We start from the raw sequence: 72,089 nt of genomic DNA, 5'->3' as shown, positions 1-72,089 counted from the left end.
CTAGTCCTGTGCACATGTTCACTCTTATTTCTCTCTGTGCTTTCAATCCATTTTTTGAATGCTCGTGGAGGGAACAAGGAGCATCTGTAGTTTAATTTGTGGCACTTCCTCACAAGTGGACAGCCTTATCCCTGAGCCTTATTACTGTCCATTACTTCTGTTTTTATGGGTTTTTAGGAGTTGTCTTCTCCAGTTAACTGTGTCCTCCTTCTTCTCGTCCTCACTTCTGCAGTCATGGCCTTCATCGGTTCTTCTCCTGCCGTGGTATAGCACTAGCAGTGGAGACATTTTGGAAGAGAGGACACAGGGAAATCACAGTCTTTGTCCCCCAGTGGCGTCAAAAGAGGGATCGACTAACAACAGGTACGACAGGTCTATACAGGCCAGTCTTCATATGTGTATTAAAATATTTTAACGGAGTGTCTGTTTGTCTTTCCTTTGGTCCTTTGTTGTCTTGGAGACACAGCCACAAAAAAGCATCAGCAGGCTTGTGATTGTTCCCGTGGGTATTTGATTTATTTACAGTTCATTCACTTGTGATAAATCAATTATTCAAACGGGTTGCTTTAGTATCAATCGCCTCCGCCCTTTGCTCACTCCTCATGCCACTGCCATTCTCGTCCATACTCTTGTTATCTCTCGAATTGATTACTGTAACTCACTATTATTTGGCCTTACACAAAAATCCATTAACAAGCTGCAACGTGTCCTGAATTCTGGTGCCCGTATTATTACTAGGACTTCCTCTACCCACCACATCTCCCCAATCCTGAAGCAGCTTCACTGGCTCCCGGTTAAATTTCGCATCCATTTTAAAATAATCCTCTATACATTTAAGGCTATTCATTCTCTCTCTCCACCATACCTCTCCGATTTAGTACAGATGAACTTCCCATCCCGGTGCCTCAGATCTTCATCTTCTCTTTCTCTCTCTGTTACTTCCTGTCTGATTACAATGGGGGGGCGGGGCTTTTAGTTGCTCTGCCCCTCGACTCTGAAATTCCTTACCCCCTGACCTCAGAAATATTAGTTCATTCCCTCTTTTTAAGTCCACCCTCAAAACTCATCTGTTTAAAATTGCTTATGTTTAAACCTCTGTATGCTCTTAACTTTCATCTGTTGTGTATATTTCCAGTTTTTGTGTTTTTATCTGTTGTACAGTGTCCTTGGGTGCTTTGAAAGGCGCTATTTTTAAATAAAATGTATTATTATTAGTAGTAGTAGAAACACAAACATTTTTTTCTGCTGAAACTCTGTACTTAACACAGCTGAAGGTCATATCAGCAGCAGTACTTCTGGAGCAGCTGTTTGGGTTTTTGTCTTGCGGGTCATTGTGTACGGGAACCAAACAAACCTGTTTAGTACACATGTGTGTGTGTTCACTTTGTCGTCATTGTTTTTACTGACACAGCCGGCGGTGTTTTCTTACAGAGCAACATTTTCTAAACCAGCTAGAAGACCTGAGGCTGCTCTCTTTCACCCCCTCCAGGGAAGTCTGTGGCCAGAGGATATCTTCACACGATGACAGGTACACCCTGAAAACACTTCATATCTAAGGGCACAGAGACTGATGGACAAAGACCGAATAACTGAATCGCTCAGTTGTTGAAGGTTCCCTTGTGTGTGTTCGCTCCCAGACTCACCCTGCTGACCTTCATCTGTACTGTATCTTTCTAATAGATGACTAGAAGATACATATGCAGATATATGATGATTCTATGATGATGTTTTGAAGCCCAGATCATTCATCATAAAACTGACCAGCACCTTCTCCACATACAATATTTTTGAACACGAGGAAAATCCTGAGTGTCCTTTTTTTTTTCTCCCCGTCAGATTCATGCTCCACCTAGCAGAAAAAACAGACGGGATCATTGTAACCAATGACAACCTGAGGGATTTCGTCGACACCTCGGACACCTGGCGTAGGATCATTAGAGAGAGGTGATTGTTGTGTATACAGCTCAGTGAGTCATTCACTTACGTGCTGCATTACCTAACATGGCACTGGAAAGTCCACACAGGAGCAATGTTAAGATTGAAGTTCTATTTAAAACCATTTTATTTACATTTACTATCAATCAGCGAGTCCTTTATAGGAAAAGGAACCTGAGAATTCATGTGTGTGCAGGAAACTAAACAGGTACAGCATTTTTAAGTGTGTCACCAATCAAAAGATCCAGTTTTGGTGACTAATAGTGAATAATGCATTTTATTACTCCTTAATGAGAATTTCATATTGCTACATCAGTTAAAGCAACATATTTAATTTGGCTAAGAGATGTCTTTAAATGATTTTTGAACACCCACATCGTGTCCTTCACATGTTTTTTGACACGCAGGAGAACCGTTGAAAAAGTATTGAGGAAAATAAATCCGTTGATATCAACCATTCATACTCTGCTGTATCTGCAGGGAGTGTTGTAAACCACTCAGACTTACTTATATGGTGATGAATACAGAAATTACTCTCAGCGCATCTAGTATGCCGATATATTTACAGTTAAGGCTACAATAAAATAAATGCAAACTGAATAAATATATTGAAACTTTATATACATCGCTGATGACAAAGAGTGTTTGTATTGAAAGTAGCTGTGTAACATTTTCCATGACTTCTATCATACGGTGCTCCACCAGAGCCCATATGAAGGGCTAAATGTATGAGACTGTGGGATTGTGTCGCCCCCTGTTGGTCAGTGTCTCGGATAAAGACCCCCTTTGCACAGGAAACCACTGTGCAAGTTGGTCTGACGCCATCCGGTGCTGCTGTCATGGGTTAATTCCTGGTTGTGACTGCTTTACACAGAGAGCGGCGTTCCCCCGTACACAAACTGTTTATTTAAGGCTGCTTTGTTCAGGCTGACTAGTTCAGCCTTCACCAGGGGTAAAATTAGCTTAGCTTATAATTCCATGACAACAATCTCGCATACTGTAAAGTTTTTATTTTTTTTTTTTTATCTCAAACTGGTTTAATAAACATGGTACTGGAGGGAGAGACTCATCACTGACTCTAACCAAATTTCTCATTTCCACATACCTGTAAACATACTGTGACTCAGTGTGGCATATTTCTTCATCAACAAACAACAAAGCTCTTAACATTTTTAAATAATTTTCACAGACTAATTCTTTTTAAAACTTTTTTTTTATTGGGGGAAAAACAGACATTTGTACCCAAATCAGTAGACTTTCATGGAAAATGCTGTTAATTTGTCAGCAACAATATTAAGTCATTTCTAGGAAGGTTTGAGCAAAGAACCTGAAAGCGTGTCTTCTTTTGTATTGTTCTGCATCGCCTGGATCTCCTGGTGCGTTGATGATCTTAACTCCAGAGTACTTTCCAGCTTTTGTAGTGATGTTAAAATTTCAAGAATAAAATGTAGTTATTCGAAATCAGCAATTGAACATGTAATATGTCAACAGTAAGAATGTAAAAGCCGCAGAAAAAACACAGTGTGGGTTCAGAAAGTGCCCACTAGAGTTTAAGAACAGTTGCTTGGACGTTACAGTTTGTGAATTTGTCCACTTTGACCAGCAGATTGCTTCAGTTTACTTTTGTGGAGGACCACTTCATGATCCCCGATGACCCTCTGGGAAAGAACGGACCTCACCTTGACATCTTCCTCCGTAAAGAAAGCTGGTGTGTGATGAAATACTGAGGCCTTGTCGGGTCAGTGTTGGTTATTGTGCTGTGCACTGCTCCTTCTTACACCCTCTCTTTCTCTTCCTGTCAGGAGAGCTCCGGGCACGCCTCCGCCTCTCAGACCCCCGGACCTCCGGCCTCCTTCACAGCAGCAGCCAGTTTACGTGCAAGCTGTTCACTCTGCCCCGCGGACCCCCACCTCCCTGACGGCCCACACCACTGCGCACTGGCCCCACTCTGGGCCCCCAGAATGGCACCCACCTCGCCGTTCTCCCTCACCCTCTCCCTCACCTCCGCCCCAGCGGTCGCCGGGGGAGACGTCAGAGCTGAAGAGAAAACTGTACGACATCTTCCCCGACCAGAAGCAGCGGATCGACCGCATCCTCAGCGACAACCCGTACATGAGAGACCTGAACGCCCTTTCTGGGTTGCTGCTCGGATAAAGAACTATCTCAGTTAAGACGATCAGCAGATATACACGCAGTGCATACACACGCAAGGATATATATAAAAATAATTTATTTTACCATCTCTTCCAGCTTGGAGGACTTTTTCTTTAATTGTTTTTATTTTTCATCGAGACTGATCGTCAAACTAGCTGCTACTGTTGAAACCCATCGTTTGGGACGATCTACTTTTTCTCTCCTTCACTTTCAGGTCGATAAAGATCGACAGCACCGGTGTCTGCGTCACCAAAATATTAAAAGTTACCACATTCGTCAAACAAGAAAAGTCTCTAGGTAATCATTTCTTTGTTTCTCGACAACAGTCCAGAGATTCCATGAATGTGGGACCAGCACTGGGCGCGCTCTTTTTGGACCATGGCACCAGCTCAGCGCATGACCGGTTTCCTCTCCTGAACTTTGCTGACTTCTTAATACAGACTCTCAGCTTGTTCTCCAGCTTTATGTTGAGACACGTGTGACGCTGGCAGGTTTTTGCATGTTTTGAAACTTTCAGCAAAGCATTTTTGTTCTTTTTCCACTGTCAAGCAGTACCAGGCTACAAAACCCAACATCGGTTTGTGCAGTTCGGAGTCGTTCAATATTAACATGGGAAGTTTAAAAGAACACTTTGTTTTCGTTTGCAGTGCATCTGTTGGAATTGCGTTTTAATTGAGACAGCAAGAATTTCAGGAAGCATGATGAGATCAGTCGGATGAAAGTATAAACAGTGAATAGAAATCCCCAAAAGCAGTAGCTGGTCAAAAGTTAAGCAGGAAATTACATCAAAGCTTCTGTTTTGGCAGCTGAGCACATCAAAGAAACACCCTTAGGCGTGCTCGTGGCCAACATTTAGAGGCTGTTGTTCACAAGCCGTTTCTCCGAGTTACGATACGTGTGCATATTCAAGCTGAATTTAAACAACTACCAAAAAACGTTTCTAGTTAATTTAACCAGCCCCTCCCAACTCTACCTTCCCAAACCCAGTTTTAGATGCTTTCCCCCTTCAAAGGTAGACCATTATAAACTGTTTTATGTAATCTCATTGGTGATTTTTCTTTTTCATATGATATTTGCAGAAAGTCCCTTCTCTCATAGTTCTGTGTTCTTTCTCAAAGCTGCACTTTATAAATGATCTCTGAAGAAAACCTGAATTTGCTGCTCTGATGATCTCTTCAAAGTGACGTTACTTCCCAAACTGACCCGCTCTGGGTTAAAAGTTTCTGTCTGCAGCCGACACGTGTCAGTTGTCTGACCTTGAATGGAAACAAACACTAAAACAGTTTAAACTTACCCTTTGAAAATTAATTTGCATTTAAAATGACGGATCATAAGTTTGCTCACAAACAGTGTTAAGAAGTTTAAGTTACAGATGTACCGCAATGAAGGCTGCAGCGGTTTCACCCTTACACACCCGGAACATACAAACACTTCATCTTGTGAGAAAAGAATCTCTGCACAAAAACTTCACAAGGTGTCAAAAATAACTTTTGTTTGTACTTGCCATGTTGTTATCGTAAGGATTACTGAAGGATTTCTTTTCTCTTGTATTATAATTCTTTTGTGTATATTGATTTCATTTTTGTAAATATGCACATTTTTGGCTACAGTGCACATATGGTTCTATGTATGTGGAAGAAGAATAAAATGCAGCATTCTCCATAGAAAAATGGGCAAACTCTGTTTTTTATCACGGGTTAAATTAAAGATGAACTCTTATGTCTGCTTACTTTAAATGTCTTAAATATTGTACAAGAAGGCTCATCGCCTCAAACACACTAGGAATGTGAGAAGTTTTTGAGAGATCTCTTTCAGGGTGATAACAGAGCGAAACCTAAACCCAGGTTGAAAATATTGTTTCAGTTGCTTTTAATGTATTTCAATTATGATATTTGTGTACTAAGAAAATTAAAAACGATTCTTTTTCTATAGCAACCACCCTGAGGAGGCACTGATTCTATTGCTTTTAAGACTGGGACAAATACCATATTTTTGTTACCTATCTATTCAGCCAATCATATGGCAACAATTCAATGCATTTAGGTATAGTCAGGATGGCCTGCTGAAGTTCCAACTGAGCATCAGAATGGGGAAGAACTGTGATTTTAAGCTGCTTTGTGGCATGGTTGTTGGTGCTAGACCGCCTGACCTTAATATTTTTCCTGTCTCACTGAGAATCGTCCGTAAGAAGAGAAAATATCCAGTCAGCGGGACAACGTCACACAGGGGGCCACTCTTGTCAGCTAAGAACAGGAAACTGATGAGAGAGAACAGGCCAATTCTGACTTGTATCAGCGGTTCAGGCTGGTGGTGTAATTATTCTTCTTTTGGCTGCTCACTCTAGGAGTCGTCACGTCACAACCCTATTCCTTGTATCATTTTCTGGCTCAGATGTAGTGGGTCGTCTGCCAATTGGAAAATCAGTGATGCGCTCCCCAGCTTCTCCAGTCTGTCAAGATACTGAGTTGCCCTTAAGTGTGAGCTTGTGCTTCTGGGCATGCTCCTGATGAGATGCAGGCTGGTGTTCCCTCCCAGACCTGCATCAGACCATCCTACTCCTACAGTCTTCTGTGCTACTTGACAGCATCCATTGTACCAACAGCTTGTACTCCTGCAGCTGCACAGAACTATTCCTGTTTCTTACTGACCTACCTGTCTGACCTCAAAGGCTGCCCTACATCCACAAACCCACTTAACAATGAGAAACTGAGGAGGCCACCAGATGCATTAAGGGCAGTATCACAGGGCTGTACTAGACCCTTTTTTTTTTTTTTTTTTTTTTTTTTTAATAAATTCCACCACTCAGATGTTTAAATATCTGAGTGGCAACAGATTTTTTTCTCCATTAAATGGCATTGTGTTTGAAGATCTTGCATTGAATTATAAATCACATCAGTGCATATGTTAAACATGTTACCCTAAGCCCACTGTCATGATCTTCCATTGCCTCCACTGTCTGGCACAAAGCTCCGTGTTTGCTGTAAGCTTTGCATTTCCCTACTTTTCTGGCTAACATCTGTCACAGCTGTTTTACTCCCAGGGAACAGTGATGCCTGCCTGGGGTGCAGACGTGGCTTGGAGGGCTTTCACGCCAATTGGCCGTCTCTCTCTCTCCAGTAGGTCTTTCTGTTTCACGATTCAGCATCGTGGGGGCGATAGCTAAACAATGTGCTGCCAAGGCTCTTACCTGTATTTCTTCCTGCTTTATGACCACTCCTAACAGTTATGAGACACCTGTAATGACAACATAGACCTGTTACATGTTACAAGATGGCGCGGCCACGTCCAGACGCCTTCCTGACCGCTCCGCTCCGACTATCCACTTTTTTTGTTTTTTACCTATTTTTTGCTCTGGTTTACATCCCAAAATCCTCTAGTCTTATAGTATATGACAGCGGATCACTTGTAAACATCGGTGCCAAGGTTGCACATCTAATCTTGGACACTTTTAAACCTGACCCTTCCTGGCCGCCAGAGATTCTACGCGGCGCGGAGAACAACAAAGGACGGGCCGCTCATCCGAGGCACAGAACAAAGAAGCGCCGGGGAAAACGCGCTGGTATTAGGAACAGACTGAGACAGCAGGCGCATCGCGCACCACTGCCCAGTATCCTACTGGCCAATGTACAATCCATGGAGAACAAGCTCGATGACCTAAGAGCAAGGGTCACCTTCCAACGTGACATGAGGGACTGCAACATTCTGTGCTTCACGGAGACATGGCTGACCCCCACCGTGCCGGACCAGGCCGTAACTCCGTCGGATTCATTCTTTGTGCTCCGCGCGGACAGAACGGCAGAGTTGAACAAAACCAAAGGTGGGGGAGTGTGTTTCATGATAAACAGAAAGTGGTGTGATGCCAGGAGCATTTCTACTCTCTCCAGCGGCTGCTCGCCACATCTGGAGTTCCTGAGCATTAAGTGCCGCCCTTTCTATCTGCCCCGTGAGTTCACCTCAGTCATCGCCACGGCGGTCTACATCCCACCCCAAGCGGACACAGGTATGGCTTTGTCCGAATTACATGATGTGCTGAGCTCGCTTCAAAACAAGGACCCGGGAGCAGCCCTCATTGTAGCAGGAGACTTTAACAAAGCGAACCTCAGACAAGTCATGCCAAACTTTTACCAGCATGTCTCGTGTCCAACGAGAGGGGATCGGATTTTGGATCACTGCTACACGCCATACAAGCAGGGCTACAAAGCTGTCTCACACCCGGCTTTTGGGAAGTCTGACCACAACGCCATCTTCCTCATTCCCCAGTATAAACAAAGCATACGGAGGGAAGACGTGACCAAGAGGGAGGTAAAACGGTGGACTGCCCAATCAGAAGCTACGCTACAGGACGCACTCAACGACGTGGACTGGGACATGTTCAGAGCATGCGCAGTCGACATCAACGAGTTTACGGAAGTAGCAGTATGCTTCGTCAATGTCACTACCCGATCCGTACCGGAAACCCGATCGGTACCCCGCATGCGCAAATCTTACGTCACTTCCTCTCTTTGCGACATTCAATATATTTGAATGATGCGGTTAGCGCCCAGTTAGCTCCTAGCATTTCTCAACAGCTCTGCCTTCTGAGGGGGAGAGAAAGATGGCGGAATAAGCGGTTGTACAATCTGCGGGTCTGATTAAGAAACGTGATTTTGATGTCCTGTAAAATACTTTACTGACAAACTGTTACTCCAAAGGAAGTAGAACGCAAGCGAAACCCCCTGGAAGTTACTTTGACAGACCTTCAGGCAGACACAAAGATAAACTTAGAGCGATAAAAATGGCTAACCCCAAGCTAACAGGTAGCCTCTCCGACCATGATTACAACCTTGCTGCTATGCGAGAAGCATGTGAGGATGAAGATATAGAAGAGATGGAACTTCAGAAAGAGATCGGAAGACCCATAGGTGACCACACTCCGTTACCAAGTCCCAATCCCAAAAAAATGAAAAGCAAAATAACTGAGAAGCAGGTGAGCATCGAGAATGTATATGAAGTTTTACTTGGCTTCACAAAGAGATGCGAGGAAAGGTTTGATTCGCTTGAAAAGAAGTTGGAAGCCTTCGAACAACGCATTGAAGTAAATACACAGGCGACCCAAAAAAACAGAGAGGAAATTGACAAGCTGACGACGAAGGTGGAGTCGCTGATGAAGGAAAACAAAGAATTAAAGGAGAGCTGTCGGGAGAGTGCACGTTACCGCAGAAGATGGGACCTCAGAATTTTGGGTCTGACAGAGAAGGACAACGAGAATACACGTGAAACAGTGATCGGCATTCTAACAAGAGTGGTTCCTGTATCAGTGGAAAAACTGCAGCTCATGGTTGATACAGTACACCGACTGGGGAAGAAAGACAATGCAGTGAGCAACAAGGTGCCAAGACCAATCATCATACAGTTCAGCATGAGGACGGCAAGGGATGAAGTATGGAGGAAATCCAAAGAGGCCAGGGTCTGCAAAGAACTGAACATAAAATTTAAAGAAGACTTCTCCAAAGAAGACCGTGAAGCTCGGATCAAGCTGTGGCCCAAGGTGCAGGAAGCTCGAAACAACGGCAAAAGAGCATTCCTAAAGGAGGGTTATGCAATAATAGACGGTAAAAGGATCGATCTGTGAGATGCACTTGAAGAAGTCACTACAAGTTAACCATAAAATGTGGGTATGTGTGTGTGTGTATATATATATATATGTTTATATATACATATCTGTTACAAATACACAAATAAAAAATAGGAGAGGGTCAAAAAGCAAAGCCGTAGTTAAACGTGGGCTATCCAGAGCTAAAATTGCCGCATATATAAAGGGGTAGTACTGTGATAGGGTCGGAGTACTGTTATGATTACATAGGCAGGACACTAGGCTTATTCCTGCTTCAAGCACTTTTTTTTTTTCTTCTAGTAAGTGCCAAGGAAGCCGTTACTGTTCTTGTTTTGTATTTTGTTCTTGCGTTTTTTGTTTTTGTTTTTTCTTTATCTTATAGATGGCTGTTCTATTAAGTTCCTTAAATGTTCGAGGCTTAAAAAAACAATGTCAAACGTAAGGCCATGTTCTTATTCTGCAAGGAACTTAAGGCAAACATTTTGTTTTTACAAGAAACACATTCTGGTAAGGAAGAGGAAACATTTTGGAAACATCAATGGGGAGATAGTATTCTTTATTCACATGGTACTACTCACTCAGCAGGAGTTATGATCTTATTCAACAAACTTGCAGGGAGAGTTATTGATCATAAAAGCGACGGAATGGGGCATTGGATCATGGTGTTGGTAGAAGTCTGTGAACAGAAAATTATTCTTATTAACGTGTATGGATACAATAACAGGTCGCTAAATAGAAATATGATGTCTAACTTAAGTAAATTAATTGCAAAGTGGAGTACTACATATGGTTCTACCCAGGTGATAACTGGAGGCGATTTTAACCTGGCTCCTAACTCATGGCTTGACAGACAACCACAAAGAGGAAATCAACCAGAACACGATAGCATTATTTGTGACTTTTGTACGACAACCAATATGATCGATTATTGGAGGATGACAAACCCAAATACGAAGAAATATACTTGGTTTAGTCCATCAAATAAAAACGTATGTTCAAGATTAGATTATTGGCTTGTCTCCCAAACAGTATCATCATATGTTACGAAATGTGAGACCCAGTCAACCCCACTTACTGATCATTGTCTGATAAGTCTCTTATTATCTCTACGTAAACAACAAAGATCTGACAACATATGGAAATTTAACAATAGTTTATTACAAAACGAAGACTTCTGTAAACAAGTTAAAGAACTTAAATCAGAAATTAACAATATGAGCATGACTAATGTCAGTAAATGGGAATGGTTTAAATATAATGTGAAACAATTAGCTATAGAAACGGGAAAGAAAGTGTCTGCCCTACGCGTATGTGAACAGAAAAATCTAATTGAACAAATTCATTTATTATGTGGTAAACCCTGTATGACTGCGGAAGAGTCAGAACGCTTACAAACTTTACAAAATAAGCTAGATGAGGTGTACTTGATTAAAGCTAAAGGAGCATATGTAAGGTCTAGAGCCAAGTGGATTGAGCATGGAGAAAAAAATTCATCTTATTTCTATAGTCTAGAGAAGCGTAGACAAACAAAGAAAAAAATAACTAAATTGAGTAAGGATGGTACTATAATTGAGGAACCAAACAAAATAAGTGAGGAAATTAACATGTTCTATAGTAATCTGTATAAATCAAGAACTGAAAAAGAAAATGCAGATATGTTTTTGATATGATTAAAGATCAGGTTAAAAAATTGGAAGAGGATGATAAAACATGGTTAGAAGAAGATTTGAAAATATCCGAATTAGATACAGCTCTAAAACAAATGAAAAATGGAAAATCGCCTGGAATTGATGGTTTAACGATTGAATTTTATAAAACCTTTTGGCAAGACATTAAAGATTTGTTATTTAATGGCTTTTTGGATTGTTTAAAAAATGAAGAACTATCCCCAACAATGAAAACAGGATTAATAACCTTATTACCCAAACCAAACAAAGATTTACAAATGCTAGACAATTGGAGACCCATAACACTTTTATGTAACGACTACAAATTATTAGCCTTAGTATATGCAAATAGGCTTAAAAGCGTCTTAACCAAATTGATTGATGAGTGCCAATCAGCGTTTATTAAAAGGAAGGCAGATTCATAATAACATAAGATTAATATTAGATATGATTGACTATCGATCCTTTATTAATTCAGAAAGTTTAATACTATTTATTGACTTTTTTAAAGCATTTGATTCAATAGACCATAATTTTTTATTTAGATCTTTAGAACTTTTTGGATTTGGAAACAAATTTTGCAAAGTGATCAAACTGTTCTACAAGCAAATTTATAGTTATGTTTCACTCAATCCAGGCATAACATCTAGGATAGACATATTCTGTAGAATTCGACAGGGTTGCCCAATTTCTCCAAAATTATTTATTCTTTGCACTCAATTAATGGCTTACCTCATTGTGAACCATTCAGACATCGAAGGAATAAACATTTTTGATATTGAACTGAAAATAAGTCAGTTTGCAGATGACACAGTAATATTTTTAAAGGATAAATCAATACTCGAGAAAGCATTGAATGTCATTTCAATTTTTTCCTAAAGCTTCAGGCTTGTGTCTGAACCTAAAGAAGTGTGAACTTTTGCCACTTTATGATTGTTTGGAAAATAGCATGAGGACGATTCCAGTGAAAAATGAAGTTAAGTATCTAGGCATCTATTTAGACAAAGACATCAACACTACACTGTAAAAAAATATTCCGTAGAAAAACAGAAAATGTCCTGGTAATTTTCTGCCAGTACATTTTCTGTTTTTTTACGGAGGTTTGACGGACCTTTCTGTAAATGATAAAACGGAAAATTCTGTAGATTTACAGTATACTCTCTGTACTATTTACGGACATTTCCTTCAGCTATAAAACAGAAAATTCCGTTTATTCACAGTATATTTTCTGTATCATTAACTGATATTTTCCGTTAATAGAAAAATTGAAATTTCTGTTTATATTACTATTTCCAAGCACTTCTTTTCACTGTAACTCATTAAATATAGTTCTTTATATCCTTAAACGTACATTTCTATGCAATTACAACCTAGTACACCATGTACTCAAAAATTCATAAATTAAAACTTAAATTAATTTGTGCTTCGTACACAACAACATTGGTACAATTAATGTTAAATATTCTTTTATTCTCCTTAACTCAAACACTATACTTAAATATAATGACAGCATCCATCTTGTCATAAAACTACTAAACAGCTGATACATGAACAAAATAACTCACAAGCTTTCAAATTTGAGCATTTTTATTTCCTTGAAATCAGGTTGCCCTCATGTAAATGTGTTTATTTACATTCATTCAAGTGGCTACCAAGTGTTTTCTTCAAACAGGACACCTGACAAACAAAAAATGTCATATTTAACGACATGTTCACATTTAATAATATCCAGAGTACCTTTTAGTTAGAATCACTGCCTTGTGGTAGTTTTGCCTCAGCCAAATGGTTAAGGTGTGGTTTACATCCATCTCTGTCCACTTATGATACAGTATACACATGTAGTCAGTTATAGCCAAACACCTTTGATTACTGAATTGCATTCACTTCATTAATGAAGTGAATGTAATTCACATTTGTGTGAACATTTGTCTGAGATTAACTCTTTGGGCTCTTTACCTTACAATATAACATACTTGAGTCAAAATTTGTTGACTGTTTAAGTGGTGCCACATGAATACAACTGAACAGATCTAAAGAAGATGTTCCTGAACTTTGGGTTTATTCGAACAGGACTGATGGATAACCACAGGACTTTTCCCCATATGATAACTACAACACATAATAAATTAAGACAGATTACTGTCCCAAACTTAAAGATAAAAGTGTATTTATGGGACTTGTTTTGTCAGTGAGGAGCAAAGTATAATTAGAAGTGCTTGTTCTGATGAAAAGTTAAACTGTAAACAGCAGCATAGTGAATAAGGATCTGTGTCCACGAATCCTCAGCAGTGACAACACTTAAACATCATAGTTCAAAATCCTTAATGCACACCTTTTTCTCCACGGTGTTCAAATTCTCTAAGCTGGTTAAGTAGAGGAAAAAGTCTGACATATTTCATGACCATTAAATGTTAGACAAGGCTCTGAAAACGAGGTTACAGTTACAAACAAAAACCTCTGCTTGTGCGCACAGACCCTAAATCACAACAAATAAGACAATAGTAAGACAAATTACTACAAAGTCTTGTTACCGCTCTTCATATAACAGTGTGACAAAGTCCTGAATGCAGCCTGCATGTTAGTACATCAAGGTCCATCTGAGCTTTAAGTAAAATACACTCAGCTTTTCCTTGGATTTTAAGAGTTGCTCAGTTCATACAGGAACTGCAGCAGTCGGAGTTAACGTGTCGCTGTGTTGCTCCTCCGTGTCAGCCATTGAGACTAGTCGCAATTTATTCTGAGGAAAAAAAGAGAAACAACAAGACATTTTTAAAAAGTTTGTATTTTTATAAATTTTTTTTACCTAGAGCATAAACAACATAAACAAAAAAAGGATTAGGGCTGTGCGATATGACGATATATATCAGATTACGATATAAAAATGTCTATCGTTTCATGTTATACACTATTCTTTGTTTTGTGGTGTTGCAAAATAAACTGTTTACGGCAATATTTTTTTCATGGTTTTGATGGTCACTGTAGTTGCTATATTATTTCTTAAAGTTCTCTCCTTCTCTTATACTTAAAATAACCACACTATGGACGGACAAGTGACTGTTTTTACGCGTACTTTCGTTACCAACAATGAGGATAAAACCATCGTGTGGCTCCGCCGTCCGCTTGTTTATTTTCCACATAAACCTTTCACAATAAAGCTCAAGTTTCTGTTGAGACTTTTCAAACTAAACTGAAATGATATACATTATTCTCAAACATAAAATTTCAGAATATGCATCAAACAAATGACCTCAAATAAAAACATCAAGTAACTATAAATGGCGCTTACAGTCACCACGCAGATGAAGGCACAGAGAATACCAGCATGGCCAGCAAGGATGAGGCAGAACCAGAAGGACCAGTCAAAAGAAATCGAGGACCTTATTGTTAAATGAGGGGCTACCTCTGTAGCATGGACATGGTTTGGTTATGAAAAGTCTGACACGCCCCAGAAAACTGTACTATGCAAATTATGCCACAAACTGGTCCCCACCACCACTCGAACACGACAAACCTCTTTAACCACCTACACAAGAATCACATGAAAGAGTTTCGAGAGAGTTTACGAATGAAAAGCAAAAAAGAGTCGTCAGGTGCTCAAAATAATCCTTAGACTCAAACGTTAGAACAGGCTTTTCCTTGCAGCACGCCGTCTAATAAATACTCAGAAAGAAAATGGCGGCCATTTAAACTCATGTCTAAAAATGTATAGTTTCATGCATCGGTCAAAACACTCGACTCCAGGTACACGACGCCCAACTGAAAACATTTCACATAAGTCGAGTTGCCCGAGAATCACAGAATTTACAGAAAATGCACTATTTTGTGATATATATCGTTATCAGGAGAGATAAGTCTTATATTGGGATATGAGACTTTGGTCATATCACGCAGCCCTACAAAGGATTATAATTCACGTAGAGTTGCATACACATAACACCATTCTGTTGCAACAAAAGCAGTTTATAATTAAAGTAACATACATACCTTGAAAAACTAAATCAACCACAACATTAAACTCACCTTGTGTTTGTAGAGAAGGTGATCAGGGTTTTTCTTCATTTCCTGAGACCAGCTGCTCTGGATCATCACCAGCTTGTATCTTCATCTTTTTTTTCCACTCGGGGAAGTCTTTCCTTTTCTTGGCCATTGCTCTGCACTGGAAAACCAAAGTGTGTGATCAAAGGTGAAATAAGGGATATTTTTCCACTGCAGGACTTAAAGTGCTTCAAGTAGTGATAGCTGTTGATCCATTTCTCAAATAATCTGTAAGGATCTGGATTTTTAAGAAAGATACAAATATCTCTGCTTATATTTGGCTAAAAGCTTGATATAGACAAGGCATATAGAGCCCCTGCACACCAGCACTGCGCTTACATTATAGTTCAATCAAGAAATAGTTATTATTGATTTATTATTGAATTTTTTTAGTAATAATTTTTAGTATTTAATCACATTAGCACAGTGGGGTGACAAAAATATTCCACATACAAGAAATGCTGCTCAGCATTTCATAAATTACATTTTCAACAAATGTTGGAGTGAAAACACAGTTACAGGGAAAATGTGTCCGTCTGTAAATATTAACTAAACATTTCTATGTGCTACAAAATAGACATACTGTAATTGTAAATGTGCTGAGGTGAAACTATACTTTCAATAATTTTACCACTACAGTCTGTTAACCACCGAAATAATCTATGCTGGTCAGCTAGCTAAAAGTCTTTACTTTAGCAGCCCAAATCAGAGGCTAACAGTAGCATTTGCTAGCGTCAGCCAGTAAGGTCTGAGGCTTAAACTAGGGTTAGTGTAACTTTGCCTGAAACCCTTTAAAGTGTACAGTAGAGCCAACTGTAAAACACAGGTATTGATACAGTACTTATTAGAGTCCTAGAATAATTTCTAGAACCATGAAGTTCTCACTTTCCCAGTTATCCACATCGCTGACTTTCGCTAATTAGCTAGTTAGCAGTCACAGCTGTGTAATACCCAGAGAGACACAGACAGCTAACTATAATATTTATGAAAACTGGTTCAGCCACTGAAGGGCAAAACTGGTGGTATCACAGTAAAAATTATTTTAACATTAATTAAAATAAAGCTTAAGTCATGTTAAACCTAAATAACAATTATTTTAAAAAATGAGTCAGCAAAATATTCCTGACTTGTCTGGAGACAGCCGAAACCAGTTAACAAATAAATTAACAATTCTTTCTAAATAAAAACACGGAGTCTTTTGAAAAACATTATTTTAATAAAACGAAACATGAGTTTTAATACTTACCACAGAAATTTGAAGGCAGTTTCTCCAACTTCAGAATCCAAAATCCAGATGAAGCCTGAAAGAAGCCTAATGGCTGCTCTTGCGCTTACTTTTCCCTCCTTTTCAGGTTCTTTTTCCCACAATGCATTGCAGTAGTTGAGAAATACAGAAAAATACCTGTAAATGACTAATACGGAAAATTCCTTCACGTTTATATAGTAGATTGTACTGTATTTTTACGGATTTTTTTTACAGTGTAGAGAATCAAAAAACCTAAAAGACAAAATTGATGGCATGTCCAAAACACTAAATCATTGGTTGACGAGAGATATTACAATTTTTGGACGCAATCTATTATCCAAATCAGAGGGCGTCTCAAAGATGGTTTATCCAGCATACTCACTATACATTACCCCGAAAAGCATTAAAAAGATTAACTCTATAATCTATCAATTCATTTGGCGCAATAAAACACATTACATTAAAAAATCACAACTTGTCAAAGATTACGCTAAAGGTGGTATAAAGTCAATTGATTTTCAATCAATGGTTGGAGTATTTAAAATAAACTGGATAAAAGCCTTCCTCTTGAAACCTGACTCCATATGGTTCCATATCCCAAAAAATATTTTCAAAAAGGTGGGAGGGTTGGATTTTCTCCTGAAATGTGATTTTGATATATTGAAGTTGCCTGTGAAACTGTCAGAATATCATAAGCAGGTCTTGTCTTATTGGAAGATGGTGTTTGCCCATAACTTTTCACCACATTGCTCCACCTTGTGGAATAACAGAACAATTACAATTAATAAGAAGTCATTGTTTATTAAAGAGTGGTTTGAAAAAAACATAATCTTTATAACAGACTTACTTGATGAAAGGGGTCAGTTTCTCTCAGTGGGTGTTTTTAATGCGAAGTTTAACATTCAGTGTTCCCTTAGAGAATATGACAAGGTTTGTAAGGCAATCCCCTTACCTCTGTTGAGTTTGATTCAAGGTTATTTGTATTACTCTAAGGCACAAATTAGTCTACCTTCTTTACATCTAAACCAGATTCCTTTGACGGATAAAAACTGTAATAATAAAACCATGAACAAGATATTTAAAAACAAATTATTTCACGACTTTAACAGTAACACGAAACTAAAAGGGAGTAATGTTAAAATAACGAACAAATATACGCACTTTTTAAAATGGCCTATCCCCCCCCAAAGTCAAAGAAATGCAATTTAAAATAATTAATGGATATTACCCAGCAGCTGAAATGCTTAAAAAAAAGGTTTGGGTTTGAGGTAGAGCCATGTGGATTTTGTTCACAAAATGCGGAAAGTATTGATCATTTGTTTTTTTCCTGCTCAGTAACAACTGACTTTTGGCAAGATCTAGTAGACTGGTTGAGTATAAGAATAGATGGGATGACCCCACTGACTCTAACACAAGTTTTATATAATAATGGTGATCCATCTAAGGAACTGTCCATGCTACACAAGGTGGTGATAATTATGGGCAAATACCACATACACAAATGCAAATGGAAAAGTAAAAGACCTTCCCTAACTGTATTGAAAATTGAATTAAAATCTTTTTTGTCATCTTTAGAATTACTGAGGGATTCATGTAAAGAGGCTGCTTTGATATGCGACAATGGGACTCAATCTCTATCCTTTTAATGATTGTGTTTTTGGTGTACTAAGTAAGCCACATGTATGTTAAAGTGTTCGCAGAAAGGAAACTGTTATATGTCATAAAAATGGCCTTCATATATTTATGTATATGTATATATGTGGTTTTTTTTGTTTTGTTTTGTTTTGTTGTTTGTTTTGTTTTTTTTCGTTTGATTTCTTATTCAACCTTTTCAAGATGTTGTTGCACAAATGTTGTCTCCCAACGAGAGATTGTAATATGTGCATAAAAAAAAAAAAAAAAAAAAAAAAAAAGAACACACAAACAAACAAACAAAACAGCTCTGCCTTCTTTTCGACTGCCCGGGACATTTAAACAATGGATAATCCGTATACAAAGAAATTCATGCTTTTCTCCACAACAGAGAGCGTCCCCCGATTGAGCAACAGCGCCGTAAAATAAGAAGAATGGCGCCTAATTACAGAGTTAATAATGCAGACTTTGTAATATCTCACGTGTAGATTCATCAGCCAGATGAAGTGTTTACTGACAATTGACAGTGATGGCGCACATCATCATCACTATTCCAACAATCCTCTCCTCACAGACAAGCATAAACACACTCGACTATCGCTAAATCAGATTTAACACACGTTTGTAATGACGATAAATCAGTTTATAATAGGGTTTATTCGCTCGGTCAGCAGGTGGCGGTATCCTCGTACACTGGGGAGTAAACTGCCATTAAACGAACAGAAGAAGAAGAAAACACCTGCACATGCGCGGTACGAATCGGGTAGACCCGATTTGTACGGTCAGACTTTACACATGCGCAGTAAGGATCGGAGAGTCCTGATCCGTAACTTTTTTATTTTTCGTTTTTGTCTACATTGTACTGAAATGCTTCATTGTTGCAAACATTTTAAGATATACTTGTTATTCTTAACATCTTAACAGATACTCTGACCTGTAACTATCGTAAAACGCTACGACCGGAAGTAGAAACCTTTCGCGCATGGGGGGTACCGATCGGGTTTCCGGTACGGATCGGGTAGTGACAGTTGTCAATATGCTAGCGGAGGAGATTATCCCCACTGCGAGAGTCACCACATTCCCAAACCAGAAACCGTGGATGGACAGATCGATCCGCACTGCAGTAAACGCCAGGACCGCCTCCTACAACGCGGGTCTCGCCACTGGCGATATGAGCGCCTACAAAGCGGCCTCATACGGCGTGCGGCGCGCGGTGAAAGATGCCAAACGCAGGTACCGGGAACGTGTGGAGTCCCGCTTCCACCAGGGCGACACACGGAGTATGTGGCACGGACTACGCACCATTACGGACTACAAAGCCAGGGACACTGCGCCGATCAACGCCGACTCTGCATTCACCAACGAGCTGAATCGGTTCTACGCCCGTTTCGAGGTTAGTCAGGCGGCTAATGCTATCTACCGCCTGACTACCGAGGACAGTGACGTCATCAGCGAGAGACCGGTGACCAGCATCGCGGAGCATGACGTCCGAGCGGCACTGAGGAGAGTGAACACAAGGAAAGCGGCGGGGCCAGACGGCATCACCGGCCGTCTGCTGCGCTGACCAGCTAGCAGGTGTGTTCACTTACATCTTCAACGAGTCCGTGGCGAAGTCTGTGGTCCCCACATGCTTCAAAAGATCCACCATCATCCCTGTGCCCAAGAACAGCAACCCCTCATCCCTGAACGATTACCGGCCAGTTGCACTGACCTCGGTAGTAATGAAGGTGTTTGAGAGGCTGCTGAAGAACATCATCTCCTCCTCCATCCCAGACACCACAGATCCGCTGCAGTTCGCCTACAGATCCAACAGATCCACAGAGGATGCCATCGCCCACGTCCTACACACCACTCTCAGCCACGTGGACAAGAAACAGGGTAACTATGTGCGAATGCTGTTTGTTGATTACAGTTCAGCGTTTAACACAATAGTGCCCTGCAGACTGTTCACAAAGCTGAGGGATCTGGGACTTAACAGCCGTCTGTGTGCATGGGTGTTGGACTTCCTCACTGGCAGAACTCAGGTGGTGAGGGTGGACAGGTGCTTCTCCAACAGCATCACCATCAACACAGGAGCACCTCAGGGATGTGTCCTCTCGCCACTGCTCTACTCCCTCTACACTTCAGACTGTGTGGCCACCCACGGCTCCAACACCATTGTGAAGTTTGCTGACGACACAGTGGTGTTGGGTGCCATCTCCAACAACGATGAGGCGGCCTACATGGATGAAGTGAAGAATCTGGCATCGTGGTGCCAGGACAACCACCTCCAGCTGAACGTCAGCAAGACCAAGGAGCTGGTGGTGGACTTCAGAAGGGGTCAGCACAGAGACCACAAGCCCATCATCATCATCAATGGAGCTCCAGTGGAGAGGGTGCAGTCCTTCAAGTATCTTGGTGTCCACATCTCCTCAGACCTGACATGGGCTGCCCACATTCAGGTCCAGACCAAAAAGGCTAGGCAGCGCCTGTATCACCTACGACAACTGAGGAAGTTCAGGGTCTCTCCAAAGATCCTCAGGATTTTCTATACAGGCGCTGTGGAGAGCATCCTCACACAGAACATGACATCGTGGTTTGGGAACAGCTGTGTGAAGGACCAAAAAGCTCTCCAGAGAGTGATCCGTACAGCAGAACGCTGCTGCAGGATTGCTCTCCCCCCGCTTCAGGACACCTACACCAGGAGATGCCGGACTAGAGCAGCGCAGATACTGAAGGACCCGTCCCATCCTGGCAACAAACTGTTCCAACTTCTGCAATCTGGTAGAAGGTTCCGCATCTTCCGGGCAAGGACAGAGAGACTCAAGAGGAGCTTCTATCCCCAAGCCATCCGTGCCCTAAACACACACACCCACCCTCTCACATCATCTATAATTGACTGAGACAGGACTCTTCCAGACACTCTAAACCAAGGCACAATGTACATTTCAACTTGGCTCATTGCTTCATGCCGATATTGAAATATTTTTACCTGAACACCCTTCACAAATCTTAAGCTCAACAACAACCTGGAAAACTGGGAAAAAACAAAAGCTTCCAAAAATGCTGAAATGAAGGTTTACAACAGGAAGACCAATCTAATTTAAAAAAATAAATAAATAAAAGTCAAACAGGAGGAGCATCCACTGAACTGGATATGTTAGATGTAGAGTTCCTTACATTAATTTCTTTGCTTGTCAAAAACTGAGGTACTGTCAGTTTTACAGTCATCGTGTTGAATCCAAAAGCCTCAGAGAAAAAAATGAAAGAAAAAAAAAAGGAAGAAAAAGCACAGAGTATGAAAAAGATAGATTTATTTAATGACAAATTAAAACAGAAGTGGAGGACTTCAGGGAGAGCAGCAACATTACTGAGACTCCACATGAGGAGAAATGGAGAGATGATTGGCTTGAACTCCCTCAATCCTTGAACAAAAAAACAAAAACAAAAAGGGCTCGAGGGGGAAGACTTACCACACAAATGAGAGGACAGCGAGACAAATAAATGAAGAGAAAATAAAATAAAGCAACCCAACTCTGGAAGAAAAGAAACCTTCAATAGAATGACAACTTGTTTTTTTTTTTTTTTTCTTTAAACTACAAACACTGAAGTTTAGCCACAACTTTTACAATTGCCTTTTAATGTTTGTTTTTAAAATTCAATACAAAAACCGATAATTGTCATAATCTCCATGTAATAATAACAATAGCAACATTGTAACGGTAGAAACTGTCCCTCATTCCTTGTTGGGTGATCAGTCAATCGGTGAGGCAGACACGGGCAGACAGAGAAACGAGGCCGAGCACAAACGAAAGAGACGTGAGAAAATGAGCAGGTTTTCAGCAAAGACAGTGCACACGCGCGCACACAAAAAAACAAAACAAAAAAAACCCACTAATAGTTCCAAAGAAATAGACTTGAGAAATAATTCTTCCAACTGAAATGCAGTGTTTAGGTTTTTTCCTCCTTGTTCTAAAAAACAAAAAGGACCCCTTTGTTCCTAGGTCAATTTATTACACCTGCACACAGAGCCTGTAATGCAAAGAGCAATGTGCGTTTGGCATGTCAGAAAGCCGTTGATGTGTCCACTTTGAAAATAAAACTCCAGGGCTGACGTAGCTGAGGGCCTTCTTACATCCAACCAGTATGACAGCAAAGTTTAATAATTGATGATGACAGTCAACAATTTAATAACAAGCATCCGATGCTCAATCTTTAGCTTTGGGGGGAGGAACCGGTGTGGAGCAGAAGAAAGCAAAACGAGCTCGCACAGCTGTAGTAATCCCGGGACCCTTTACACAGATCCAAGCTTCTTTTCCTGGACGTTACTTGGGGATTGGGGTGCTACAGCCATTCATGTCTGTGAGTGATGATCCCCAGTCACAGGCGAAGATACATTTTAGATAAAGATTTTTAGGGACTCAGGGTTCCAGTTTGAAATAGTCAATAGCAGCCACAGCCATAGCCCTGCGAGGGTGGGGAGCGTGGGAACCGTTCCAGTCCGAGTGAGGGAAAGTGTGGGGGGACTTGAGGGGTACTGAGGTGGATTACAAACAGGAAGTGCTAGCTGTCTTGCAAGCACTCCAGCACTGACCAGGAGTCCGTTTTGAACTATAGCTTGATCCTTCAAGTCAGGGACTGGAGCCCCTTCCACGTTCCGCTCGGGAAGAGCCGTAGTGTCTGAAGTGTGTGTGTGTGTGTGTGTGTGTGTGTGTGTGTGTGTGTGAGAGAGAGAGAGTGCGATGAGAATGAGTTGTGAGAAATCACTCTAAGACAGGGACACGTGGCCAGGAAGGGAGTTTGACAGTTTGTGTCCGCGTTTACGACGAACAGAGGGCGAGGCCCCGCATGGGTCTCACATAATGTGTTTCCAAGTCTATAGCCGTCACTACACAGTTATGCTATTTTGTTTCATTTCCTCCACTCATCCATCCAAACATTCAGCCCCCCCCCCCCCCAGGCCTCCATGGCTGCCTAATTAGACAGTCCAAATCCATGTCTGAAGGAGTGAGGCAGAGAGGGGTGGGGCACTGTGAGGTCTAATAAAAAAAAGAAAACAAAGAAAAAAAAAATGCCCCCTAACAATATGTAACTTGTTTGTTTGTTTTTTTTAAATCCTCTTCTCTTCAAAGTTTTTAGCACATGGAGATGGTGACATTGATTCCCAGGTTGCCGTTCTCAGCAAACAGTTGTGCGATGGATGTGTCGAACACCAGGCAGTCGCTGTTCATGATAGCTGTGGCGATGCCCTCGTGGATGGAGCGTGGCGTGGCCTCCCAGGTCAGACGACGCCGGTGCCCGTTGAGCTCCAGTCGGTAGGCGAAGTTCTCGGCCTGCTTGCGAGTCCCAATGAGCTGCACGATGGCAAAGAACTGCTGGTGTCCGTCGTACTTCTCCTGCTTCTCCAGCACAAGCATGAAGTGGAAGCCGAAGCACGACTGCATCATTACCCAGTCCACCGCACCAGGCAGGTTGATATCTGTGGCCAGGAACACGATGTCCTCCCCCTGGACGGAGACACAAACAGGGTTAATCATCTTTAGTTGTCAGCCTGAAGTTAACACCCAACGCTGCTCACATAAAGATCTTTTACATCATCATGATCTCAAAATAAATACATGTTATAAAACAAGCTGCAAAAGGAACAAGCCGTTTGTTGTTCTCATGTTAAACGCAATTTTCTGGAATAATCTGGCCAGTATTTGACAGGGAGTATGCTCTTGATACCAACCACACCGTTATGAGACCTCGACCACTGGAAAGTTCAAAGGTGTGCCAGACCGCGACTTTCGGACTCGGGAGACTGAGAAACACATTAAAGTTGACATAATGACTTATGCACTTGTCTTTTTGAAAGGGGTTGTGATTTGCACTTGTCATCCGGCTGTCTTGTTGCAGGCTGACTTTTAGCATAACAGTAAAGAACAAGCAGAGACAAGTCTCCATGCAACCCCCACCTTTTGCACAATGGACACGTCGACTCATTGTTAACATCAAACCATCTAAAATTCTCAAGACCAAGTAAGATATGAGCCACTGAGTAATCATTAGTGTTGTCTTGCAGTCCAATCTTACAGCTTTAAAAACAAATTTCTAAGACAATTACGCCAAAAGTCATCCCACGAATTAAAAGGCTAAACCACTTTCAACAAAAAAAAAAAAAAAAAAAAAAAAAAGAAGTACTGTAGTACTGCTGGCTGCAGTAGCATGCCAACTTTAATACGTCAGTGTTGCCAGATAAGATAACCACCATCATGGATGTTCTCGTTGTAGGGGCAAAGATCCTCCATGGTTTCAGAACAGATCATACAACTATATGTACAAGCCGCTCAGGCTTTGCATGACATCAGTGAGAGATGATTTCCTTATGTGGTGATCTCAGGCAGCTTCAGCTGTGAGCACAAAAGCTCACCTGTTGCCAGAGAAGCTCCGCCCACCTAGCAGTGGTGTAAACTACTGGAGTGTTCCTTCAATTTAAAAGTAATCATGATATTAAAATGAACAAATTCTGCAGGCTATAACAACTCATTTGTAAATTAACACACATTTACACAGTATGTTGTTTCCTTTGCTGTCCAGCAGAGGGCACACTCAAAATTCCCCATCAGCTTAGTGGGATGGAGTATGAAATGTTTTCCATGTTTCCACTTCATTTGAACAAACTCTACGCTGTTTATTCAGACTTTTATTTCTAGTTTATTTCTAAGTCACAAACTTAATTGCAAACCCTGTACGATCCGTGTTTAAATAGCATCAATTCAGATAGTCTTCAAAGTGTCTCATCCTCACTTAGTAAAAATGGCACACACTTTTAGGAGCATGTTTTGTGGAAGAAACTGAGGAGCTGAGTAACTTCTAACCTGCAGTGTGGTGATGGACTTGTGCTGGTGCATCAGGTGAGGCATGACTGCATCCAATGATCCCTGCCACTTGCAAGAGGCGCCGGGGCAGGGGCAGGAATACGGCCGAAACTCGCAAAGCTCTTCGTGCTCGGTCTTGTCGGTATGAGGCAAGGTGACTTCGCAGCCTGATGAGGCATACTTGCAGGGGAAAAGGACAGAGTTGGCCACCTTCTCCATGGCCAGGTTCCTGATGGAACCCAGGGGACCTCGGCAGGTGGGGCAACAAGTGAGCTTAGGCCGGCAGTTGGAGCACACCTGGGGATGAAGAAAAATAACATTTTTTTTTTTTTTTTAAATTTATTTATATATACACACGAGTATGTTCATGACAAGTTTACTAAAATGTTAATCTTCACAATTATGCTTCTGCAAGAAATTTTCCTAGCAACAACAACAAACAGTTCAGGTTCAGTTACAGGCTGGACTGTACACACCAGGTGTCCGGACTGGCACTGGAGGATTGGGGGGAGGACATAGTCGAAGCAGACAGGACACTCAAACAGGCTCGCCAGGTCACTGTTGGAGGCTGTGGTGCCTGAAAGGGTGGGCACACGCTGAGAAGGAGGGCACTTAGATGTTCCTGTGGGCAGCGCGGTGGCAGTCTGGCGACTCATTTCTGACAAGAGAGGAGGATGGTTATGATAAAGCCATAAGCACATCATATTTTACCATACCATTACCAAGCCTTAGTTAAAAGATAAGTATGACTAATTGTCTAGCCCTCCCTTTGTTGGCAGCTCTTACTCTACATCGGAGTCAAAACAGGTCACTGAGGTGGAAGAAACAGACAAGACAACGGACATGAAGGACAAACATCACTGTGTTTGATGCTGGTTGCAGAGCATGCAATTTGTTTAAAAACATGTAAATGAAAATATACCAAAAATTATAGGGGTGCAACGATACTCGTATGGATATTGAACTGTTCGATACAGTGCTTTCGGTTCGGTACGCACATGTACCAAACAATACAAAATTTTACATTTTATCAACTTTCCTTCTGATGATGCTTTCTGTGTTAAGCGCTCAGTGGATCTGCGCTCGACAGTGCAGCCTAGGCGGAGTAGTCGAACGCAGATTCACTGAGCGCAGGGCAAGCTAGCGAGACAGAAGCTAAGCTCGTTGCAACATGGCAAACTGAACCTCCCCCACCCTCATTCAGATCTGGCGTTTGGAACTATTTTGGTTTTCATGTGACGTATAACCCTGAAGGTAAGCGCGTCATGGACTAAATCAATCTTTATTTATAAAGCACTTTTCATACAAAAAATGTAGCACAAAGTTAAAAGCAGCCCACCCCACCCTCCAACTCACTCCCCACACTCTCATTAACATAAATGATGTGAATACACACATATATCTCCCCCCCCCCCACACACACACACACACACACACACACACACACACACTTAAAGAGTAAAAATTGGGCTGGGTTCACATGAGCCAAGTGAGGAAACACTATAACAGGGAGCCGTCTGCACCGGGAGCCGGTCACAGACCGCAGCCTCCAGGCTGGGCACACAGCAGGAGGGAGGCAAAGAAGCCCCCCAGCCAGGCTGAGAGGACCCCCAGAGACCCAGCAGCCACGGTCGATCACAGCCCCGGTGCAGAGAGTCCCCTCCGAGGAAACACTGGAGATATGACACAATAGGATATATACAGGGTAAAATGATAAAATAAATAAGAACGGGATACAATATAAATATAAATAGAGTAAGAAGATTAAAAAAATGAATAAGAATAAAATCAATAAATATTAGGTAAAGCCTAAATTAATAATAAAATAACGGGATAGAATAAATAAGCATAAAATAAATAAACGCTAAGTAAAAGCTAAATTAAAAAGGTGGGTCTTGAGCCTGTTGTTAGAAACATGTACGTTCTCTGCGGCCCTGAGCTCCTCCGGCAGGCTGTTCCACAGACGAGGACCATACCACTGAAAAGCTGCCTCTCCGTGAGTATGTGTCCTGACTTTAGGGACAATCAAAAGGCCAGTACCAGAGGACCTCAGGGTCCGCGAGGGTTCATATGGTAAAGGCAGATCTGAGAGATAAGAAGGCCCAAGACCATTAAGACATTTAAAAACCAATAAAAGAACTTTAAAATCGATCCTGAAACACACGGGGAGCCAGTGCAGCAATTCTAAAACCGGTGTAATGTGGGCCCGCCCTCTGGTCTTCGTCAGCACACGAGCTGCCGAGTTTTGCAAAAGTTGTAAAGTTGAAATATTCTTCTTAGGAAGACCAGAGAGCAGGGCAGTAATCAATGCGACTGGTAATAAAAGCATGCATCAACATCTCTGTGTTAGCCCGAGAGAGAATAGGGCGGACTCTGGCTATATTTTTTAGATGATAAAATCCAATTTTGGTTACATGTTTAATATGTGGGATAAAACCAAGCTCAGAGTCAAAAATAACACCCAGGTTTTTCACTTGTAGCGAAGGACATAGTGAAAATGCCTCTAATTTAGACAAGAGTTTCTCTCTCTGAGCCTCAGGACCGACGATTAAAACTTCGGTTTTGTCCTGGTTAAGCTGTAAAAAGTTTTCTGCCATCCAAGATCTTATATCTAAAATACAGTTAAAAAGGGCATCCATTGGTCTGGTGTCATCAGGAGACACGGAGATGTACAGCTGCGTGTCATCAGCGTAACTGTGGAAGTTCACTCCATGCCTCCTGATGACACCGTCAGCATATACAAATTAAAAAGTACAGGGCCTAGAACGGACTCTTGAGGCACACCACATGTCATTTTATGGATCTTAGAGGAACATGTATCCATACTCACCATAAAAGATCTGTCAGAGAGACAGGAAGTGAACCAGTTGTGTACAGCACCAGAGAGGCCCACCATGTGTTTCAGTCTGTTTAAAAGAACAGCGTGGTCTACTGTATCAAAGGCTGTGCTTAGATCCAGTAGCACCAGGACTGAGAGCTTTTGGGCGTCCCAGTTACATCTAAGATCATTTAAAACCTTTAGGAGAGCCGTCTCTGTGCTGTGGTTCACCCTAAATCCAGACTGGAATATCTCCAGGATCTGTCTATCATTTAGAAAATCATTAATCTGAGTAAAAACAAGTTTTTCTAAGATTTTACTTAAAAATGGTGAGTTGGATACAGGTCTGTAGTTATTAAAATCATTACAATCCAAATTGCTCTTCTTCAGAAGGGGTCTCACCACCGCCGTTTTAAAGGCAGCAGGGAAGACACCCAACTGAAGAGAGCAATTCATCATGTATAAAAGCTCAGCCTCAAAAAATCCATAAAGTGTTTTAAAGAGTGAAGAAGGGATTGGATCTAAAGGACATGTGGTGGGTCTCACTGTGGAGAAAACTTTCTGAAGGTTCTCAGCATTAACCAGGACAAAGCTGTCCAGTGTCTCCTCAGGTACAATCGAGCCCTCAGATGTCTTTACAAACATATCGCGATTAGATAAAATATCAGATCTGATGGCGCTGATCTTTCCCCTGAAGTGGTCTGCAAACTGCTCACAGAGCGAGTCTGTGGGGGTTCTTTGGGAGCTGTTAAAATCAGGGTTAAATAAATGATCTATGGTGGAAAAGAGGACCTTGGGATTATTTTTGTTATTACTGATTATTTTGGCGAAGTATGAGTTTCTTGAATTCCTTAATGTATTATTGTACATTTTAAGTTGCTCGCAAAATATTTGATGGTTGATAGTATTTTTAATTTTTCCTCCATCTCCTTTCTGCTGCCCTGCAATTTCTTTTGAGTGTTTTGACTTCTTCGTTTCTCCAGGGTGATACATGTTTTACGTTAATCTTTTTGGTGGTGAGTGGAGCAATGGAGTCAAGGCTTTTCTTCAGTTTGCTGTTGAAATGATTAAAAATCAAATTGCAGGGTGCAGGTAGAATCACAGGGGGGCATTCGTCTAAAACCCTGGTAAAATTTGCAGCCACTTCAGAGGTTAGATAGCGCCTCCTCACAGTTCGCACCGAGGTCTCCCGCTGAATAAAACCGGTGATGTTAAAAAAATAAAAATAAAAAAAAAAACACACTGAGACAGCCAAGTCAACAACAGAGGACACGCTGGTGGACAGCCCATGGGTGATGACCAGGTCCAGAGTGTGTCCTCTGTTGTGAGTTGGCTGCGTGACATGCTGGGTAAAATCCAAACAGTGAAAAATGTTTAAGAATTCTTTTGATGCAGAGTCAGAAGGATTATCTATGTGCAGGTTAAAATCACCGGTTAAAATTATATTATATTTTGAATGTATGTTTGTTAAAAATTCTGAGAATTCCTTGATAAAAGCAGCGCTGTCTTTAGGTGGTCTATAAATTGTGACAGATAAAACTGGAGGGCTGCTGAAAACAATAGCATGGAATTCAAAAGTGGTAAAATGATCAAATAAAATTTGTTTGGAGGTGAGTGTGTTGTTGGCCAAAGATGCAGTCCCACCACCTCTCTTACCACTTCTAATAGAAAAAGAGAAATTAAAATTTGGTGGGGAGCCCTCAGTGAGAACAACTGGTGCATCCGAACCCAGCCATGTTTCAGTTAAAAATAAACAGTCAAGTTTATTATCTAAAATTAAATCATTAATAATAAAAGACTTGTTCAACAGAGAGCGGACATTTAAAAGTGCCATACTGATTGAGACTGGTGGATTTTTGACAATAGAGTTGAATGGATGTTGATATTTAGGTTATTAATGTTTTTGGAGTTACTGGATTTATGATAATTCTGTTGCTCTGTTTGTGATTATGACGGGTATTGTGTTGACTGTGGGAAAGAGAGGTCCGAGTCCAAAGTTTTGTGTATTACTGTTAAAAGTGGAACAAATATAGGAGCTGGGACCAAGGGAACATCAGTCAGTGGCAGACAGATCAGCAGGTAATGTCAATTTGGGGTAGTGACAGGGCGGTGTGCGGGAGTGCTGTACGCCAAATGCCAAATTGGTAGACAGCAAACGGCGTCCCCAGGCGTTGAGGTGGAGCCCGTCTGCCCCAAAAAGATGCCTCCTCTCCCAGAAGGCATCAAAATTGTTAAAAAAAACCCACGCCGTGGGAGACACAGGCGGAGGAAAGCCAGGTGTTGAGGCTGAGCAGCCGGCTGAAACGGCCTATCCCTCTGCCACAGGTGGGGGTGGGCCCGGAGATAAAAGCACTCACCTGCAACTGACCAAGGAGGCTGAAGAGTTGGAGGAAGTCCAACTTCAGCAGCTCAGATTGCTGTTTGGGGATGTCATTGGTGCCGATGTGGATGATGAGCCGGTTAACCTGTGGGTGGGATGCCAGAATGTTGGGAATTCTGTCCACTATGTCAACAACAGTGGCTCCCGGGAACGACAGCGTGAGCGCCCCCCTCATCCACACGTTCCTGACGATGGAATCCCCGAGGACCAGTGTGGAGAGAGGAGGTGCCACCGGGGGCTGCTGGCCATCTGAGACGCCTGCGCCGTGGCACCGGGGGTGTTCAGATGGAGATGCGCCAGCCGGACTGCGTGAGTGACTCCCAGGTAGCCGCGCCGTGGGTCCTCTTCTCCGAGGAGCCAGGGTAAAGCACAGCTCTCCGCGGTGAGTTTGCACCACAGCGTCGGGTTGCCCACCGCGGCTCCGGGGGCGTAGTGGTGGAGATGGCGCAGACCTCAGCGACACAGCGGGATGGCGAGGGCTAGCGGTCAGAGGAGGAAAGTCCACAGGATCTAGGACATTAAATTTATTCTCCAGTACTACCGCGCCGGAGGGGTGAGGGTGCGAGAGACTGATCCTCCTGCCCCCTCTGCAGCCACCACGCGTCTCAACCACGGTCCATGGCGCTGGTTGGAGTGGAGTGGAGCTGACCAGAGCCTTGGGTCTGGCCCCTAGCTGAAACCAGGAGTTCTCGTCCTTGGCAGAAGCACCAGCGACTCAAATTGAGAGCCTGTGTTGACTGTTGGCGGGATCTTGGGACACAGCAGCTGGATGGTGCACTGTGTCGGCTAGCTCAGCGCTAGTAGCGGTGGTTTGAGCTTTGTCAAGGAGGATCGTGTCAAGTTCGCATTCAGCCCCCTGGATTTGGTATAGCGTGGATATCCTTTGCTCCAGCTTGATCACTTTTTGACTCAGGTTGATGCAGCTTTCACAGCTGGATGTTGAGGTAAGTGGTGCCATTCCGGAATCTCTTACCGGCGACAGCGTCAAAAACAAAAACTACCACTTTAACTTACGTTAGCTAAAAAGTCAGTCGTGACGCAGCAAGAGAAGAGTTTCACTAAAAGTTCACTAAAATGACAGTGAACTTGGATGCCAGTGGATCTAAAAATAAACTCCAGTTTTTGCGCATTCACGCTCAACTAAAACAGTATGTCGGATGTGCCACCAATGCTCAATTACATGAGTGGGAACTACTGCGTTAGCACAGTTTGCTCGTTAACGTGTTGGCCGTCCAGCCCCACACACGGGGCGATCCGCGGTAGCTCGTTAACAGATTTGCCGTGTTGTGGTGTTAACGTCATTTCAGATTAACGCTGACAGCACTAGTGGGAACACAACGAATATGACTGCACATAGGGCTGCTCAATTAATCGAATTTTAATCACAATTACGATCTGGGCTTTCAACGATCATTAAAAATGACTGAGCCGATTATTAGCCCCTCCCTCATTTATCCGCGATACCTTAAAGGCCGGTCCGTGAAAATATTGTCTGGCATAAACCGGTCCGTGGCGCAAAAAAGGTTGGAGACCGCTGATTAAGAGGACCAGAGGGAAGCTCAGAAAGCTAAGCAGAAGTTATTTGGAGAGGAGAGTGACTGCCGTTGGTTGAAAAGAGAGGTTAAAAAAAAAAAAAAAAAAAAAACCCACACCCTTCAGTGGTGTTGCACACTATTTTATATTATTTTTTAAAGTCATTGTTAACCTTTAAAGCCGGTCAGAGCAGCACGCTCCGTGTTGTGTAACTATTTTTAAATCCCTGTAGAACCTGAACCATGTAAGCTAGCGCAATAATTTGTTTTGCATATGAAACCGGAGGAGTTGTACTTACATCTGATGCCATCAGCTTGTCCTCGGTCACGGTTTCCTTCCACATAAAGCTTTGCAAAAACTGCATAAAAAGCTCTTGCAGGAACAAAAACATAATATTCCAGAAACACGCTTTGCCGATCCTATCAGCTGTTCGTAACACTTCCCACAGTGAAACAGACGTCAGCGCGAACTATCGCATGTCCGCCATTTCCTGGCCGAAACCGGAAGTGACGTCATTTTCGCGGAAATTGTAGTTTTTTACTTGTAGGCCTTAAAAGCCTATACTGGTCATGTTTGACTTTTCTGAATAGTTTCTGGGATGCTTAGAACTCGAATTGCACTGCTGGAAATAGTTTATTTTGATGCACCTGCTGTTTTCTTTGCATCATAGGATTGTTTTTTCGTTTTTCCTGCAATATATGAAAATTGGTGTATCTCCAAAATAAAACTATGAAGACACTCAAAATAAGTTTCCTGTTATTGTAAACTATTTTTTGCAACTTTTTTGTATTTAAAGTTTTGAGGGATAAACCTCTTAAATTTCTCCAAATAGAAATATATGTAAAAAAAAAAAACCAAAAACGATTTTCAATTTTTTTTGTAGTTTATTGCACTTTTTTGCAATTAATGTAGTTACTATGGACTTAATGCATACATATTATTAAAATATGGGCTATAACAGTTGTATAGCAACTTGAAATGCTCCCACAAATGGCACTACAACATGTAAAAATATAATATAAGTTCTGGCGGACTTTGTTCTATAGTCCGCCAGTCCAGTGTAGGTCTTAAAGGGTTAAATAAATATCGTCAAATAATCAAGATCTCAATTTCAGTGAAAATAATCGTGATTATCATTTTTGCCATAATCGAGCAGCCCTAACTGCACATTTACTCCAACAGCATCCTAGTGCAAAGACAAGTGGAAGCAGACAAAAACAACAAGCAGGCATGCTACAAACTTTACCCGAGTAATTTAGACAGCCGTTAGCACATGAGTCTCCTTATGGGGACCTGATATGTTTAATATGCTGCTGAGAATACAGCCCAGAAGAAGCGTATAGTATAGCTTTTATTTTGGAAAGAGCCATTTCTCTGTAATAAACTCCCTTTTCCAAAGATGAGTGATTCCTCAATCAGATAGATTTTTTTTCTTTTTTATTACTTTGTTTCAGCAACATTAAATTTAAAAACTGTACTTTTGAGGTAAAATATACATTTATAATTTTAATAAATGACAAATTAAAAAAGCATGAACATTTTTTGTATCGAAAAAACATCGAACCGTGACACCAAAGTATCAAACCGAACCGTGAATTTTGTGTATTGCTGCACCCCTACAAAATTAAAGCATTTTCCCCCCTTTAACACTTTCTTTTACTGTAAAGTTATCAACATGCTATATGACTGTTATATACACCACAGCATATATGTTGACTGTTGAGTCAAGCTGCGAACGTTGTTCCCAAATTAAGACGTTTACTTTACTGTTATTCAAGGTATAGTTTTTGGTTTTGCTTTAGCGCCATAGTGTACAGTTTACACATTCACACATCACCTGAAATATTCATAGACTCAACACTGGGAGGAGTCAAATCTCTGGGAGGGATAAATCAGGAAGGGCATCTGGTTCTTTTTGTGTGTGTGGTGGGCTTCATGACAAACCTAATGACTGGTAAAATATCAAAAAGGGACGTGTGACGTCTAATTGTCACAGAAGACCTGTTAAATACTTCAGCTGATGATGCCCATGCTGTTGTGTCCTAGCAGGACTGATGCAGCTAAAGTGTTAGCTCCAACTGTTCATACACAGGTCAGAGCTATAAGGAAAAACTTAAATGCCGAAGCAAGACCACAAATTGCGCAGGCATTAAGCATTTTCATCAAACAGACAGCCACAGAAATCTCCATGTTCATTTGGCTTCATGTGCTTTAGTGCAGTTCAGCTGTCTCTGTTAGCAATTTATATCAATTTGCTTTACAACTACAGCCAAATTCACAAATCTTTTCTCATGTATGCAATTTCATTTCCTGCTGTCACACAACAGAATGACAGAACAGCCCATAAACTACACAGGAGAAATTAAATGCATTCCCCAAGCTGCTTCTCTGCACCAACTGAGTCATTGTTTTTGTAGCTTTGCCTAACTCTTCATTCATACGGATCAAAGACAAAAACTGCGCTGAAAGTTCATGTAGTGCATGTAGAAGTAAAGTCATCACTCAGACCGAGCGTCTCCGTTAGGTCTGTATCAGCAGCTGTGGGGTCTTAGACAACATACTAAATATGCTGTGCGCCTTCTAGCCATCACTCAGTCCTCTACACCAGGCAGACCTTTAATGTTAATCAATACTTTATGATATGCATGTTCATAAGAGGATTGATCTAATGTGTATAGTTTGAGAATTGAAATGCATTACTATACAATTTATATAAAGGAATAATATTTATATGTACAGCGCGTATGAATATCAATCATCTTTTGGCAATAGATTGATTCCCGTTTGTGTCCAGTCCAGCGTTAGACTGTTCTACTTAGGGCTGTTCGATATAACAATATATATCAGATGACGATATAAAAACGTCTATCGTTTCATTTTACGCTGTCGTTTGTTTCCTGATGTCGCAAAATAAACTGTTTACAGCAATATTTTTCATTGTTTTGGTGGTCACTGTAGTGGCTATTTTAACTTATTAAAGTTCTCTTATATTTTATATAACCACACTACAGACGGACAAGCGCCTGTTTTTATGCGTTGTGCTTAGCAACAACAACAGTAACAGCATCACTTGTCCGCTTGTTTATGTTCCACATAAACCTTTCACAATAAAGCTCAAGATCCTGTTGAGACTTTTCAAAATAAACTGAATCACGTGAAAGAGCAGATTATTTACGGATGAAAAGCAAAAAAGAGCCGCCAGGTGCTAAAAAATAGACCTTAGACTCAAACGTTAGAACAGGCTTTTCCCCGCAGCACGCCGTGTAATAAATACTCAAAGAAAACGGCGCCCTTTACAACTTATGTCTAAAAATGTATCGTTTCATGTATCGGTTAAAACGCTCGACTCCAGCTACATGACGCGCAGCTGGAAACACTTGCCGCAAGACGAGCTGCCCGAGATTCACAGAATTTACAGAAAATGTTACGTTTGATTTATATCATTATCGGGACGATAGAATTCTCATATCGGGATATGAGATTTTGGTCATATCGCACAGCCCTAGTTTTCTACTGACCTGAATCATGTTTGTACGGTCTGGTTGCACAAAAGTAAACAAGCTGTGTGGAAATCAAAAGGATGCTGGAATGCAAACCTCTGGCTATAGCCCGATGGTGATGTAGTTGTTTTATATGGCCACTTCATTTATCCGTGTTTATAAACAAACATCTGTGAACAGGGGTCCGTTCTTCGTACCTCGCTTACTACATCCAAGATCAAATGACACATCCAAGATCAAATCATCGCGCCAACTTTGAGCTCGCTATTCCGGTTCTCCGAACACACCTGTTGTTGACGATTAGTATAGCTGGATGAAGTAATGTGAGATCACTGGGTGGCTTAACAGGGGCTACGCATCAATAGTAGAAACATTGATCTGCAACCCTTTGATTGGTCGGCGAAAATGTCGAAGGAGCGCGCTCAGTATTTTTCGGCAGCAGAGCAAGAACTCTTGATTGAAACTCCTGAAATCCCTCAGAGTTTAATTAAAACGCAAGGGAACACTGCAAAGGCTGCAAAAGCAAGGAGAGAGGGCTGGCAGAAAGTTGCTGACAAATTAAACTCGTAAGTAATTTAATAATAATAATAATAATAATAATAATAATAATAATAATAATAATAATAATAATAGATTGGATTTCTATAGCGCTTTTCAAGGCACCCAAAGCGCTTTACAATGCCACTATTCATTCACTCTCACATTCACACACTGGTGGAGGCAGCTACGGTTGTAGCCACAGCTGCCCTGGGGCAGACTGACAGAAGCGAGGCTGCCATATCGCGCCATCGGCCCCTCTGGCCAACACCAGTAGGCGGTAGGGTAAATCTATTATGTTATCATACATTATATCATATTACATTATATCTTCTTTCACATTAGAGCCACAACAGGACCCACTAGAACATGGGAACAAGTAAAAGTGAAATATAAGAATATTCTACAGAATGGTAATATTTATCACTCATATTGCTTTTAGTCTCTTGGAAAGAGACCCTGGAATAATCTGTTTGTTTATAACAGCAACCAAGAAAAGGGCAGAGCAAAAAAAGACAGGTGGTGGTCCTGCACCCCCTCGTCAACAAGTTGGTTAAGTAAATAATACCCTCACGGGAAAATCGATATCTCTCTATGAGCACACTGTCGCGCTGAGCTAAAGGCTCCTGTCTGTCCCGCAATATACGCTGAATTCTGAACACTCTCCTTATCAATCTTGCACCTTCCGCAATGGGTGGCTCGCGTATACGGACAGGACATGGCTGCAACAGACTTCCCAAATCCACCTTCACTTTTATAGCCGTGGTCTCTCATCTTGATTACACGAAGTAATTTACTATTACTACTCTAAAATATGAATTACATCTGAAATAATCAAATACATGGAATAGAATGATTAATAGTACATTTCCCTTTTTTTAGGAAATGACCTGTATGTATCTGTATGAAATCAATAACAGAATCAAATACTGCATTAGCTTTAGTTACATTGATAATATTTATTTATGGAAAAACAGTGGTAAAATATCGCTGTTGCTTTCGTATAGATGAAGCGGACATACCTGAGTGGCCGCGATCTAATCCTGTTTACATAAAGTAAGCCTGCTCCCAAGCAGGTTTACGCTTACGGATCTGTTGCTATGACAGCAAGTCCCAGATGAGCTTCGGAGAACAGAACGATCCAAGATCACGCGAAATCGTCAACAATCAAATCCAGCTAACTTACTTAGCGAGGTACGAAGAACGGACCCCAGAATAGGAAATCTTGTCCGGTTAGCGACACCAAAAATAAATAAATAAATAAAAAATAATAATAATAAAAATCAAGAGCAAACTCTGCTTCTTTCCTCCCGTTGCAGCTTGCATGATGATGTGCGGCTAAATGCTGGGCTAATCCTCTCTCTCACAGCTAGGCCCAATCCAGCGCTTATTACACTCGCCATACACTTAATGTTTAATCTCCAGAATTACAAACACTTCATAGTTAAACAGTCTGTAGCACACAAACCGTGCCAATACCAGAGAGCTTCATTTCCTCACTGAAATCACGATAACCCACTTGGAGCAATCTCAGGAGACTCGTCATTCTACCACACTTCCTTATTTGTATGACTAATGCAAGCTTTTTGATTATATTTAGAGTGGATGGAATCTTAAGGGGTAATAAATTCATCTTTCTGTGAAAACCAAATCTTATGGTTTCTACCATGCTTTAAAAAAAGCCTACAGTGCAGGAAGAGTATTCTTCAGTATTCTGTCACTGTGGTGTAAAACACTGTCATTGCTGCAACGAGTCAGCTACGCAGATTTTCTGTCACTTTAATTAAATAACAACCAGACAGTAAAGTGGTGTGTGGCACTGATGTTTCCCATCGTGCTGTGTAGTTGCCTTGGTAACAGGTTTGTGGATAAGGATGAGATGGCCTGTGAGGCAAAGGAGAGAGGTGGCAGCCAAATGTGACTGGCAGGAAAACAATTGTGTTGAGGAAGAGGAGAATGCACGGAGGCTAATTTACGCAACTGGAAAAGGAAAAAAGAAAAAAGAAAAAAAAAAAAAGAAGATTGCATCCATAATCCTAAACTTTGAGTTATGCTTCTCAAAACGTCATTGCTTTGTTACTCGGAAGCAGGAGGTGGATGGCATCAGCTGCCAGTGCTACAGCTGGCAGGCATGAATATGCAAAATGCTGAGTACTTTCAATGTCATGGGTGGCTGTAGCTCAGGTGGTAGAGCAGGTCATCTACTGATCGGAAGGTTGGTGGTTCGATTCCCGGCTTCCCCTAGTCTGCATGCCAAATATCCTTGGGCAAGATACTAACCCGAAATTGCTCTCCGATGCATCCATCGGAGTATGAATGTGTGTGAATGTCAGTTGTGCTTGTGTGAATGGGTGAATGCACAAGTTGTGTAAAGCGCTTTGAGTGCTCAGAAGAGTGGAAAAGCGCTATATAAGAACTAGTCCATTTACCAATGTGGTTTAAGAAATGATGAAATCCTTGCGTTACTCGCCAACATGAATAGCACTTTGTTCGTGTTTACTATACACTGAAAGCTGACTGATGCTGTCCACTACACGATTTTGAGTGAGCTAGTGTCAGGGATATTTTTCCCCATTGGTGGAAACACGCTTCCATCTGAATGAATCAGACATAACCATTTGAGTCAGGAAGGAGGTGGTTTTTAAAAAAAAAAAAAAAAAAAAAAAAAAAAAAAAAAAAAGAAGGTGGCGTGACGATAGACTGATGGGGTGACACCGCAATGAGGATGCAAGAAGAACAAGAGTGTGCAGAGGGGGGGGGGGGGGGGAAGATGAGAAAAAAGAGAAAAAAAAAAAAAAAAAAAAAAGGATGAAGAAGAATATTTCTCAGGTCACATTTTTCAGGTCAGTACAGTAATTTGGGTGGACTACATCATCTACTCCGCTCCTTTTTATAGCCCTACCTACCTACCTACAGACAGAGGCAGCACAGGGAGGGCCGGCACACAGGAATAATATGGAGAAGGGACTGTATGTGTGGGAGGTGAAGACAAGACGAGAATCGGCCAATGAGACACCACAGTGATATGTAGACAGACGAAACAGCTGGGAAATTAACACCACCAGAAAACTGCTGCCAAAGCTTAGGTGAATTGAGCAGTCATGATCAAACTTAGCACAAATTTAACAATTTCAAAAAGAGTAGAAGAAAACATACTCAGCTGCTGCTGTAGCTGAGTCAGAGGCCCTCATAGGTAGTCTTCTGAGGTCTTCCCAGGCAACTTACCTCCATTTAGCAAGTAAATTATGATGTTTGATAAAACATTTGGGTCCTTGTTTTTACAGAAGGGAAGCACTTCCTCTTTCCCTTTGATGGTGATTCAAAGAACTAGAAATAACCAGCAATTTTTGAAGACCTTTAGAAAAACCAAATAAATAAGACTGTCACTTTGAGACCATCCTCCACTAAGGCCGCCGCTGTACTGTGCTATTTTAGAGCCACATAAGTTTGAATACGCTCTCTTTGCACAAGCTCCAGCTCTCCAGAAAGTGTCACAAATTTCAGCTTTTTACACAATTTTTCTGAAAAACACGCAAACAGCACTAAAACCCCATGTTTTAGCAATAATAATTACTTCATTTCCTGCTGACAGTGGAGTCATTTGCCAGATAATAGCGTAAACCTGTAGCCACGAGTGTTGAATGTGATGCTTTTATCTACGCCATCATTACTTGTGTAAGCATCCCTCTTATGTCTAGCTTAGTAGCTGGCAGTGCTACCAGTAGGCAGCACTGCCTTACCTGCAGGCAGCACTGCCTTACCTGCTAGGGTAAATCTTGTCTGCATGCTCACATGCACACACTCATGCCATGTGCTGAGGTTAAAAAAAATAAATAAATAAAAAATAAATACATAAAAACTGGATCTAATCAGACGCTCTATTAGCTAGTGCTCCCTGTGCCTGCCTGCCTGCCTGCCTGTAAACACATCTGCTGCGATGGAGATACTGCCTTAGCAGCTATTAATAGAACGTCTTTGCTAGCTAACATGCTAGCAAAAGCACCAGGAACAGCGAGACCAAATTAGCTCAGGACTTTCTGCAAAGGCAAGACTGAAATATCCAGCATGTGTTAGCATCACCAGCTTAGCGCTTATGCTTGAAGACAATAGTTTCTTCATAACTGCAGAGTCATTTGTTGTAGATCTATTGAGACCTTTATAAAACTTGTTTACTTGTCAATAATTGGTGTCCACAAAAACACACCGAAATAAAACAGAGCCATATGAATGTAGTCTTAACATGATCATGACAATGTAGAATCTGTTCTGTTCAATCTGACAACTGTGCCATGCACCTCATGCGCTCATGTGAGAGTGGGGAAAGGGAAAAAAGGACAACCGTGAACTTACTACTTTGGTAAATGTGGAGGTCAGCTACCAGCTGTGTTTCTGTGAAAGGACGTCTGTGCGCTTAAGGCGTGGCTTCTGTGCTTCTGTCACACAAGAGTACACTGCAGCACCATCTTATTGAAGAAAACTGGCTGCATTACTGAACAGAACTAATGTATGGCTCAACATACTTTACTGAAATAGATCATCACTGGACCTCAACCAAGGGGCCATGAAAGGGGGAGAAGGGTTTTGTAGTCTAGCAGCTGAGAAGCAGCGCTGCCACACACACACACACACTACAAGTGCAGATATTGGGCTATTTTGTGTTGATAGTGGTAATATTATAGAGATTACTATTAACAACAGCTGGAATTTTAGCACAAAATGCCACCAACAAACCAGACTAAAGGATACCGAATTATTCTCCTTTGTAGTTTCCTGGCTTGAACAATACATATGATGAAACAATAAGTAGTTTGCGGCATATAAGGCTATAACAAGCTGCAGAGCTAAATGGAGTGTGGAGGGATAAACATAGCATCACTTGTTTAGCTGACACATGAGAGGCCAAGGGGGTGCTGCTCCCAAGAAAAAGGAAAAGAAAAGACAAGCAGCAAACTTTTGTTGTTAGCAGGTGGCTTAGAAATGACTTCTGCAGCCTGAATTTACTTTATCACCCCTCCAACCACGGAAAAAAATAAATAAATAAATTAAAAAAAAATATCGAAACACACTGTTGAGTAATTCAGGACGACTCTTCTCCTTTATAGCAAAATTATACATTTCCGAGAAGGGTGCAGCAAAAGGTGTGCGAAGAAGGTAAAAATCATGTGCGCAAAGAGACTGAAGAGACAGGAACAGTGAGTCAGCTAACCAGACAGAGAGAGATACTGCACTGTGTCGAGAGGGTGGACAGGAGGATGACAGAAAGAACAGACAAACAATGACTGTGCACACAGCCTGCTGTGTTCAGGAGAAGCACAAAGGGAAAAGCTATTCTGTTTAGAAAATAGGCGATCACACAGTAGTGTATGCACGTTTGACAAAAAGGTGAAATAAAAGTCATCTTGCATACCCCTCCATGTGTTACATTAGACAGTGTGTTAGGTGCTGTCCAAGTGAAGTAAATTAAGAGCACCAAATTCCCAAAACAGGAAACAACTCACCCCGTAGCTAGGACTACAAAAGGAATGAGGACAGATACGGTTAAAAAGCCTGCTGGAAACACTGGTATAAGCACTATAACTGTAGATGAACAGGGGGAAAACTAAAATACACACCTTCGTCCATAAGATTTCCAAATAAGGCTTTCGTCTCCTCTTGAAATGTGGGGACCTCTGGAAAAGAAAAGGGAGCAAAGTAAACGAACACAAGTTAGAAAAGCAAAGCTAGAGGGATACTGGTTCAGACCGATCCCACCGTAACAATGTTCCTACCATATAACAGGAATAATAACCATCAAGTAAAGTACACCAAATTACACACATTTATCACCAGCTAAACATGAAGCCTGGCTTTGTAATTTCTAACAATGTTAAATAACATGCTCAAGTCAGTCCGATAAGCTGGATTTCCATCATGACAGTCTAGTTTTTAAAATGGTGCCAGCTGGCTATAGGAGATCAGGAGGGGCACAGCAGATTTAGTGCACTTCCACGAACTACAACCAGCCTTTCAAGGCATTTAAGCCACTCACTGTGCTGCTAATGCACCATACATTAGCACGAGACTTTATATATTGGAAAAAAAAAAAAAAAAAAAAAAAAAAATTGATTCACACTGTGCCGTCTTGCCTAGGGCTGGGCGATATGACCCAAAATTCATATCTCGATATTTTTTTAGCTGGATGGCGATATAAGATATATATATATATCTCGATTTTTTTTTTTTTTAAAGCCATAAGTTAAGAACAAAAAGAGAGTTCTTAGTCACACTGTGTCCCAGCTGTCACACGGGCACTTTTATTTACATACAGCGTAGATGTACATGAAGAAATTACTCAAAAATAAATTATCAGCATTTATTAAATAATCATGGTCCATAAATAAAAGAAAACAATGTTGTTTTTGTGCATAACAAAAAGCTCACAATTGTGCAGTCAAAATGTAAACTAATAGACGCTGAGCATAATAACAAAGAGACAGATTTCACAGCTGCACCACGTCTCTGAACAGGTGCCATTTGTGGTCCTTATACACACACAGTACGTATCACTCCGCGAGGCTCCTCCTCGGTAGCCGTAATCCTCTGGCAATCCATCAAGTGGTGCAGCTCCGTAGCTTAGCAAAGTCATATTAAAACATTTTTTGACAGATTGCTGAGCGCTGTGTACCACATAAAATCGGTTCGCGGTCAGTAAGCACAACCAGAATTCATACATAAGGCGCACTGTCGATTTTTGAGAAAATGAAAGGATTTTAGGCCGTGCAGCCCCTCCGGGCTGCATGTCGTTAGCGCGGTTAGCTCGTTAGCGCGGTTAGCTCGCTAACACGTTGACGCTGTCCAGCCCCACGCACGGTAACTCACTAACGGAGATTTTCCGCTTTCATCTTGTCATTGCCTGCAGGTGAAGCTATGGGGGAGGCGGAGTTGTGTTCAGTGAAGGAGAGGCGAGGCCGAGTAACGTTGCGTAGAGACAAAAGTGGACGAAAGAGAGGCAAACCTGCGGCTCCACAAGTATAATTATAACGTAACATAGACTATATCGATATAAACGATATTTTCACATCTTATATCTCGTATGAAAATATATCGATATTTTTAAAAAAAACTCGATATATCGCCCAGCCCTAGTCTTGCCCTACTCCACAATGTCCCCAGTATTGTTCAGTCAGTGCCTGTGTTACAAATCTGACATGTAGCCATTGTGTCTGGGTCATAATAATGTGATCCTCTACAGAGGTGACTGCATGCGGGCTAAACTGTGCACATATGTACATTTCAAAACACAGCTGCCATCTGCCAGAGAAAATTTCATTCTGCCCTTAATATAGTGCACATTTGTCATTGTAATTCGGGGTGGGTGATATCGCCTCAAATTATCATGTCGATATGGCCAGAAATATCATGCCCATTTTACTTCAATATAGAATAATCCAGACAAAAAGCTGGTCACAACATTTTATTGATATTTTCAGCTTGCAGGCAGCACCATTTATAATTGCAACTAAATAAAAGATCATTTTCAATCCTTTTTAAATGAGTCAAATGAACACTACGGCATCACTGAGAGTTACAAACTGTCTAAATCCTTTCACCTTTAATAAAATCAATGTGGCCGCTTTACCAGGTGTAACAAATAGGTTTAACATCCAGGCATCCATGAAAACAGAGTTTATGAAGGTTAACAGAGTTAGAAGCAAGCAGGAAGTTGGCTTGCTAGTTTCCACCTAAACATGATATAGCATGTTCTGACTAAGGGGTTTCTGAAAAATTAAGACATACAGCTCTGCTGTCACTTCCAACATAAATGAAGACAGAAAACTAAACAGCAGTGACGGTTGTAGGGTTACTGAAGTTGGGCTAGCTGGTATATAATAATGTGCTACGTGGTGGGTAGCTACACAGCTACAGTATATTAGCATGATATAAACACATTAGCAGTGAAGCTAACTTTTTTCCCCACTCCACCTTAATAAATGCAGTGTAGTTTGGACCCGGAAGCAGGGTTGATAAATCATCACTCAAAGATCGGATACTGAAGAGGCAATCTTTTGAAACAAGATGCCAGGAGAAGCAGTATTATATCTAGTGACGCAGCACAAAAGTAACCTAGGTGAAATTGTTTCTAGATACTTCAGGTAAAACATATTTGTTTAACAATAACTTCTGTGACTGTTGAGAATGCTCTGGAAGTTATTTTAAACTAAAATAAAGTTTGTACCTCAGATGTTGGGTCAAGCTATTCAAACCAGCTGCTTAACCACATCAGTAATTTGCATCCACTGTTTGTTATTCTTGTCATATGAAGCGCAGCTAGTGAGTACTCCTGCCACGCTGGGTGAGTCGTGTGTTTACATTTCGGTCCCAAGTCACCGGCTGCTAGCTTCTCGTCCTTTAAAGTCTGGCTGCACCTTCAGTGTATTTGTGCTGGCTAAAGGTGGAGAAACACTTGTCGTTTACACCTTTAACCTCCTAAGACCCGAACTCTTCCACGGCATGCATTTTAAATTTCTCTATGATATTTGGGCATATTGGGACCCAATGAATGTAAAAACAAAGAATTACCTGATTTTTGTTTCTAAGAAAAATGAGAGCCACATACAGTGGGGCAAAAAAGTATTTAGTCAGTACCGATTGTGCAAGTTCCCCCACTTAAAATGATGACAGAGGTCAGTAATTTGCACCAGAGGTACACTTCAACTGTGAGAGACAGAATGTGAAAAAAAAAAAAAATATCCATGAATCCACATGGTAGGATTTGTAAAGAATTTATTCGTAAATCAGGGTGGAAAATAAGTATTTGGTCACCTCAAACAAGGAAAATCTCTGGCTCTCACAGACCTGTAACGTCTTCTGTAAGAAGCTTTTCTGTCCCCCACTCGTTACCTGTATGAATGGCACCTGTTTGAACTCATCATCTGTATAAAAGACACCTGTCCACAGCCTCAAACAGTCAGACTCCAAACTCCGCCATGGCCAAGACCAAAGAGCTTTCGAAGGACACCAGGAAAAGTATTGTAGACCTGCACCAGACTGGGGAGAGTGAATCTACAATAGGCAAGCAGCTTGGTGTGAAAAAAATCAACTGTGGGAGCAATCATCAAAAAATGGAAGACATACAAGACCACTGATAATCTCCCTCGATCTGGGGCTCCACGCAAGATCTCATCCCGTGGGGTCAAAATGATCATGAGAACGGTGAGCAAAGATCCCAGAACCACACGGGGGGACCTGGTGAATGACCTGCAGAGAGCTGGGACCAAAGTAACAAAGGTCACCATCAGTAACACACTACAACGGCAGGGAATCAAATCCCGCAGTGCCAGACGTGTTCCGCTGCTGAAGCCAGTGCATGTCCAGGCCCGTCTGAAGTTTGCCAGAGAGCACATGGATGATACAGCAGAGGATTGGGAGAATGTCATGTGGTCAGATGAAACCAAAGTAGAACTTTTTGGTATAAACTCAACTCGTCGTGTTTGGAGGAAGAAGAATACTGAGTTGCATCCCAAGAACACCATACCTACTGTGAAGCATGGGGGTGGAAACATCATGCTATGGGGCTGTTTTTCTGCCAAGGGGACAGGACGACTGATCCGTGTTAAGGACAGAATGAATGGGGCCATGTATCGTGAGATTTTGAGCCAAAACCTCCTTCCATCAGTGAGAACTTTGAAGATGAAACGAGGCTGGGTCTTCCAACATGACAATGATCCAAAACACACCGCCCGGGCAACAAAGGAGTGGCTCCGTAAGAAGCATTTGAAAGTCCTGGAGTGGCCTAGCCAGTCTCCAGACCTCAACCCCATAGAAAATCTGTGGCGGGAGTTGAAAGTCCGTGTTGCTCGGCGACAGCCCCAAAACATCACTGCTCTCGAGAAGATCTGCATGGAGGAATGGGCCAAAATACCAGCTACTGTGTGTGCAAACCTGGTAAAGACCTATAGTAAACGTTTGACCTCTGTTATTGCCAACAAAGGTTATGTTACAAAGTATTGAGTTGTATTTTTGTTATTGACCAAATACTTATTTTCCACCCTGATTCACGAATAAATTCTTTACAAATCCTACCATGTGGATTCATGGATTTTTTTTTCACATTCTGTCTCTCACAGTTGAAGTGTACCTCTGGTGCAAATTACTGACCTCTGTCATCATTTTAAGTGGGGGAACTTGCACAATCGGTGGCTGACTAAATACTTTCTTGCCCCACTGTATGAGGATATTTGTTTCAAATTTCGATAGAACAGTGGGAGTATAATGTCCTTGTAAGTGGATATCAGGTCCTTGTAGTGCAAAATTGAGTACTTTGGTCTAAATAACCCAAAATGTGATGTCCACATATGTGGACGCAGGTCCTAGGAGGTTAATCTGGACAGTTTTCTTGTACATGTTGCAAAGTACTGTGTCCTTATTGGAGGTTGTTGAAGTAGCTCTCATCTTCAGTACTAAATGGTGACTCTTGCTCTCAGATATGCCTGGGCTCATCTCATTGTGTACAACAGGGAACAAACTCATGGTTGTTAGTAAATCTAGCCACTGTTAGTTTAATGGATGAGCACACTTCGAAAGCTTTCACCATGCTAAGAAAGAACAATCAATTTAGATAGATTTGTATTTCTACTTATAAAACACTTAACAAGGAACCAAGTCTCATCAACCATTTTAGATTAGAGTGCCTAATTCATTTCTGACTTTCTCAATGGATACCAGATTGACAGGATCTGATATAACGGAAATCACCATGTGGGCATCATGAAAACAACATTTCCTTTAGGTTAATCTGCAGCCTTTTAAAGCCATTTGCTTTAGACAAAACAAACACATACCTTGGAAAAAACAAAAACAAAAACAAAACACAACTACATAGCACCTCAGGTACATGTGAAAACAGAAGGACACACAAAAAAAAAAAAAAAAAGGGGGGGGGGGGGGGGGGGGGCACTAAGAGAAGCTAAGATATGCTGCACACTGAAGCCAGGAAAAGTTGAAGTATACGGAAAATAAGCACTCGGGGGAATACAAGAATGCAAAGAGATACAAGTGGGAAAAAGACACCATGAGTAGAGGGGGGGGGCCAAAAACAAGCTAGGCTTCAACAAACATGCCGTTCTTTGTTCTTAAGTGGCCCACTCCAAGTTTTCATACACACTATAACAGTGTAATTCACAATGCACGCATGCGGCGCCTGCTGAAAGGCTCCTCTGTATTCACCCACAAAGAAACTATTCAGCACATTTTGTCACAACATACAGAACACACTTTCACCAGCTACGCTCGAGCAACAGAAAGGCCAATCAATTTGTCAGCTTGATGCTAACAAAGCTACAACTAGAATTTACACTACTGTACAACATCTTACCCTGCAGATACACGGACAAATGCATTGAGCTGATGATGAGGGGAGGAGAGGGGGCTTTTTGTGTGCTTTACCGTTTTAAAGTGTAATACCTTTAGTCCTGTGCACACTCCTTGTGGCTACACATGAGAAGAGTCTGAGCAAGGAGTTCCAGGGTGGAGCTTGCAGCGATACACTAGCTGGCTTCGATTTCACTTGTACCACAGACATAGAGGTAAAGCATTTATACGCTCCCTTTGCGCCATATTTCTCTGGCCTTTTCCATGGAAACCACACAGTGTTACTGCTGCCCCAAACACACGACAAAACACAGGATCATGTTTCATCCTCCTGCTCACCCATTTGAGAAGAACAAGTTCATGAGGGTTGGGGTAAGCTGAAATGAAAGAACTGTGTCCAGACAGGCAAACTGATCCTTAATAGCTGGTAAAATGAGTTCTCAGAGGAGATGGCACAACAGAGTGGCCAAGGCTGGAAAGAGAGAGGGAAAAACGAAACAAAAAAAGTAGGTCACCGATGTTTTCACTGCAATGCTTCGACACAAACCATCAGATTTGTTTTCTGTTAAAATTAAAACCTTGAAAATCAAGTCTGTAAGCAGTCTGTTGGTGTGTGGTCAGTCAGCCACTCCCTTGTTTCTCCCTAATCGGTCAATACAGGAACAGACAGCAAAGCAAGGCAGTTTAGCCAACTCACAGTAGAGTTTCTTCAACACTGGATAATTATCCTTTAGCAAGTTCCACCTTTGTTTCTCCTGGTGCCAAATTTTCAGGAACTGTTTGGCACTACACCACTGCAGCATCTAACAGGTACAAATGCATCCAACAACCACCTTGTGAAATTGTAGGTTTGCTGGGGGGGAGGAACATTTCCCACAGTCAAACAGGGGTGATTTTGATAGAAAAACAAATCCTGTCCAGTGTACTTGAGTTGGAAGGTAGAAAAAAATATATATAAAAGTTTGATAGGAAAAAGCTCTGCTTTTTTGGTTTCTTAAGATGATAAGACTTGCGAGAGAAGGAAACAAAGAAAGTGTCCCAAATAAAGTCACTCCCTCACTGAGCGAAGTTCTCTCCGTCCAAGAGTGTGGTTGGTGTTGCTGCTGCTGGGTGCGTTTGTGAGAAAGACAGAGAGCAAAGCTAAGCCGGCATCCAATGTCAGTCCAAACAGCAGCCTCGCTCACACCCTCCCCGCTCTCCCCTGACACTCCCTACCCAAACACATAACCCTCTCTCCTCAAACAGCTGACACTTGACAAATTTTATTTTCACCTGAAAATATACATACAGAAATTATACAGACAGTGTATGTACACGTCTGTATACTTTCTTGCATTTTTTCCTGCCTCAAGCTCGCGTATTTCGCTCCCCTTCTTAGGTGGACATTCCTTCTCTCGCTCTCCCACTTGTGTTTCTTTCTCTCTGCCCCCTCCGTTCCACTGCCTCTGTGGTTAAGCAAGTCTCAGATTTCAGCCTCATCTGGCTGCAGGCTGTACCACCAGCTGCCCTCACTGACACCATACCTCACTTTCTCACTGCCTTTTCTCTTCATTCTGTTCTATCGACTTTCACCCTCACATTGCTTGCCACAGTGCAGCAGGTCTGTACATAGCATTAAGCACTCAAACACTAAATCAGCAGATTCAAACAAAATGGTCTCTGTAGCTTAAACAAGTCAAACAAGAAACTTTTTTTAAATCCAGGTCTGTTAGTCAATTTTCTCCTCCTACAAACAGGACCATATTCTCTTTAAAAAAAACAAAAAAAAAAAACATGTGTATAACTGAGCCAACTAAGAAGGGAAGCAAGATTTAAAAAACAAAAAAAACCTAAATATTACTGTGAGCTGCAATCTGTCAGCAGGAGAGAAAGTGATAGCTAGCTTAGTGCACAGGGAAACACAGACCCGGTTCACATGCAGCACTCGAGTGCGTCTTGGTGATCTGATCCCATATGGACAGATCTAAACACAGATGTAACTGCCCCCAAACACGATGACTCACGGACTCTGCTTCTGGCCACCATCGTGGCCGACAATAATGCCAGCAATGACGTAGAACGACTGCTGTATAGTGTGTGCTGTGCCTGCAAGTACTGCCAAAAGTGCACGTCTATTTTTGAACTGCAAAATAAATCACAAATGATATTCGGGTTATGAAGAGATTCAAACTTTAATACCTTTTTATAAAACGAACTCTGCTTACAAGAAGACAGTATATGTGATGGATGATGCTTCTGTGTCTGAAAAGTGAAGCAGATGCACAACTTCCTTAAACCTGCGTTCTTTTTATATGTCCACCAACGGAGCAATAACTGCAATTGAAAAGAAACGTCCAGTACAAGTCTGAGAAAACAGCCCTTGCACGTGCCCTCAGTAAAGACTTTCCTGATCAATCTCTGTGCTCAGCCTCTCAAAAGTCCATTTTGCATGTGTATGGTCACTTGAGTTTCACAAAAGAGGATTATCCAGGGTACGCTCACTGTAACAATTTGTGACAAGTCTGAACCACATGCTTCTGGTTTCACAGTCACACCTACCTCATGCCGTCCCTTTCCCAGCCTGTATGTGGACACTAAGCCCTTTCTTCTATACTCTGTGTGACAATGGCAGATAGAATTTAAGGGCACATCTTTGACAGGTCGTGCCAATTCACTTGATTTTTAAGTTACTTGCATGGTAGTAAAACAAATCGGACTGTAAAAGGAAAGGACAGCGTCATTTCATATGGAAATGTGGGCTTGTGCTTTACTCTATCCTGTCTTACAACCCCTCACCAAGGCATGCCTTTCACATCTCCAACTCACTGATCTTGTTTCAGTTCATTGATATGCTATTGGCATGACAAAATGCAAAAATCTGCACTACTGAAGGATGTTTAAGGTGTAAATAGTTTCTCTTTCCATCCTCTCCTCTGTAGCCCCTGTGGATGTAGGGGATTACATGTTTGGGTCGCCAGTGATTAACTGCTGCCTGGTCCAGATGGCTCATTGTTGTATATATTGCCCTTGCCCCTTTTAATAACACAATTTGGGCATTGGCTACTGTCACTAGCTCTGTTTTACAGCCCACATTGTGCATGCGTGTTACAGCGGTCTCTCTTTGCGCCTGTATTTCTTCTACTGCTGCCAAGTTTCTGACTGTATTCGGTTTATATTGTCTGGCAATAATGCGAACAGATGTGGCGTAACCACTGAGAAAAGATTACAGCAGAGGCAGTACGGTAGCATGCCCCATGTCTCGCTCGTGGTTTAGTCAGTATAGTCAAAAAAAAAAAAAGGGTGATTTTTTTTTGGGGGGGGGGGGGGGGGGGGGGGGCAGACGAGAAAATTAACACTCAAGTGTGATCAGTTCAGTGACATACTCAACAATAGGTACACTACACTGATCATCATAGAGAGGGGTGGTGAATAGAAAGGAAAATGCCTGTAGGTCCTTTAAAAATGCACTTATTTGAATTTTAGGTCTCTGAAATTGTTTACAAGATATTTGAATATGTCCTACAAGTTGCATTAATATTAGTCTTACTTCCATCTGGGTCTTGGGGAACAATATTAATCACTAATACACATTTTTCGACATCGCAAACTATCAAAAGGATGTCTGTCTAGTAGATAGCAATGTATTGTGAGGTAGCGCCATGCCCTCTTGGGTTTTAAATGCACCTTAGAACACACATGCATCAACACTACATATGAGCGGGCGGAGGGAGGTTTGGAGTCTTCACACACCCCCGTTCTGTTGCCTGCTGGAGCGGGGGTCTGGGAGGAAGAGTTGGCCGTCCGATTGGGGTCTGGAATGTGGGGCCTCCTTGCTGCTGCCGCCGAGTCGGGGCGGTCTGCTTCTCTCCACCCCAGGGGAAAGGGTAACACTACCTGGGTCTGGGTGCAGTTTCCCCCTCCAGGGGCAAGGGTACCTAGACCTGCTTGGGTCTAGGTTTGCTTGGGGAGTGTGATTGTGTGTACAGGGTTAACATGGCTACTACTTCAACTTATAACTTTAAAAACCCATTTCTGCATACACTACTTTCATCTATGACAAGTGCAAAATCTGTGAGATCATGACACTGAAAGAACCTGGGGGGACCGTTTGTGGACATTCAGTCCCAGTTTTAAAACCTTTACACATCTGAGTAGCAAACTGCACCAGCATCCATTCTACCTACAAAACAGTCTAAAACTGGAGTTTGTGTCCAAAAAAAACAAAAAAAAAAAAAAAAATTCAGACAAAAATGATTGCACTGATGAACACGCACAGAGCAAAGCAGGCAGTTGGCTAATGGTTCCTTTTAGCCTTTAAACAATGTTCACATAACTTAGTTGATTGTGTGTGCAATTGTTCTAAGATGCTCTCTTGCATAGGTGAACTAACAGCAGGCTGCCACTGTGCATTCCTCGGCTCTGATTTCATAAAAAACATATTTAAAGATTTGCAAGACCCTTTCCACTTCTGTTTACAAACATTGTATTGTCTCTACTGAATGTAAAATTCTCAGAGGTAAAACATTGGCAGACCAAAAGAAAACAGAAAAATGCCACCAAATACAAATTGAAATTACCGTAATTGTCGGGCTATAAGCCGCTACTTTTTGCACAAGCTTTGAACCCTGCGGCTTTTAGTCAGGTGCGACTTTTCTATGGATTGTCCATGATTTTTGTCATATCGTAAGACGATTTGTTTTGTTTGTTCCGCTGTTGTACGGCACTACGTTGCCTGGCGGAAGGGGATGTGATCAGACACACAGTATCTGGGTTCAAGAGTGGTATGTTGGTCACGTTTTCATCCGCCAGGCAACATAGTGCCGTACAAGTAGCGCGAAAAACAAACTTCAAATTAACGCTACGCGTTCAGCGGGAGTCGTGGATGACGAGCGGCGATAAACTTGCGAAAAGCAAGTTATGCTCAACTCCACCGGTGGAATCTGACAGCGTGGAAAAGTGTGAAAACATCCATGATCACCAACGGATTTCGAAGGGCTGGACTGCTGCATGATGGAGAGGAGGACACCGCCACGGCCCTTCTGAGGGTGTTTGACTCTAACACTGACAACGAGGATTTCTTTGGTTTTGAAAGTGACAACGAAGGAGAGAAGCTGAGAGTGGATGACGTAGCCATCCTGAGCCTGTTCGTATCCGACACTGGAGAAGAGGACTTTGGTGGTTTTAGTGCGCAGGAAGATGGTGGTAAATGACTTGACTTTTCTTCTTGTTAAAGCCGTGTCACTGCATCTGAGCATAAAAGGTAGTCTGAATCTATTTTTCTGGTGTGTTGTAGGTTATTGTTATGTACTACATTTGTTACTCATTTATGAAGCACAGTACATGTTTCGTACTTGTAATTACCGCTACTTGTACATATACCTAAAAAGTTATGCAAATATGTACCCGTAACTTGTTTTTCAAAATATTAATAAAAGTGATGTCTCCAAACAGCCATCTCTTTCCTGACAATTCCCTTTGTGCATATTCTCTTACATATGATAAGTCAACATTGAAACACCTGCGGCTTTTAGTCAGGTGCGGCTAATGTATGTACAAAACAGGATTTTCCCCTGATTTTAGCTTGTGCGGCTAATATTCAGGTGCGCTTTGTAGTCCGGGAAATACGGTAATTACACAGTAACATTAAGAAGACCCTCTTCATTACGATGCATTATACTTCAATACAAAGGGTCAATCGTTGTTCAAAGTGCACATCCGGACCAAATGTGCGTTTGGCATTTTGAAGGAGAAAGAATATCATGTTGCAACCACACTTTCACTTCAAAAACAAACTACACAGCAAGGCACTTCCACTTCAGTCTGTGAATGCTCACTAAAGAGATGACCTTTGGCATGTTATTTCGATCTTCATCTGCAAATTAAGTGCCACCTACTTCAAAGACAGGGCCAGTCTTAATATACATATTAAAAGGACACAATGTTTAAAAAAAAAAAAAAACCCACACACAACACACAACCACAACCTGAAGTAGAAGCACCACAAATAAACATGCAGGTGTATCTATGCATTTACTGAGGCACCATGCATGATCCTACAGCTCCTATGCTAGAACTTTAAAGCAAGCTCAATTCTCATTCAATCAAGGCAACAGGTTGCATATATGCATAAAACTGTAACCATTAATAATAATAATAATAATAATAATAATAATAATAATAATAATAATATCATCATCATCATCCACCAACTACAGTTTGATTTCATAGTGCTACAGAAATGGAATGGACTGATTTCAAAATCCAGACCCAGTCAACAGTTGGCTCTTTCCCATAGCAGGAAAAACAACTTGGGAACAATGCAGCCTAGCAGCTTGTTACCATGGAGAAGCCACACAGAACAGGGATATCAAGGTGGAGGCAAAACCAACCACACAGACAGACACAGACCCTATCTTGTGTGTTAGCACCTAATATAGAAATACACACAGAGATAAAACAAGCAGGGACTCCCTTTGGCATTAGTAGCAGATCTAGAATTACCTCACTGTTAGTGAGCCGATGACTCACTGCTCTCTTTCTCACATTCACACACCGCCAGTATTAGGTTGGACAAAAACAGCTGTCATGCTTATAATTTTTTCAACGCCAGCTGCTAAAGTTGTGCCAGCACAGTAGAAGATGCAAAGATCTCCTAAAAAGTTCAGTCACAGACTTGTCTTCACACACATCAACATTTATATTTAAAAAAAATAAAAATAAATCTGTTATTGTCAAATTTCACATGTAATTAGTCAACAAAAGGACAACTTGGTATACATCTCAAGTTCACCCTTGCTGTAAGACTGTCAAAGATAATATTTCTTAAAAATACATTTCTCGTCTCGTGTCATATTAGAGGTGGGCGATATAAACAATATAAATTTGGCCAACGATAGAGATTTTGACTATATCGCTCTATCGCGATAGCACATGTTGATGATGTCATCAAGCTCCGCCTGCCTGTTTTGGTCGAAAGCATCGCAGCGGCTAAAACCATTATCATCTGCAAATTCTGGCGGGCGACAGTCATAGCAAAGAGATGAAGCACTTTTGAAATATGGGGAAAGCCAAAAACTGCACTTCCTCCACTTCCGTAACATTGATTCATTAATGTTGAATTCTCTCGCAGCTGTTCTATTCCCATGTTGTTGCAGTATATAGAGATTGAAAATGTGACGTCATTCAGGGGTAAAACCGCAAAGGATTCTGGGAACTCGTGGCAAGAGGTACTAGCGCACGCAGGCTTTCAATTGAAATCAGTTACACAGCGATAAAAAGAAAACACAAAAGAAAAATGGCAAAAAGCTGTTGTATTATTAACTGCAATAGCCGGTCGCATGACAGCCACGGGAAGCCGAGGAGTAAAGAGATCGGTTGTTATCGGATTACGTCGTTGAAGAGAAATTGTTCGAGCCATGTTTCCGAAGTAACAAAGAGGCGACGGATGGCCTGGATTGCAGCTATTCAAAGACCAAATATAACGTCCTAGAACACTCCAGCTCACAGGTTAGTCTGCTCCAAAGCATTTCCACAAAGGTCAGTGTTTTGTAGTAGTTAATATGTCATTTTTCATAACATAATTGGTGATATAGGTTACAAGCAAGTCTGGCGCTGAACAGAAATTGTCGCTCCTGTGTTTATTGTGCATAAATAGTGAATTGTCCCGACACAATATTGTGTTTCGCTTCTGTTATTACCATGGTACACTGACAAAAACATACTTTTATTCACAGGATAAAACAGTTGTTTTGTATCACTAATTGACCAGTGCGATTACAACATACAATATTATTGTCACTGCTACATTTCTGTAATGTGAACCAGAAATTATTTCCACTACTAATTAATTACCTTTGAGTAGAGCTGGGCAATAGAACGATAACGATATGTATCGCGATATAACTTTTACTCGATAGAGAAATTAAGCTATCGCGATAGACCTCGCCGCTCTTGTCCTCAAAAAAAAAAAAGAAAAAAAAAAAAAAAAAAAAAAAAAAAGGTCAGCCAATCCAAATTAAGTAGCGCAGAGCCGAACCAATCACAGCCGCAGCGTCACGTCGCGTGACTTGTTACGTACAGCACAAGTGCCAAGCCGCACGTGTGTTTGTTTGGGAAGCAGCCAGCGCGTAATGGAGGAAATGAGTGTGCCGACTAGAAAAATCAACCGAGCGTGACCGAAGAGAAAACAGATGATGGTTCCAATGCCGGAGAGATTGTCGAACGGAAGAGCCATAGAAGTTCCGTAGTGTGAAGGTATTTCGGCTATTTCAAGTCAAAAAACAGAGTAGCGTGCACTGTAAATTGTGCCGAAAGCAAGTCTGGAAATACAATAAACTGGTGCATGCGTCACACTGTGCGCTAGGGCTGAACGATTATGGAAAATAATCTAATTGCAATTTTTTGCCCCAATATTGCGATTGCGATGTGATATGCGATTATTTTTTAAGGTCTTTGTCTTCTGTATTATTAAACAAAGACAAGCAATACATCATATAGTATGGCCAATACTATATTACATTAATTTTAAACTGTTCTTTCCTGGAAGACAGACCTCTGTTATGATGACATGAGGTGATGCATGAATTGATGACTGACATTTTTATTTAACTTCTTCAATCACAACAGTATATTTGAACATACACAATAGTTTATTTTTAGCTTACAAACATCTGAGCATAAAGTGCTGACAAGGAACCCTGGTGTAAACATTAAAATGAAAGTCAGTACAATGTGCAGATTGCAGAAATATACATAAAAAAAAAAAAATCAGTGGCTTTACCACACTCAGTTTTTCGACATCTGTGAACTACTAGACAGTCATTCAATTAAAAAAATAATATTAAATAAATAAAACTAATAAATAAAAAATACACACATCTTACTGATCTCTGCAGTCAGTAACATTACACATAAAGTGCAAACATAATAGCAATTGTATAAACACACACACACACACACAAACACGCCTTTAAAATTTAAAGGCGTGAAATTGGACGGTCTAGTTCTGATTAGCGTCACCGCTGTCTTGGTGGAGTTTAATAAACTCGGCCGTCTGCTTCTTGCTATCTAAAATATAACCAGACACTGGTGTAAATTCTCGACCGTCTCATACTTCTGTTTAATAAGTTTTCTGTTTGACGTTTAGTCAGCTGTGTGAAAACCAAGGAGGAACCCACCCGGGGGATTAATAAAGTTTTATTTTATCTAATCTAATAACTTTAATCTCAGCCAAACCGATTTACTCACGAACAAACAAAACACTGAAAAAAGCCCAACAATAACATTTTTAGGTTGTCTAAGTGACTTATATATTACGTTTAACCCGAGCAGCGAAACTCCGCGGTGATCTGAAAATAATGTGCCGGGAGTTGTGCCGTTCTCGGCCGCATCAGTAACCCTCGAGCTCCCGGCTAGCTGTCGAGCTGGTGGGTAGCAGACGCCTCTGAAAACGTCGAAGCACTTTTGCAAATATGGGATATCTTGATAAACCGAGCAGATATTTGATGTTTACACAGCTACTTTCTCGCCTGAAAATATGTTAAAAGTTTATTTTGTGACCCTGAAAGATTAGTATGAGTAATTTTAAAACTTAGTAGCGGCCGCCATTGCTGGAAACTGGAGTTTGGCTGGGCCGCGCTATGAATTCTGGGATATGGTAGTAATTTGGACAGCCTTCGGCGCGTCGCTGTGACGTAATCGGTCTACAAATGCGGCCTCAGGAGGATGCAGCCCATGAATTTGGACATGTCCAGAGTATAATCGCAGCCTTTGCGGTTAGAAAATTGCACTTGATCATGTCGCGATATTATCGCAAATGCGATATATCGTTCAGCCCTACTGTGCGCCACGTTATTGTTTCGGTGAAATGAATTTCTACAATACTGTTACTGTTAATTCTACTCTCTGCAGTGTTTAAATGCTTACATATACACACAGTTACTGTCCCTCCACACATACGACTCTGTTCTGCTTCTATGCCCCAGCTTTGTTTACTTTTTCCCACCGAGGCTTCTAGACTTCTGATTGGCCAACATTTCGGCACGGTTAGGAATCTAGCGCCCCCTGCTGCTTTGGCATGTTCATAGCAGCGTTTTCCTTCATTTCTGCCTTTATGTGTGGACGGGATTATTTTTTAAAACGAAAACTGAAAATCTCCAATTTCAAAAATACCCGTGTACGCGTGGACGTAGCCTCAGTCTCTGACTGGAAGCGCTAATTCGTCATTCGGCTTTTGTCAGACTAAAGTAACTGTTAAAACTGTTTGAAAAGCTAAGCTATACAACAAGGAGAGATTGAGAATTTCCTTTTAGTTCTCAGTTTATTTGATATTGACAAAAGTTAGTCAGTTTTGTCTGTTCTTCTGTAAAACAAACTAAGATTTATTTTTAGAATTAATATTTTGTTTCTAAGTGGAATTGACAATTTAGTAGTCTGTTTCGTTTGTTCTATTTTGAAACTTAAACGCTTTAAGTTTCAAAATAGAACAAACGAATTTTAGGCAATATCGCCCAGCCCTAAGTCATATGACACTATGCATGCATGCACAAGCACACAGGTAGTCAGGTGACAGCAGGAGCAGCAACAGAAGTAGACAGGCAGCTCTGATGGACCAAATGAATTTTGAATTTCAAATACAAGACGAGTCAGCTAAGCTTTCAAGAAAAAGGGTGGAATGTGATGCTAATTAAACCAACTGGCCAAGAACTAACAGCAAAAAGGGTCTACTGCTGGAAAGAGAAGAGGCACATCAAATGCACACCACCGTTTGAGGTTCAAGCACAGTGTTTCCCAAAAAGACGACACCATGGGGAACCAGGGTCAGTCTTCCCAAGCACAGGAAGCATCATAACATAATACAGCTGACAACAGCATGAAAGCAAAATGAGGTCTGCACACACTTCTGTTATTTGGGAAACACTGCAAGTAAAAGTACTGAGGTAAGGCAGTCAGCAGCAATTGACCTTTCAAGTATACTGAGTGCAGGAACGTGCTGGCAAACATACCTGGGAGTGTTACCCGAGGAAAGTCTGTGGGAAACTAGAATTCGCAGTGAAGACAGGTTTAACCATCAGAACAAGCAGTATGTGCCCGTTCAACATTGCCCGTGAGCACACATACGTGGTTACGTTATCCTCAGTTCAGAAGTCAAATACAAAAGACAACTGGCAGAATTAAAAAGGTAATCATTTCTTATGTTGAGCTGAAGCTGAGGGTTGCACACAACGACAATCATCTTCATGTTTGATTACCCAACGTATTGTGGTGGAAACCTGGCACTGCCGTGTCTAAGATGAGTACAATAAAACAAAGCACCAGCATCTGAGAAATTTCTGAGCCAACAAGCAGAACCCTCGCTGGGTAAGCTAAGACAATAGGCTGCAGGTTGTTTCTTTGGTCATCAAAAAAAATAATCCCATAGAGTTTGTAGTCCTTTTCCTCAACAAGCGTGTGTGCATGCGAGGCGGGAGGGATTGGCCGGACATCCACTTCTGTCACCGTTTTAACAATGGCTGGTTGCTGCATAGTGGTCAAATGGTTCAGACATTTCCTGCCTTTAACTCCAAGTGCTATTCCACTGAGAGCAAATACTGCATTAGAGATTTGATAAAAGAAATATTTAACAACATTTTACATTGGTCAGAATAAACAAACCCATTCCAGATGGAACCTCTTAAATACAGTCTGTAAAATGAAAGATGAAAAAGCTTTTATTTTCTTGCATTTTAATGAGCTTTGGGATTTCACAAGGATGAGTCTTTCCTATCAATGACATAAATCCTTTCATCCTGGCATCTGTCAGCTTTCATCCACATATGAAAACCACCCTGGGGGCTACAATACCAAGTGACTAAGCCTCTCTGAAAGCTATGGAAAACCCTTGGGTCAAAACAAGTTCATCTCTACTGCTGCATTACAGACAACCAACACTTAACTGTGGCAGTCAGCAGAAACCAAGAAGGATCATACATACACGTCTACATGCTGTGTTTCTTTTCCCTGCCAAATGCAGTTAGATGGACTAAAGACATGTTATAGCTGGACAAACTTTATCAACCAGTTAAAACAGCGCAGTGCATACATATGGGTGTGTAAGGTCTCTGAAAGAAAAAGGTTCTCTGATTTTGTGGTCTGCAGCAAAATGAGAAAAATTTCAGTGTGTAAAGAAGTGTTTTTAAGGTACAATGCAGAACTTGTATCTAGCATCTAAGTGCAGCCCAATAACTGGTTTTCAAGGAGAGGGGAGATTAATTATAGTGAACTGAAATCAACCACATCCTGACAGAAGATATTTAAATACAAGTTGCAATTATTAAAACCTGTATTGCAATTCCCAATTACAGTGTAACAGACTCCCACCTCCCAATCAATACCCTGTATCTCATGTTTATAACATGCTGAAAAGACCATATTTTTCCAACTGTAGGGCAGATCATGTACTTCCAATAATTTGCATCTCAAGATAATGAGACGCTACACCTGACCAGACCGACATCTGCCGTGTAATCTTACTGTAAAATCTCAAATACTGTTTCAAGCATGACACACAAGTCCAGCACTTCGGAGGTTGGAGGCCTGTTTAGAGAGTATTTAATTTGTCAAAAGCTGAAAGAATTAAACAGTCACATTGGGGGGGTTTTTTGGTAATACAATCCCAGAGTTTTACAACTAGTGCATCCCTTTGTCTAGGTTCATTTAATTTGTACATTTATTTACGTTTTATTTGGTCTTACTCTGTGAGGAGCTATGGGCTGCACGTCTGTATGCAAAGTGCTACATAAACAGTGGTATGGCTTTATTATTTGATTGACCTCGGCTTAGATCCATCCAGCCTGAGCAGAGGTTTTGTAAAGTAGGGCAACAACTGTGATCAATATGGAGGTTGCTTTTTTAAGCCAACTTCAGCGAAAGGTCATATTGTGATACCACTGTGCATCTGTCCACAGCCCTAATTCATAACTCATCTACAGGTGTCCACGTAAACGACTACGTGATCGCTCAACTACTGCTCATGCAATGCAAACTGCAGTGAACATGTAACGATGGCGATTAGAGCCCTTTAATAATCAATAACGACCAGGAGCTGACATTAGTCTTATAATAGACAAGTCAAACACGCCGACTCCGACTGTAACCTTTACTTGGAGTAAACATTAGTCATCACTTCCTCTACAGCCGTTATGCCAGCAACAGTGCTACACAAAACAATGCCACGACGAGTTTCTGTTGACCTGGTCTAACCTACTTTGAAAGCAAAATGGCCTTGTCTTTGCAAGGCAGACAACGGCGTATCCTAGCAAACAGTTTCCACTGCAGGCACACAAGGCCTCGTCTTGCCGTAAAGCAGTATCCCACAGCTTACTAGCTAGCTGAGTCGGTGAGTTTGTTAGCTTAGCTGGTGTGTGAACATGCTAAGAAACGGTACCCTTCCATTTCCCCCCACTCACACCAGTTAGTAAACGTTAACAACAACGTTTAGTCGCTACGCGTGTCAACCCGTTAACCACTGCAGGCAAGAGGCGTTTAAAAGATCAGCAAACAAGCCGGACAGTAGGCTAGCTAACCGCCAGCATTATTAGCACTGCGCTAACGAAGGAAGCTAGCGTCTGCTCTGCTAGTCAACGGGGCTGTTGTTTTCACCGACACACACTCCACTCGAAAATCTGATGTTTCACTGTCTGCGGCACACCCGCTTACCTCGAAAGAATTATCCTTCAGTTCACCACGGAGAAACAGGTGAATGTGTGGCACCGGGACAGACACAGGATCCCTCTCTGTCGTCGTTTGCTCGATGTACACATTGGCTCAGCTCCTGGAACAGAGACGAGACGGCAGGCGTTAAGTACCAGCCGCTCAGAGCGCGCACAGTTAAGTTTGCCACGGGAGCGCGCCTTGCACGAATTGCAGGTTGCTCGAAATGGTTCAATTTTATAATAATAACAATAATGCGAAAATAAATATACGCATATATGATTGCATCCCACACAATTTACTGCATATCTTTTGAAGCTGTTTCACATTATGAAAATATTCTCACCGTTTACAAAGAATATTAACGCATGCTCACACTTGTACTATCGCCTTAAAATCAAGGCTCGTCTAGCAGGTTCTCACCTTAGTTTCACTTCATTATACTATTCGCCTGCATCTTGTATCTGTACTGGATTTGATCTCTTGCCTCTCCGCTATAATGTAAGTGAAGGAAACTGCACATATGCTTAAACCAACAAGTCCCACAGATAATCCTTAGAAATTGGACATTTAAATCAGCAGTTTTAATGAAAAAAATAGCAAAGGGTTTTAAAAAGAGACTTTGGACAGGTATAGCGAAGATTGAGGTCAATCTTGATGCTGGACACATGTAACTGGCTGGGATTAAGATTTAGAGGTCGTGTTGTTTCTTTCATAGCAATCTGGACATAAGGGAAGCCATCACCACGCCCCCCCGCCCCCCCCCCCCCCCCTCACACACACACACACACACACAGCCATCTACCATCAGGAGGGATGAGGGGTAGGAGGGGGAGCTAAATAGTAATGTGAGGTGGGGGTGGGAGGAGCTGCTGCGCAGGCTGGGATTACAGAGAAGGATTGGTTATGCAAGTGTGTTGTCCCAGTAGGCAAGCTGCAGCAGGAGCAAACAGTAGGCTGAGAGACACTCAGACAGCAAGAATAGTAAGAGAAACAGCAGACCTTTGTAAATATAATCCTGCTGTCCTCCCGTAAACAGTGGCTATAAGCCTTCTACTGTAACCGGGCAGAGTGCAACACATTTTCTTTGTAAATACATGAAGTACACCATCATTGCATGCACACCAGAAACAACTTCTCACATTTAGGGTATCACATGTGCATTTAAATATAACAGCTTACTTTGGACACATATACATCACATGCGCACTTCTTCTCTAAACAAAAAACACAAAAGAGTATCTCTGCTTTTTTGGGTCAGTTACTGTAGAAACAGAACTCAAGAGAAAATACAGAGTACTGGAGAAATATAAAGAGGGTATGACATTTTTATAAGGACACAATAAAAGACAGTGGGATGTCAAATGTCTGAATTCGGTCAATTATGAGGATGTCCCTTTTTTCATCATTTAGCTAGGAAAAAACCAATCTACCAATTGTGAATGCACTGGAGGCACTCATTAAGCCCATTTCTTTATATTAATTAGAGGAATAGAGCAAGCAAATAAAAAGGAATGGAACTACAGAGAGCACCAAGGAGAATGTGGGAGAGGGGCTGGGGAAGGAAGACAAGAGGAAGTGGAGCAATCCAAACCCATGAGAATGTTAAGCTGTGCTGGTATGCTAGAGGAATTTGAATTTCTTGGCCGGACATAACAACATGCACAGTTTTTTTTTTTCCTTTAGCAAAGTGAGAAAGAGAAAAGGGTGGAGGGAAGACGCCAAAAAGAAATGTGGAAGGAAGAGATAGTTTGAAGAGGAGAGGCAGAAAATAGAGTTTAAGAGAAAGGGAGGAAGGAAGTTGTGAGACAAGGATAATGGATGTAATGCAAATGGGAGAAGAGTATGGAGAAAGAGGATGGGAATGGAGGGGTATGTGGGAACGGGGGGAGTGTTAAAAGAAACGAAGGAGGAAATGGGTGAGTGAGAGCTGGCAGAATCATCAGCACATTCCAGACATAATGTTGTTTGGCAGTAGATTGTTATGCTGAAATCAAAGCAAGTTAGTAGCTGTGCATTGGCCAAGATCCTCTCCGAAAAACTTGTTTGCTGCTGTCTGGAAGCCTGGTCAAGTGGAAAACCTTGACCGGGCTGTATGGGCAGAAATCTGTGCCATCAGAAACTGAATTTGAATAAGTTCAATTTGAATTTGAATTGCTCAGATTGAATCTGAATTGTAACTTGAATAAATGCTTTTGAAAACTGAATTTGAATTAGTCTAATTTGAAATTGAATTTATGATTTGAAAGTGATCATCACTAAATTGAAATTGAATTTTATATTTTGAAAATGAATTGTATTGCTTTGAAACTGCATTTTATCCTTTAAAAATTCAGCTCTCGAATAATTTCAGTCTCACTTCTCACCATTCAGTTTCAGTTCTACAATTCAATTTCAGTTCCAAAATTCAGTTTTTTGGAACTTACATCCGGTTCCGGTTCAAGCGCAGATTAATAGAACTACGTTTTACTAGCGGACCGAAAGTGTTACTGACGGGAATCTACAGCGTCTTGAGCTGAATTAAGACTTCAGAAGTCATTCGTCATGTCGAATGACCAGCGGATAAACTCTCAGGTTGGTAATAAATGTATTACATGTATAAGAACAAGCGTCATGTTAACAAATGATAGCCGTACAGTAACTGTTATGCTTATTGTAGCTGTTAGCTAAAAACGCTAATTTAGCGTAGTTTGCCCTGAATTCAGCTTTGACAACAAATATGATCGACTGTTTCTAGTAGAATTCCAAAGTTGTCATCTTGTACCCTCTCAGAGTACCCCCTCTGTATGCTTGCAGAGACCCCTACAGTAGGGAAACATTTAGCTTTATTTATGTCTTACACAGCATCCCAACTCTTTAGCTAACTTAATAACTTTAGCTAAAGTGAATAGTTAGTCTAATTCATTAGTGCAGCATTACTGGGTCACCTCTGTTTGAAGTGATACAACTATCACTGTGTTTAACTACCATAATAATTCTTAGGGTACTGAGTGCATGCTTAATTAGATTTTTTTTTTTAAAACATACTGCTCCATTACTATGTTTGACAGGCTGAAGTTGTCGGGTCACCTCCTAAATCGACCATCTTTTACAGGTGTTTTGTGCCAGAAATGGAGTGTCCACTGAAGACTGAAGATACTGAATCTCTACGCCTTGCCATTGATCCCTCTTGTGCCTTCATCTAGACAAGAGACATTAACTTAACCACTCTCATATGCTCTGTACCTACATCACCTTCCCTGACAGTCGTAGCTTGGCTCATCTGAGGGTGAAATTATAAGAATGTGTTATTTTGCAAAGTGCTCTCTCGGGTTCCTAAATAAAATATGGCATTGAGGTCATTTCTTTTGAATTAATCCCTTCTTCTGAAATATAAGAACCTCTCCTGGTTTTAATGGCACTTTGGATTTCTTTACTTTCTGTTCCACTTCCAAACCCAAATGGATGCTGACAAGCTGCCACAGTAACATGGAAGAGGGAAAGACGTTGGAAAGGACTACTACAAATAAACCTAATGCCTAACAATGAAAAGTGTAAAATAAGAACAATAATAATAATAAAGATAAAAGATGAAGTAACAAGTTTTTAGTTTTTTTGTTTATTCCAAATGATCATCCAGATGTCTGTGACATGTGATGACAAACACCATAATGGAAGGCCTTAGTTATCACATGCTTAAACTCATATATTTTTGCATATGCTGAACAGGCAGTCAGACATGCTGTAACTGTGTGGTAGAAAACAGCATGAACACCATACGGCAGGGGTCTCAAACTCCAGTCCTCGAGGGCATGGAAAAGTTGCATGACACTTTGACCCTTGAGGACTGGAGTTTGAGACCCCTGTCATATGTGGTTGAACTGCATGAAGACTGAAGTTTCTCTTCTCTTCTGGCAGGACAGGAATGTGGCCTTGTCCTTTGAGCCACTGTAAGGATGTACTTAGAGTAGAACTGGACTGTCACCGGCCTCAGGCTCTTCACCCTTTTCAAAGACAAAGCAGTCATTTAGATAAAATATTAGGTATTGTTTACCTGTAAATGCACAAAGAGAATTTAGAAATGTAATTATTGTCAAGAGTGAACAAGCACTGATAGTGTAATCTACAGCTGTGGCCAAACGCTTAGAGAATGACAAGTGTTGTTTGCTTATTTACAAAGTTTGCTGTTTCAGTGATAGTTGTATATCATATTATATCACTTCAAACAGAGGTGACCCAGTAATGCTGCACTAATGAATTAGACTAACTATTCATGTTAGCTAAAGTTATTAAGTTAGCTAAAGAGTTGGGATCCTGTGTAAGACATAAATAAAGCTCAAATACAAAGGTTTGGGCACCGTTTTGCATGTTTCCCTACTGTAGGGGTCTCTGCAAGCATACAGAGGGGGTACTCTGAGAGGGTCCAACATGACAACTCTGGAATTCTACTAGACACAGTCGATCATATTCGTTGTCAAAGCTGAATTCAGGGCAAACTACGCTAAATTAGCGTTTTTAGCTAACAGCTACAATAAGCATAACAGTTACTGTACGGCTATCATTTGTTAACATGACGCTTGTTCTTATACATGTAATACATTTATTACCAACCTGAGAGTTTATCCGCTGGTCATTCGACATGACGAATGACTTCTGAAGTCTTAATTCAGCTCAAGACGCTGTAGATTCCCGTCAGTAACACTTTCGGTCCGCTAGTAAAACGTAGTTCTATTAATCTGCGCTTGAACCGGAACCGGATGTAAGTTCCAAAAAACTGAATTTTGGAACTGAAATTGAATTGTAGAACTGAAACTGAATGGTGAGAAGTGAGACTGAAATTATTCGAGAGCTGAATTTTTAAAGGATAAAATGCAGTTTCAAAGCAATACAATTCATTTTCAAAATATAAAATTCAATTTCAATTTAGTGATGATCATTTTCAAACCATAAATTCAATTTCAAGTTAGACTAATTCAAATTCAGTTTTCAAAAGCATTTATGCAAGTTACAATTCAGATTCAATCTGAGCAATTCAAATTCAAATTGAACTTATTCAAATTCAGTTTCTGATGGCACAGATTTCTGCCCATAGGGCTGGAGTTAAACTCCCATCCTCTAAATTCCAGCTCATGCTGGAATGAGCAAACTAGAAAGTGCAAATACACTGCATATACTGGAAGCACGGATGGTGTTTGAAGCATTGTCTCTTTGATGCTGCTGCTACCCTCGTGCCACCTGTGGTACAAGAACTTTCTCTCTCATCTTCGTCTGAAGATTTAATTGTTTACAATATACCTTCCATGCCTGCTTGTCTAGTTAAACCACTGAAAGGACATCTGGGAGAAATACACGTATTTGTTGGCTTGGCAGGACTTGGATAAGAAGATTAATACCACTCTTACGTCTGTATGGTAAATGTGAAGGGGTGGTGGTTAGAGGTGATGTTGGTTCACAGCAAGGGCATTATAGGATTGAATCTGCCAGCCAGATGGGGCCTTCCTGTGTTGGAGTTTGTATGTTCTTGCTGTTAAAGGACTCAGGTTTCCTCCCACAATCCATAGGCATGCATGTTAGGTTGAGTAGTGATATAAAATTGGGCATAGATATGGATCATAGTGTAAATGAATGTAAAATGTTGAGCTAACAGCAGGCTGAACGTCAAAAAACTCGAAACTCAATTTCAGGTTTGTTTGGGTTTTTTTTTTACTCTCAGCTCTGTGTGATGTCTTTACAAGAGGATAGACTTAATTTAGCCATCTCAGGCACACACCTCTGCAGCCCTCAGCATCCCAAGCCATGTGCTGGTTAAACTTTCTGTGGATTTGCTAATGTTCAAAATGTATCATAAGAAATGTATGTTGCATGTGTATTGATAAGTGAACTGTGACACAGTGAATATTCTATTCTATTCTGAAATCCGACTGTTAAATTATGGTCTACGGGCAAAGATCAAAGCTCAGCTGCAGCACAAATAGCATTGTCTGAGTATTCATAACCATAACTACAGGGTTGTGCATGACATACTGAAGAACAAGAAGTGAGGCAATTAAGGACAGAGTCTGACTCAGAAAAACAAGGAAACAGTGGCACAAACAGGATTATGCATTTGAATGACTTTATTAAGGATAGAAAAACCACAAGTCTATAATGGAAACTTGTATTTCCCCATTTATTGTTCAAGATGACAGTATAAAGTGCAATCACAGTCTGCCCACAAAGAGTCGGCTGCTTTTGTTAACGGAGCATCAGATAGTTTACCAGTTTGGTGACAAAATAAAATGTGAAAAATAAAATGCAATGCACGAGACGAGAAAAGATTTTATTTCATCAAGATGTTTTTTATTTTTTGTCCTCTTCTGCTTAACACTTGGCAGCAGTCGGCAGTTGTAGAAGCAGCCTACAGCCCTTTGACATTGTTTTAAAATAATATTACATTCCACCGGCTTATAGTTTCAGCATTTTTTTAAACAGGTAAGTGGATTTGCTTATGCACAGGTCTGTTAAGGACCTCAGGCTGACACCTGGACTTTTGACTGGATCATTGCAACACCTTGATTCTTTTCTTTTTCAGCCATTGTGCTTTAGATTTACTGCTGTGCTTGGGATCATTGTCCTGTTACATGACCCAATTTCAGCGAAGCTTTAGCTGTTGGATGGATGGTCACACATCTGACTCTAGAATACTTCAGTACACAGAGGAGTTCATGGACAATCCAATGACTGCAAGGTGCCACACCATGCTTCACAGCTGGTATGAGGTGTTTCTGCTGATAGGTTGTGTTTGGTTTTCTTCAAATGTGCTGCTGTGCATTTTGGCCACATATCTCCCCTTCAGTCCCGTCTGTCCAGGGGACATAGTTCCTGAAGTCTTGTAGTGTCTTTGCAAATCTAAGTTGTGCTGGCATGTTTTTTTAAGAGACAAGACCCTTCCAAATAAACAGTCAACCCATCCAAACGAGTCACACGGTCAGAAGACAATCAAACCTGTTTGAAATCCTGGTCACCCCTCGTGAGGGTATCGCACTGTTGAAGCAGTGTCATGAGCACTTAATGCAACCTCTCACACATGCATGTGCAAACACAGAAATGGAAGCGAAAAAGATGGAGTAGCATGGCAGTGCAGCATGTGGTCTGGAGTAAGCGATGGAGGCCCAACTTGTAGAACTTTGGCAAGCTTGTCCGAGCCTTTTCGGTGTGGTCTCACAAAATTATCACGACTGCAACAACTGTGAAAAGAGTTGGATGGACATTGCTGCTTAATTATGTTTTTCATTAGCAATATAGCAAAGTTGATGGTGGTTGTGGGTGTGTGTCTGTGTGAGTGAAAGACAGAGAGGGAGAGCGAGATACAGATTTTGTGATATATATATTAGCTATATAATGTAAGCTTTGGTAAATGGCCTGTATTTGTATAGCGCTTTACTAGTCCCTAAGGACCCCAAAGCGCTTTACACATCCAGTCATGCACACATTCACACACTGGTGATGGCAAGCTACATGTAGCCACAGCTGCCCTGGGGTGCACTGACAGAAGCGAGGCTGCTGAACACTGGCGCCACCAGGCCCTCTGACCACCACCCGTTGCCTACTGGTGAAGTGTTGCCCAAGGACACAACGACCGAGACTGTCCAAGCCGGGGCTCGAACTGGCAACCTTCCGATTACGAGGCGAACTCCCAAGTCTTGAGCCACGATTGCCCAACATTTGTAAGCACGGTGTGAGCACTCAGGTCGCATCAGAGCATCGGGTCGTATAATGTGGGAACATGCATCGTGACCTACAAACTTTAACCCCTGCGATTCAGTCGTACACTTTGAGCAAGAGCTGAATAACACAATTGAAAAAGATCACACAGTGTATACCCAAATTTAGAAAGGAAAGAAATACTCAATTAAAACTAACTTCTAGAGTGTAGAATTTGTTGTGTTTCAATTGCTAAAAATTCACTGGGGGATAAAAATATTTGTTGTTTCCTGTAATCTAGAGTTCCTAGGGTCAAAATCATCATGGATTACTGGGAAATTGCTGGGCAACAGCCAAATATTTTACATGAAAAGACCTCTTGTGGCTACAAGAGTCACCCCTCATCCCAAATTAGATTGGCGGGCTTGTGGGGAATTGTCTTGTTGCTATTTTTGGGGGCTAAAACATACTTTTGTGAACCATCCACTTCACAGTGAGTTTGAGTTGTTGCCTTCCGGCTGCCGTTTTAGAGTACCTCCGAGGAGGACTAAAAGACTCCAGGTCTCTTTTATCCCTACTGCGTCTTGTCTCCTTAATTGCAAATAATTGTCCTTGAATTTTCTATCATTATTATTGTTATTATTGTTTTATAGTATTGTTCTGTTTGTTCTTATCCTCCTGCTGCTAAACTAATTTCCCCTTGTGGGACAATAAAGAAATTGAATTGAATTTTATAGTAGAAACACCGGCATTTTCCACCGCAGTCAAGGAATAATTTCTGGGCAGGCTGTCATTGCTGGCAAGTAACCTGAAACGCAAGCCCCATGCATTTGCATAATGACAACAAGGTTGCAAGAAGTATGTGTGTTGCTTATGTAATGTGGCACCTGGCCTGTGTTCCACGACTCTTACTTGTGTCTGTGGGAAGTGGGCCAGACTAATTAACAAATAAAATAAGAGACACACTGATAATATGCATCTACAAGAAGCAGCGTTGACTTTCAGTAAGTAACCTGGCCTGATCCATCCATCTCATCTTATAAATCTCATCTCAGCATGTGTGTATTGTATTCGCTCTTCTATGTGTGTATATAAGGCCAGGACATTATTTTGGGTAAACAATGAAATCACATGCCTGGGGTTTTTACCCAAGACCACGTGTCTGCTCAGCTGGGACCAGGTTGAAGCCATAAACATTTGCATGAAACCAAAGTGATGGAACAAAATGTTCTGTACATGGTAAATTTAACCTTTAACCCAATATGCAAGTACGATCTTTAACGTTTGCAAGGCTTCCCCCTTTCAGCCCTGGTTCATCAGAGCAGGGTGGAGCTCCTACTCTACAGATGTTTAAAAAAAAGGTTGAAGGGTTCCCTGCCTGAACAGGTGCAAAAAACCTAACAGGAGAAATATTGAAATATTTTGAAATATCAAAATGTGTTTTGGTATTAATCTGCACTCTGCTTATACTTTTACACTGTTTTAACTGTACCGAAGGAAAAGATTGGTCTGTCTCAAACAGTTTATAACCTCATCTTTCTTTTTCAAAAATCTCAGAGTTAACTTCCTTGGTTACCCAAGTGTCGTGTACACGAATATATTTTTTAATCAAATGTCGGTCCTGTTTTTGTAATAAATAAAGTTCAGAGTATATACTTTGATATATAAACATTGATTATCTAGTGCTGGAAAACATTGTGTACTGGTTCATGTGGGTTAATATTTGACGTAAATTAATATCCACCTAAAGATTGTTGCACCTCCTATGGTAATTGTCATCTTCTACAGGATAAAGTGCTCCAACCGACTGTATGAACTGCTAAGCATCCATGGGTTCCACTAGAAAGTGTCCCCACCATGCAAACCACCCAAAGGATCCTGGTGCCAGACACCAGAGGACACCCTAAGATGTCCTGTGTTCATGCCCCGGTCTGTCAGATCTACTTTGGTGACTTGAGGTGGAAGCTATGCAAAATGAGGCATTTGTTTTTAAAATTTGTGTGTGATTAGCATAATTACATACAGCCTGGGCTTGGGCAAAAATAAAAACAAACTACACCCTGTATACTATGGAACGCCAGGACTGCCATAATGAATTAATTAAATACACCATTAAATAATTAATTAAATGTGGCAATAATTAATTAAAATCGGAAATAATTAATTACATAAATATTTACGACACATGAAATTAATTAATTATTGACATATTTAATTAATTAATGACACATTTAATTAATTATTTATTTATTTCACATTTTAATTAATTATTGCCACATTTAAATAATTATTTAATGGTGTATTTAATTAATTCATTTTGGCACAGTTGACTCCTTCAGGTCTCACCATGAAATAATTTTATCTGTCAACCTCACCCATCAAACTCAGGGGGCGGGGTTAACGCTGATCGAGTCAAAACCATTGCTTTGGCCTGGTGGCCATTGTTTTTAGCACACAACAACCGGCATGTGGAAACTAACAGAACTGAACTTTGAAAAACCCTGTTTGTGTGTCACCAAATACCGTTTTAATATTTTTTTAGCTGAGAATGTAGTGGGTTAATCTTCATGTGTCTGGTCGGTTTGTCACGATACAGCCTCTTTGCAAAAGTGCTTCGATGATTTCGGAGATGTCTGCCCAGTCTTACGGCAAAGCATGGGATAGACCTGCTCGCCTCGCAAGCAATCGAGCTGTTATTACCACCGACAAAGCGCAGGCCCCGGTACACAGCTGTAATAACCCCCGCTGACTTCTTTTACTGAGGTTATATTTATCAGGGTTTTATTTCCTGATGTTCTTATGTGTCCTACGTGTTTCCGTCGCCAATTCTGAATTATAACTAACATTAAAAACATGTTTAAGGAGGAGAGAGAGCAAATAAATTCCATTAACAGCTGATCTTTGGGTTTTTGTTCAGTAATCAGCGTGACCTGTGTATAAACGCATAAAAGAAATAACGTTGGTGTTTCCGTCATGTAGTAATTGCTGGCTTTAACTGTACAAAGGTTGTTCGACACTGTGAAACACATACAGACTTCATGATGTTCGGCTAATTTTTTTTTTTTTTTTGAAAATATTTTTATTGGCAGGTAGCTCCATGCCCTCTTGGGTTTTAATTGCACCTTAGAACACACATGCATCAACACTACAATGAGCGGGTGGAGGGAGGTTTGGAGTCTTCTCTCACCCCCATTCTCTGCGGCCTGCTGGAGCGGGGGGGCTAGGAGGAGTTGGCCGTCCGACTGTGGTCTGGAGTGTGGGGCCTCCCTGTTGCTACGGAGTCGGGGCGGTCTGCCTCCCCCCACCGCAGGGAAAAGGGTAACACCACCTGGGTCTGGGTGCAGTTCCCCCCTCCAGGGGCAAGGGTACCTAGATCCGGTTCGTAGAGTATGCTTGGGGAGTGTGATCGTGTGTACAGCGTCTCTTTATGTCTGTCTCCACGTTGGTTGAGTGTGGAGTAAGTGCATATGAGAGCATGAGGGTGGGAATGGATGTTTGTGTCTGTGTGTGCCTGTATGTCTGTGTCTATATGTCAGGTTGG

General features: G+C 41.3%; 2 protein-coding genes and 1 long non-coding RNA gene across 5 annotated transcripts in view; 1 reads left to right on the top strand and 2 right to left on the bottom strand.

Annotated features, from left to right (window-relative positions):
* Window positions 1–6,027, top strand: part of n4bp1 (nedd4 binding protein 1) — a 29,252-nt gene extending 23,225 nt beyond the window's left edge. Inside the window, exons 8-12 of one of the 2 annotated variants that reach the window (XM_076885516.1) lie at window positions 233–363; window positions 1,432–1,528; window positions 1,837–1,944; window positions 3,539–3,643; window positions 3,738–6,027. In XM_076885516.1, the coding sequence (XP_076741631.1) occupies window positions 233–363; window positions 1,432–1,528; window positions 1,837–1,944; window positions 3,539–3,643; window positions 3,738–4,089 (793 nt within the window). In that variant the 3' untranslated portion in view covers window positions 4,090–6,027. The remainder of the gene's footprint in view (window positions 1–232; window positions 364–1,431; window positions 1,529–1,836; window positions 1,945–3,538; window positions 3,644–3,737) is intronic. The other variant, XM_004576091.5, reaches the window with a different exon arrangement.
* A 6,891-nt stretch (window positions 6,028–12,918) lies between these two features.
* LOC112435156 (uncharacterized) lies at window positions 12,919–16,616 on the bottom strand. The gene is made up of 2 exons (XR_003024451.2): window positions 15,370–16,616; window positions 12,919–14,086 (listed from the first exon to the last, which is right to left on the bottom strand). It is a non-coding gene; the product is annotated as an uncharacterized LOC112435156 (long non-coding RNA).
* A 4,922-nt stretch (window positions 16,617–21,538) lies between these two features.
* On the bottom strand, window positions 21,539–61,063 carry siah1 (siah E3 ubiquitin protein ligase 1). 2 transcript variants are annotated; one of them, XM_076885515.1, is made up of 6 exons: window positions 60,893–61,063; window positions 41,482–41,538; window positions 41,368–41,380; window positions 25,578–25,759; window positions 25,102–25,398; window positions 21,539–23,748 (listed from the first exon to the last, which is right to left on the bottom strand). In XM_076885515.1, exons 4-6 carry the CDS (start codon window positions 25,755–25,757, stop codon window positions 23,377–23,379), a joined length of 849 nt encoding a protein of 282 aa, XP_076741630.1. In that variant the 5' UTR covers window positions 25,758–25,759; window positions 41,368–41,380; window positions 41,482–41,538; window positions 60,893–61,063; the 3' UTR covers window positions 21,539–23,376. The 2 variants fall into 2 exon arrangements, with proteins under 2 accessions (XP_076741630.1, XP_076741629.1); XM_076885514.1 differs by lacking the exon at window positions 41,368–41,380.
* Between the last annotated feature and the right edge of the window lie 11,026 nt (window positions 61,064–72,089).

Source organism: Maylandia zebra, linkage group LG7 (assembly GCF_041146795.1).
Source record: "Maylandia zebra isolate NMK-2024a linkage group LG7, Mzebra_GT3a, whole genome shotgun sequence".
Taxonomy (NCBI): Eukaryota; Metazoa; Chordata; class Actinopteri; order Cichliformes; family Cichlidae; genus Maylandia; species Maylandia zebra.
Note: the sequence above shows the minus strand (reverse complement) of the source record. Positions and strands in the feature narration are given on the sequence as shown.

What these genes read in the sequence shown, in the direction of transcription:
- siah1 (XM_076885514.1), bottom strand. An exon ending in AGTGCCAGTCCGGACACCTG is followed by an intron (nt 25,399 to 25,577) that starts GTGTGTACAGTC and finishes CTTCATCCCCAG; the next exon opens with GTGTGCTCCAACTGCCGGCC. An exon ending in AGTCCATCACCACACTGCAG is followed by an intron (nt 23,749 to 25,101) that starts GTTAGAAGTTAC and finishes GTCTCCGTCCAG; the next exon opens with GGGGAGGACATCGTGTTCCT.